Genomic DNA, 72,089 nt, shown 5'->3' on the forward strand with positions numbered 1-72,089 from the left:
TAGCCTGATCGCTTATATAGAATATGCATTTTTGCTAAGACTTTTCTCTTAATAAAAAGGTAAGTAAAATTGCTTAAATTTCACAATTAAAGCTTATTGAATACATTTGATTACGTGCAAATTACCAAGTTTATTTCCGCTGTGCTCTGAGTTTACTCTACATAATTATCCATACAATGTTCTCTCTGCATCATGGATTGTGGAATACATTGCTCGAATAGCTTAACACTCTTTATCTTCTAGTAAGTATCTTTCTAGATTACTGTATTAGAAGTGAAAGCTTCTTGGCATAGTTTGTAGTGGTTTCTATGGCAACAGACATTGCGAAAGTACGAAATCGAATTAAAGATATATTAAGGAATACTGACTCCTACTCTTCAATCATCAAATCAAATGAAAATGAATCTATTCAAAGGAAAAGGCAAATGATCACAGAAAATGGTTCGAAGTAGTGTTCCATGTGTAAGGTATGGTGACATTACTCGGGGGACTTTTCGTCAAGGATTCTGACTTGGGTTTTGGTAGGATTCAGGTTTAGGGATAGGTTTATATTTGGGTTTAGAGTTAAAGTTGGAAACTCTGTCATTATTAGGAAATATCGGCGGAGAAAGTTTGGCCAGGGGATTAGACCTCCCTGCATGATCACCGACAGGTGGTTATCTCATCAAATCAGCTCACAATTAACATAAGAAAAGGGGATCATGGGGGACCGATGGTCACCGATTAGGCATCGTTTGCTATATAGAGGGCGCAATTAGCTATAAGTAGTGCAGTGGGGCTTTAATATCCTCTGCATGGGCGGCTGGCAAGCCTTGGGTTTGATTGCAATATGACCGCCTGTACCTTACCCCCTATGGGTCTCGTGTAACGTCATACCCAGACAGATTTAACACCTCATTACCATATACTAAGCTGAACACACCATTGACTCTCCAAGGAATTTCTGTCAATTATTGTAATAGTAACAGGAATATTGCTTACATCCATGATTGGTTGTCAATCAAGTCTGCCTCGATCAGCCGATCTTTCAGTAATGTAAGGTCTACGACAGTAGCTACTCAATCAAGAAACGGTGGGGGGGGGGGGCAGTGAAATGGAGAGAAAAGGAAAGACAGAGGGGGTTAAAAAAAAAAAGGAAAAAAGAAAAGAAAGAAGATGACAGGAACCCATCCCACATTTTTACCATAAACTCTTGCTTCGTTAAAATAAAGTCAATTTGGATTTTTTTTTCTTCATCAAAAACGACCGCCCCCTTCTGAACCCAGTAACCGGCCTCAATGGGTGGAACCACGCTACGTCAATTTAAGATACGGGCTTCTAGTCGAAGATTTGGTGAGTCAGAATCGATTAGTAACCCATCATTAAGTAATATGATTTAGTAATAGGTTGAATGTGCACATTTCCGTCCCTCAGTAATCTCTCCAACACATTATAAACCAACTCAAGGGCAAATTTAGTTCATCATCTATAATCATATTTGCTTATATAGCGCCTAACATTACTTATCGCTCTACAATAATGCAGCATAATTACCCTGGCTTTAGGCGCGCTGCGTTTCAAGGAATACATTCCTGCCAGGTACCCATTTACATCACCAGGGTTGAGTGTGGCAAATGTAGATCAATGTCTTGCCAAAGGACATCAGTGCCGCGGCGGGACTCGAACCGCGGACCTTGGGATCGACAGTCCGGCGATGTAGCAAACTCGACCATGACACCTCTATTACCTACATTATGTAATACTTACGTTCTTTTAATATTAGCGGGTAATCAAGTAGATTTCTTGAAAGTCTTTGCGATCGCTTTCTCCAAACAGATTTTGAGGTTTGCGATGTGCACCATCTTCATTAATTAATTAATGTTATTTAATTTATTTAATTTTTTGTCCATTCCAGGATTCTGTTGTTATTTACATGACTCCATTATCACCAACGTGAAAAAAGGATTATCTCTGTAATCAACACCGCGAGGTGATTTCATTGGCTTTTAAGATTGTGTAAAACAAAAACAATAACAACAACAACACAAATGTCACAAAAACGGACGACTACTCACTATGCGTGATCATGTGACCGTGAAAGGTTATGAGTAGTCATACCTAGATTGGATAGAGCTGGGCGAGTACACCAAGAAACACACCCTAAGTGGACAGTTTTCGCCAATCAGCTACACGATTTGTGGAAAAGTAGCACAACTGTATCAATCGAACGTTACAACCAGATTGGAGCTCCTTGGCACAGTTGTAAGGTGTGACATTTTGCGAGAGAGCAAGCCTTCAGTTGATTTCATCGTCTTCGCCTTGATGAAATTGTATCTTCTTATGGTTTGGCCAACACCACTAATTTGACGGGTTCGTGCCCGAATTGTTTTTTCTAATCGTCTATAAAATTATTAAGAAATGTGGTTTCATCATCCCGACCAGAAAGCCCGTCACGTGGTTGTTGATTGCTTGGTTGTGTTTCTATCTTCGCATAGTGAACTGTTTACTGAATCGAAAATTCCATAATTCTCTGCTTTCTCTCCATTACTTGGGAAATTGATTCAACTTTCTTTCCTTAATTGCATTTTTGGTTTTCTTCCCACGCCCTTCCCGTTCGCTGAATCTCTTATTTGGAATCCAAGCGTTTTTATTTCGAGTTCCATTTTCAATTGGATTCCACGGAATGCAGAACGGAACATTACACTATGACAGTGAGCCAACGCTTAAATCAGGATTTCATACATTGAAGTTTCGGTTTGGAATAGATTAACAAAAATGTTGCAGTTTGCGCTTCTAATCATCGTTTTAATATTCGTTATCGCCCAGGAGGGGTTATTTGCCCGTGGTAAGTGTTTGGTAACTGTTATTACTTTTCATTTGTCTGATGAATTTATTGTTTATTATTACATTTATGACTTGACTGCTAAGAAAGCAACCGGGAGTTTCTAGGTTACAATCTATAAAGGGACCTAGGGACTTAGGTTCCATAAGGAGGGGGTGTACTTAGGGATAATTCGATGTTTTATCAGAAGGCTCTATCGAGGCATTGACTTGGTCTCGAACCTAGGACCTCCCTGCATGAGCACAACAACAGTTACTGAACCATATTGCCTACATAATACATTCAAACCTGCTTTAGTGACCACCTGTCTACAAAGACCACCTGTCTACAACAAGCACATTTTTAGTTTCCCTTTAAATTGGGTTCTCATCGAAACATGTACTAAAGGAACCTGTCTACAAAGACCACCTGTCTACAACAAGCCCATTCGTTGTTTCCCTTGGGCGGTCACTGTAGACAGGTTTGACTGTATAACTTTTGGGGGTAGTAAGGTTGAACTATCCACATTATCATCATTATAACACCATCATAAACATCATCATAATCTTTATTATAATCATAATCGTCATCATCATCATCATCATTATCATCACCAACACCACCACCACCACCAACATCATCATCATCATCATCATCATCATCATCATCATCATCATCATCATTATCATCATCGTATCCACTATGACCATCACCATGGTCACATCCGTCATATTCATTACCATACATTTCGTCGTCGTCATCGTCGTCATCAACATCATCATCATCATCATCATCATCACCATCATCATCATCTTTATCATCATCCTATCATCTTTATCATCATCATCATCATCATCATCATCAACATCATCATGACCGTCCTCTTGTCCTCATCCGTAACACCATCTCCATCATGACTATGAATCATCTTCACTACCATTACTACCGCTATCACCACCACAACTACTACATCATCATCATAATTATAATTATCGTCATTATCACAATTGTCATCATTTGCCTCTTCTTCATCATCATGGGGCGGGGCGTTGAGCCACTTCCTGAACACATCATGGTAATGTGTTATGATTTTACTTTATTAAATCATCTTCTTTAACAATGACTCTCTAGAATAAGCACTCCGTCGGTCAAAAAAAACTTCATGAAAAATAACCAAAGAAAGATGAAAAACCTACAATTGTATACATTTAAAAAGTTTTAATTTGACACAAGTACCACCTGTACTCGAAACGCATCGTGTTGTAAGACGTACTACAAACCATGATCTATATATACATCACTTTACCCAAAGGTTTTCTCCAGTATGTTCAAAACATTTCTATTTTATTCAGAAAATCTGAGTACAACATTTACCAACTTTTCTATTTTACATTTTCGTTAACGCTAACCTTTTCCTTCCATCTGAAAGAAAAAGAGAATTACAGAACAGCTGCAGTTATTTTAATATGTTTCTTACACTTTAAACACTCATGTCACTATGTACGTAAATAAGAGGTTTCCCAACATTTCTGCATGTTACCGAAATTAGATCAGACACTTCCTATATACATCGGAATCATTTGTGTATGTGCGTTCAGATAAGGTGCTTCCCCCAATAAGTGACAATGTTCGTGCGTTGACACCCACATAATGCATACAGAGGCGCAGCGTGAATGCCGCCGTGGCATGGGAGGGGCAGGGGCGGGGTTTACAATATTCAGGCCACTAAAGTTGAATTACAAGGATTGAATGAGAGATGCAATGTATTAATAGAGATCTAGCAGTTGTCTTTACCTCAACTTGGTTTCAAACCTCTCCCCGCCTCTCTAGCTTCCCTTTTTCAATTTAATTTGGGGGCACTGAAGCCCATGTGCTCCCGATGCTACGCCACTTTGTACTTCTAACGATACGATAAATGACAAGGGAAATGGATTGTCTTGCTTAAACTCGAAAGGGAATTCAAACTTCAATCCCGATATGTCTTGACAAAATAATGTTATCTTTTATGTCGTTCCACATACACATCTCCTTGATTGTCCGACTTGGCACTGGAATCCATAGAGCATGGCTGAAGGCCAAGTATCATTCGAAGGGGCGACGCTCTTTCATCATTCAGCATTCATCATATGCGTTTATGCGTAATATAGAGAAATTTGTATGATGGTTGGCATGAGAGGACACGTGGTTCCTTATGATATGAATCGGAGTATGGTTGCCATGGCAATTAATATACGAGCCACGAAGAACAAGATTTTGATACAAATTCAATTTCTTGGACACAAATGCCTGAGTTCGATGGAAATGGTGGAAATATTTGTTTCGTTAAGCACGTTCTTAATCAAAGAAAATATTGCTTTAAGAATATAGCATAACTAACAACTTTTAAAGGCATCGTTTAACAATGTTAAATCTGAGATACATGGCCCTACGTGTTATCAGTGTCCGTAATATGGTGTAATATTGAAGCCTTAAAAATATTGCGCTTCAAAATGATCAAGAAGTGCCTTAAAAAGTAAAAATCTTTGAGTGACCAGTTTTACCATACTCGTTTTCCCCAATAGACTGTAGTGTTATGGAAACCGTTTGGCAAATGCAAAATGTGGTTTTGATTTCCAATCATAAATATCCTGATAATCAGACAGGCGATCGGCTTGTAAAAGTCACGGGGTTCCTGAGTCCTGACTGACCTGAAGGTTTATGATTATCATTACAGCATGAGCTAAATCCAGGATTTTGTTTCAAAATCTTGGACAAAGTTACAGGAGCCCTTTAACGGCAGAGACAGATCCCTAGTGATCGTACCGAGAGGGAGGGGTGCAAGATGTTTGAAAACCGCTAAAAACTTCATGAACTATGAAAAGTTTAGCGAAGGAGTTTTTTTCTTCAAAAAAGCGGGTAATGGCGGTCAGAGGGCTATGGTCAATAGACCGGCTTACTAACATATTCAAATGTATGGATGTTTCTTACCTGGGAACCTGTAAAGGTGACAAGTGATTCCATTAATCTGTGTTATTTAATGAATGACCACTTTACTGGAAATCCACTCTGCATACATGTACGTGTTGCTATGTCGGGCAAGCTTTCAGGTTGTCAAAAGCATCATTTGTTTTAAAAGTATACATACAGTGAACCGGTTAGTGAACCGATCTATTCGGTCCCAATGGGTTCACTTGTCGTTCATACCTCAGTCACACCGCTAAACCGGCTACACCGACTGCACACTTACCGATTCTTGGCCACGGTTGTGTTGTCGGTCTGGAGTTGGGCTCGTTGGTGTGACGGTGGTAGGAGTTAACGCCTTGGTATAACAAAACACTCGGCCCCCGGATGCCGGAACACATTACCCGACTTCATGTTATATTCTCAACTAACTTATTTTCTTCTCATGATACAGGCAGTTCGATTATTATCAACATTTCCGTTTCTAGTTTGTTTTGCATGATTATGTACAGGTTTATTGTCTTATGAGAGGTTTTTTCAAAAATATTTTCTTTGCTTTCCGCCCAAAGGGGGGGGGGGGGGGGGAGGAGTTGAGGGCTATCTAAGCGTTGAAAAATCAAAATTTGGGAATCAAAATCAAACCCTTTGGTTGGTCAATCAGCAATCGCAACGGAGAAAGAGATAGGAAAAAAGAAGATAGACAGAAAGAGAGAGAGAGAGAGAGAGATGGAAAATTTGTAGACGCACTAAGAGCAGAAATGGTATTTTCTTCTCCTTTCCTTCCTTTCTCATTTTGTCTTTATCTCTCCCTCTTTCTTTCTTTCCCTTTCTCTCCCTTTTCATCCTCTCTCTCTCTCTTTCTACCCTGCCACTGCGGGACGGGAAAGGGGTGCCAGCTACTGACTATGCCACCATTGGAAATCATTTCATTACAATTTTGCAAAATCTTCCTTTAATTTGACATAGTTTCATATTTTTCATCTGTTTCTTTACAGGCGAAGTTGTCCATATGGTTGGCTTCTCCGTCGGTTACCGGAGTTCGGATATGCATCCGCGCGTCCAATACCAGTGTTACCGGAGCACCGTCGATTTGGACGCGACTCTCGAGTTCGGTCGCTACATCTCTACCCGATCAAACGAAACCGAACTGCCGTCATTGATGTCGCACAGCAAGAAGCAAGCTGCCGTCAAGGTCATCAGGTTCAAAGGCAAATTGAGGGACCAAGCTTATGGGGTGTTCTACTGTCGCGGATCCAAGGTGGACCGGGATCCGACACCCGTCTTGTCTTTCTTCATCCGGTCCGACGGTAAGGTGATGATCCCTGTAAATTGTTGCTTGCATTTTTGGCGTTCAGTCAAATTTGACTATTTACGCCTAGTCGGGTTCTTTAGTTTAATCAGTAGAGGTAGTCGAGTGGTAATAGTACCTATAGCTTGGAAACTCTGTGCGCCTGTGCCAAGATGGTCCACTGCTTGGGGATGTAAGATATTAAATTATGTAAGATATCAACTTGTTTTCCTTAAATGATTGCAGACACCAATACTGATGCAAATATTTTATTAAAACAACACCATTAAATTTGACATATTGAAACTATAAAATTTGTATCATTTACCATGAGTAATAAATGCTTATCATTCCAAATAAGAGGCTTATGAAAAAGAATCGATAAACAGAGGGGGAAAAAGAGATGGGGGGGGGGGTAAAATAAATAAATAAATATATTGATTACGTAATTAAACATACATTTAGACAATAAGATACAATAATCTAATTTTTGGAAGGGAGGGGGGGGGGGGAGGCAGAGGAAGGACTGGAACACTAATGTGCACGCACATCGATGAAATGCGTATCATGCAAAACTTGTTTGTATAATTTTTTTTTCTAGGGGGGAGGGGGAGGGAGGGGCGTCTGACCCAGTGCTCTCCGAATCGACGCCTTACCATAAGACAGGCCAATAAAAGAAAACAGATTTCTAGCAAAATCTTCTCTTTCTTCTCTTCTTGGTGCAGCCAAGTTTGTCCCCGTCGCTGACGCGTTCACCCGGACCGTCAACGTCGGGGAGCTCGATGTTGAGATAGCGATGACCGCCATAAGACCGTCCGAGACGCCAGGGTCAGTCACTCATTGGCGATTCAACGGCAGTGAGCCCGTTAAGAGCCAGAACAACCGGACAGCCTACCTGATAGATGGACCGGTGACTGTCGAGGATGAGGGCATCTATGAGGTGTACTATGAAAGGGAGCGCGACCGGGCACAGGGAGGTTTCTTCAGACTCATTGTTAGAGGTGAGCCTGGCGTGTTTTTTTCTACAAACGCATTCATTCAAACAGCTAGAGTTAGGAAGATGGTCGAAACGTATGCTAAGATAAGTGAAACACAATACCCACTACTCTAAACAGTTTCAGCTTAGCTAATCTTTATACGATACACTTTCGACTTTCGATGTATAATTGTGAATGCTGTGAACATCAATGTCAACAACAAATGACGATAACTTGGATCAAGGCATTTTGACACTTTTTCAGTCCAAACTCGGTAAAAAAATGTCATAGTCACAACAGGGTGCTACTGGTAAAACTAGATATAGGCTGCAATGTTGGCCTAATTAATGAATATTCATAACAATAAATGATGTAATAATGACGTCATATCACCTCTATATTTTCTTTATGTAATAATAAATCCACATAGTTACCCATTTCTTGATTCTGACTTGTGATCTCGATCATTACAAAAATCACAGTTGAAGGCTTTTGGTAACATCTTATATTAAGTGCCTTACAGTAAAAAAAACCTGTTGATTACGACCCAAGATCCTGTAGTTAATTACCAATAAACCTGATCAACAGGGCCTCATATGAATTAATTTATGAATCTTGGATAACGAACAAACGAAGCATGAGATTTTTTAATCTTTAATAAATGCTCTTGTAATTACTATTTTGTAAAATTCTCCTGCAGCTTGCCCGCCCAACAGATGGGGCCCTCCAGATTGCGAGGGTGTGTGCGACAAATGTTACAACGGCGGCGTCTGTGACGACAAATCGGGAATGTGCATATGTCCCAATGGCTTCATGGGACCCAACTGCCTTACAAGTAAGCAAAACATCAAGAAATTCGAAAAAGATTTGGCAACCACTTTTAATGGAATGGAAGCGAGAAGGGCCACATCGCCAGTCATGAGACGCAAGAGGAAGAAAACGGTCCTTTTATTTTGTTGCCATCACTTTGCGCGCTTAATCTATGCATTGGAATAGTCAGACAGTTAGTAATTTAAACTTAGGTGGAGGGAGGGGGGGGGGGGGACATATTTATTTTGTGTGTCCAACATCTGAAATAAATTGGTGATGGCTTGAATATGTGTATTTTTTGCCGTCACCTCCATCGTCAGGACCGACGAACTTCATGGTAAAATGTTCGTTCCTTTATCATGCCATTTAGTAGTTCCTTGTTGGTGTCATCTGACCAGGCTCGCCTGCACTAGCATTAGCTGAACGACGTTTATACTTGGGTGTAGCTTTGCATGTTTTTTGAAAATCAAAATAGAATTAGAGAAACATTATCCTCTCTTATAGTTTGCCGTCTAGGGGGTGGAAATCGCTTTGGCCTCAACTGCGAGTTCAGATGTTCGTACAAAAGCGACCTAAGCCAGCAGTGCCGCGGAGCTTTGTTTTGCCTTCCTGATCCCTTTGGATGCTCCTGTGATATCGGCTCGAAAGGTCTCACATGTATGGTTGGTGAGTTGAATTTGACAAGAATAGATAGATAGAAATGTGATACCCAAAGATTTCAAATGATTGACGAGCTCAAAATTTCCTTCATCCTTTTTTCCATACCATATGAAATTGTATGATGTATTTTTCTATCATCCAAAGAAGAATGCCAGAGCTGAATCAAAAGTCATATAACTAGGCTATTATCCTGTCATTGATATAAACTCGGTCAAGAAAATGAAAGTTTGTGATCACATTAACGCATTTTTCAAAAGAAAATAAGAAAATTAGTAAATTTATCCCACCGCTGCCGCACTTTTCTGTTTAAAGCTTGTTTCGACGGTGAGTTTGGAGCCGGGTGTACCGAACGATGTCACTGTGCTTCGGGGGAGTGCGGGATCTACACCGGGGAATGTCTGGGACTACAACTGGGATGTTCGCCTGGATGGTCTGGTGAAAACTGCCAAAGTAAGAATAGCCACCACTGTTTAAGGGTATCAAATTCACGGTTTCAGTTAGGTCATTTCATTTTCAAGAAGAAAAGTTTGATCATTATGACTCATAACCAGCTATACTATGGAACTTTTTTGTATGAGTCCCACAAGGGAAAAAGAAAAGAACAAAAAGTGGCCAATAAAAACAAGTGGTATTGATAGAGAGATCGTCACTCAGTTAGGCTGTAGTGTAAATTGAATCTTTTCCTAAGTAGGGTATTTTTGTATAACATTAAAAGTGGATGCATGTGCAAACACGTACATGTCGACCGATGAAATAAACATGATTGTCAAAGTTTTGGAAGTAGTTTCATGGGTTTCTGAGTTTCATGATTCAAGTTGATGTGTCGTTCGACTGGTCATGTATTTGACATTCAATTCTGCCAAACTTCTCATCTTGAAACAATCTTCCCCCTTTCCTCGGGTTTCAAGTTCCCGACGATTGTGATGCAGATTATTACGGTGAAGACTGCACTTTGAAGTGCCACTGTTTGAACGATGCACCGTGTCACAAAGCAACGGGGGCGTGCTCAAACCGACTGTGTGCCAGAAATTACGCCACCTACGACGGAACACCCGAGTGCCAAGGTAGGAAGCAGCCCGATGCTGCAATTAAACTCCTTAAAATCTCATTTCCTCTTCCGTTCACCCCCACTTTTTGATAGATTCTTTTTATTGTTTACGTTGGGGAAATAAGTTTTCCAAATGTCAACTTCTAATGGAAAAAACAATGTTTGCCCAGGACGAAAATGTCACTGTACATAAGCAAATAAACGCAGTGTTCTGTCACAAATCCTGCTTTTTTTAAATCGTAACTACATGATTGTTTTCAATAAAAGATATTAAACATTTTCAACACATTAACATCGTCTGAAAAAATGTCGCTTTTACGCGGTTCATAAATTTACCGCTTAATAAGCCACTTGAGTTAGTTTCCGTTTAATGCGAGGCTTCAAGCTTTCGCGTGTACAGACATAAAGGCCTCAATTCACAAAGGAGGTTTGTGTGCGTCATATGACGCGTTTTTACGCGTTTTAGACCAAGGTTTGTCTGAACCTTGGTCTGAAACGCATCGAAACGCGTCATATATGACGCCCATAAACCTAGGTTTGTCGACAAACCTCCTTTGTGAATACGTGAACCCTAATAGACTAAAGGCACAACCTTACCTTCCCAAAGGTTCGTTCAGATTTGAAGAGACAAAACCGCGGATTTTCGTTTGTCATGAAGACGTATAGTGTAAGACGCTTCATGTCTGTATCTTAAAACACAGAGCTTGAAGTAAATACGTGCAAGTCCTTTGATGCACGCAGTTGCCATTCATTTACACGAAGAAGAACAAAACACACGGTGGTTTTTTTTTAACCGGAGCGGTTTACCATGCCACATCTGAACAAGCCTTAAGAGAACATTTCTATTTTCATCTCACCCACATATAGCATGTAAAGGGTTATCTTACGGCTTCAACTGCTTTCACGAGTGTCACTGCGATAAAGATGCCTGTGATCTTAAGATGGGACGCTGCAATGGAAAGTGTCTGAAGAATTGGTTACCACCAGATTGTATACGAGGTAAGCACGATTTCAACACGAATTACCTGGGTTTAGGCTTTTGTTTTTTTGTATAACATCATGAGTGGCAAGAGTGGCCGTAGTTTCAATAACGGTGTTGCAGGTATACTATTATGACAATCTGAAAGAGTGGCGTCAATTTAACGGATATCGTGTAGGTTACAAAACTGTCAAGAACTGCATTAAAAACCTTAGATTGTTGTATTGTTTTGGTATTACCCTTGTCGCCTTTGAATTGGAATTTGGAAGGGTAACAGTCATCAATATCTGTTCATCGATATTGCTTCCCACCTTGGCATACACAAGGCATGAACAAAATGGACGTTCTTGCAGATTTTGCAGATCTGCCGAGAGCATCAAAGCTATCACTATCAGGGTCTTGCACAATGGACATGACCAAAGATGCAAAACTGCATTTATGGAAACGACATATTCAGCCAAATGCGCAGCCCATGATCATATCGACATTTTTATATACATTTTCAACCTCGATTAACAGGTGTGTCTCGACTCACCAGCAACCCTAAGGTGAACCCTGGCCAACCTTCCAACGTCACGTGCCACGCCGTTGGCAATCCGTCTCCACGTTTTGATACTGTCTACCTGACGAGTGACTTGGGCAAATCGAGCAGTAGCGGGAAGGGTATCGTGTCCCGGAGCGTGACGGTTACCGGGACGGTTACGGACCCGGAGACAATCTTTGTCTTCGACATAGCGGCAGTCGAGAAAAGAGAGTTGTTTTCATGTACACTGGCTGAGGACAGTCGGACCGCCATTTTGGCAGTGTGGTCAAGAACGTATGGTAAGGAAACACTGTTGTAAGTTAAGAAGTTGATTACAAATAAGGTTCCCTGCATGTGTAAACTTGAATTATGATTCATAGGAAGTAATTTATTCTTGAGAATACGAAGATACTCTAATTAGGTTGTATGTCTGATACCACCAAGTGAGACTTCTGATAAAAGTCTTCGTTTTTATTTCCAGAGTTACCCGTCATTTCCAAGCCACTTGAAGTTCTACACATCGGTACGCACGAGATCGCTGTTAGATGGGATGCATGGCGGCCTGGTGTAGATGAGGGAGAACCGCCACTAACCGAATACATAGTCGTTTACCACAACACAACATCCACCGGCGATTGGACGGAAGCGGTAAGCGTGGCTCCGGATCAGAACCTTACTGCGGTAGTTACCGGAATGCGGTCAGATACGACTTACGAGTTTGCCATAGCCGGAGTACGAGTCGGACCGGGTGGGATCGGCTTACCGGGTCCGGCTATTCGAGTGTCGACACATTGCGAGCGTAAGTAAACTCGATGAATCATTAAATAAACTTATTTAAATCCAAATTTTGCAAGAAGTATAAAGGAAAGGTTAGTCCAGAATCTTACTGTGTATACTTTACGTAGTCATTACCTACGATGACACATAGGTGTTTCAGAATAGACGAAATGCTTTAAAAGCTTCATTAATTTGTCAATAGTTCTGTAAACAAATCACATCTTATTCGCCAGGGACTGGAAAGGACATTTTCGTAGACTGTGCCTACTGTTCCTAAAGAATCACTAGAAAGCTATGAGTATCTCTTACGTTTTCTGTAGGTCCAAACGTCCGTTCTTTCGACTTGACGATAGTCTCGACTTCATCGCATCAGATTGAATTGTCATGGAAGGTTAGTCTTTTTATAATCGTCCCTTGGAAATACTGGAAGATTCTTTTATGAAAACAGAAGTCGCTGTCAACCCTAGTTTATAGAATATGTATAACTTGGGAGGAAAACAAGTATTAGTAGCTTTGAGCGCTTTTAATTGTATTGGTTAATATTTGTTACTTGAAATTAGTTATTCGTTGACCAGATTTTTTTGTTTGAGTCAGAAAATCAAATCGTTTTGTGAATTCTGTATAGAGATACAGTTATGTCGTTGATTATGTCCAACAATCTGATTAAAGCACATACCACTTTGGCAATACAAATTGAAACTCGATTAGTTTAGTTTTCCGGATTATGCAGGCAAAAGTTTTTTTTGAATAACATTGCAATTAATACTGAAAGTTTAATTTGTTGCAACAATGGATATGACTGAACAGTAAATTTCCTCATAAATAACTCATACCTTCGTCTAGAAACCACCAGTAAGCGAAGCCCGGTGTCAGAGTGGATTCCAAGCCTTCACTATCTCATACTCCAAAAGAGATTCTCCGGAAAACGAAACACAAGTCGCCGTCCCTTTCGATGCTCCACCGCGATATACCATCCCTGACCTTGAATTGTGCACTGAGTATGCCATCCACATGGCAGCATCGAACAAAGATTCAGACAGCGAGCTTAGCGACAAAGTTCACGCTAAAACAACAGATGAAGGTATACGAAATGGCATCTACATGCATACGGTCTAAAAGCGCTAGCTATTGAGCACGGAAACGTTATAATAGGTTTTGTTTATTTGTTATTCTCCTCCTTCTTCTTCTTTACCTTCTTCTTCTTCTTCTTCTTCTTCGTCTTCTTCTTCTAACACAGATACATCGGTTGTAAGATGACATTACTTTTGAATTTAGTGAAGCTTTAAAGGTTTTATTTGATAAACATCAAGAATGTACGATTTAATTAATAATGAGATATGAATGTGTTGGGAGTTTTCGCTGTCGATGTTTTTCCATTTTCATCAACCCCTTTCTAATAATGTTTCATATTCCCAGTGGTATCGGCTCCTAAAGACGTGAGAGTTACAGGTGTCACGCCCTCAACGGTAACCCTACAATGGTCCATCCTGAACTTTACCCAACCATGTCTGGACATCAGGGGTTACGAAATACTGTACAGAAGAACATATCCAAGACCAGAGAAAATGGGCAAAGTCATCGCTGTAGATTCCAATAAGAAGGAAATCGAGTACCCGATCAAAAACCTATGGCAAAAAACGAATTTCTCCATTCAGGTACGTCCATTGAGTCCAAAGAATCGTTCCTTAATAATAGTCGTATTTGTAAATCCCTTCATACTACGTTTCTCAGTACTTTACATTACCCCGGTCATCCCCAAATAATAGGGCATATACGTTCCGCTCCCTGGGGAGTATTCCAGCAGGGCGCCATCCTTTTTACGCCATCCTACTGGATGCCCATTTAACATCTGGGTGAACAGTGGCAAATGTAGATTAATTTCTTACCAAAGGACATTAGTACCGTTGCGGGATTCGAACCGCGAACCATGTGATCCAGAATCCGGCGACCTATCCAATAGACCACATCACCTCAAACACGCCAAGAAAAAGAAAATGACATGTCATGCAGCCATGCACAATAATTCAGAAAAAACAGCAAAGGTTTAGATTTAATATAAAGATCTCTGAGAAATTATTGAAAGAAAATCACCGTAATCTTCATTAATAACTACAGATTCATGAAATTTCATTAATCACTTTGGCAAATAATCATTAATTTTTTTCCTGGGGGGGGGGGGGGGGGGAGAGGCGGGGATAACATTATCCATGATTAGGAGATCTTCTTCCCATGAAAAATAAAAATATTTGTTGAGTCATGATCTTAAAAAAAAATTCAACTTTGAATTACCCAACGGTATCACCTCTACACCATTTAGAGCCTCCTATGGTTTAATTCCTCTCATCTAGGTTCGTGTTATAAACGAAGCAGGAAAAGGTCCATGGTCTCATGAAGTATCAGCTCAAACGTTGGTTCATCGACAACACCATCAAGAACAAAGTTAGTATTCTGATACAGATGTTTAAAAGTCATATATGCTCTTGTTAATGCATTTACATGAAGGTGTTGACGCATTGTAGGTAGTATTTGTTAATAATAATAATGATAATAATAATAGTTCGTCCTTATACGGTATAGCGCATTTCAGGACTGCAGGCCCTCTCAATGCGCTTTACAGATATATACAAGGCGTTTGTAGAATTTCCCTTGTGTTATAATTATTAGTTGCAATAAGTTTCGCACAAAATACTGCAGTAAATGTGTTTTTTTTTCTCAAAATGGTTGTGCAAGACTTCGAAACATGAAAGAAAAAAGAATGGAGATATTCACAAATCCGTAGGATTGACAAAATCTCACATGAGATACCGATGGGTAGATTGAGATGTTATGGTCATGTGGTCGGAGGGTGAGAAGAAAAAAAATTGGCTCCAGAAAACAAACAAATCCAGGTTGCTAATTTCCCATCCCCGTGGAAGACCTCGCCAAACCTGGAAGGAGATGCTAACAGATAATTATGAAATTTATGAGGGCATCTGATCTTATATCACCTAAGCGGATGCTGAAGACCGGAAGGCTTGGATAAGGTCCGTAAGGGTTTGAAACGTCCAACTCCACTGCGAGAGAAAAACGGACACTAAACGATGATGATGATGATTATTATTATTATGATGATGATGGTGGTGGTGATGAAAGAGAGAATCACAACCTGTCCGTAAAACTACTCTCGGATATGGAATTTCAAACTCCAGGGACAATCCTAAAGCAGTAGACCAGTGCTGTTCATACTACCCCTTATAGAGAGTAGGTGATTGTTGTAGATATTTGGGATATCCTAGAAGAAAGCCTGTCCCAGAATCGAATCATAATGTATACATCACTCAATTAGGCAAACAGTAACATCTCTTTTTAGCCTAGTATAATATGTGTCCAAAGTAATGTATTATTATGTATCATTATAACATAAAATATTATATAAACACAACCAAACTAATTTCATTCAAAAGGTTGGACTCTGTTTGCCCATATGTTAATATGCTTTTCTTACCCTCTGCAGGGCTAGTGGATACCCCGGATCAGATTGTTGATGAGATCCCAGCAAGCTCAAGCGATCAGAGAAAAACCCCGGGTCATCTTCCGGGAATTCTTACCGGGGTCGGCCTGGTACTGATCGCCCTCCTCATCGCCAGTGTCCTTGTTTATAGAAGGTAAGAGTACAATGGCGTAGCCAAGGGGAGAGGGGGCACTTCTAGTTTTGAATAGCGCACGTCTCTTTCTAATCATGACTATCCCTTCCTTTTAGAAATCCATGTCTCCGTTTTCATCAGTTTGTCAGTCTTGCATGAAAAACTAATAGATACAACAGACAGGTTTACTAACTTTTTCATTTTTTTCCTGGGGCCTTGTGACGAGGTATTCCATTAACCTGTAATATAACAATAATAAATGTTCGCGAGTGCATTAGTGAATATGCACTGCAAGCAGTGTAAGCCACAACAGGATAATGAACGAGGATCCTTTTTCGGGTTTATTGTCCGTCTCATTGTGACTTAAACAAGTGCAGTGCATATCACTAATGCACGAGCTAAAAACATGTATTATTTGTTTTATAAGATGGGTCTACAATATGAGTATAAAGTCGAGAATTGACAGTGGTTATCGTATATGCACTCCCCATGCATATGGGAAAATTAATGCATGCACACGTGATCCATTTCGACGCTTCTCATTGGCTACATTCTTGAACACATTTTATAATAATTAATGAACTGCAAAACTTAAAATCCAGTCCGTATACATTAGTTGTTGCTATGTCGGGAAAGTCTCGGGCAAGCCTCGAGCAAGCTTTCAGATTGTCAAGAACAGCTTTCTATAAACAGTATATGCACACAATTTGAATATGTTAGTGAACTGGTCTATTGAAAGAAATGTGGAGAAGGGTCGATTTCTTTGATTAAATGAACATTTTCAGTGTTAAAGAGTAATTTTACAATATTGCTTATGTTCTCTTTATTTTCACTTTGCAGACGAAGGAGGAAGATTCAGACAGTCGAGCCCGTTGATTCTTTTAAAAGTTTGGATGTGCAGGAATAAATAAAAGCGGAACAAGATGTTGGAACACTGTTTCTCTGTGATTAAACATTGTTTATGACTATTCGAAAGTGCGCGCGAGGCTGATTGAAAATATCCTACGCCGACGCTTGGAAACACTTACTCTGAACATTGAAATTAGGAGCACATGACACCATGGAAATAATGTAACTTTTGAAAGTTGAAAATGTGAGCTTCCATAATTCATAATATTTCTGCAGCGATTGTTGTTCATGACTGTCACAAAAATAAACGAGCCCATAGGGGTCTGCAGCCCCATGGAAATTTTTACATCAGCAATAATCGGGAAATAATCACGTCATGTTTAAACTTCTAACTCCATGGCCAATTCGTAGTTAATTAAATATCTTAGCGAGTATTTTTGTGACGGCATCATGAATTATCAATAGTCTTATTTGCTCGCTTAGCTTTTTCGCAATGATTTACATGTACCGTAATGTGTCGTGCAACGCCCACGGACTAGCCGAGTTGTTGAGACGTAGCACCAACACTTCAAGATGCCTTGAGAGATGCCTTCGCCAATATCTCGTATTACTATTAGTAACCTGCCACCTCTATCCAATCATGAACGACATAATCATAACGTCAGAAACAAATATTGACGTTGTTCAGGCAAGGATGTTTCATGGTCTATGGCCTTAGAGCCTTACGTGGAGACTATATATAGCTACATGCTGCAACACTTCAAACAGTTGCCTGTAATCGTCAAGACCTTGCATTTCAATGCTGTCATCTTAACTAGATATGCTGTTATCTGATCAAAATGGTGGACAATCATTATTTTAAGTTGGTAGTAGCAGTAGAAGTAGTATAGTAGTAGAAGAAGTAGTATATAGTAGTAGTAGTAGTAGTAGTAGTAGTAGTTGTAGACTTTATTGGATAACTTACTGTTAAGCACAAGGCTAATCTGCCAAAAGGTCAATTTAGTTGGACATGACTGCTATGTCGGTGACTGGTGGGGTCTTTGACAATCCATGTGAGAGTGTAAGAGAGACAACGTACAAAAACGTACATGCAAAATTGAATTAATTTATTGGCGTATGGGCGACATGCCTTCACAGGCTTGTACAGCGCAGGTAAAAATGCAATCGACATTACGCCGAGTGTGCAAACGCATGGTTAGAAGTTACAAGAGCCTGAAACTTATGAACAAAGGCTAAGACTTAGCAGGTGACAACGACTCAAGCGCCATCGTGTTGCATCTAAAGCACCATCAACTGGACTCAATATTACTTATCATACTGTATAATACATTTATATGTAACTGACGTAGCCATTTAGAATCGTATTGTATTCCCAGGCAACTAGTATTCAATAAAGGCCTATATATACTTAAAAGGTATAGTTGAGTTTTGTTGCACAGAGCGCTACACAAAATCGTGTTTGTGTAGTTAGATAATGAAAAACTGAGTGTCAAGTTTGAAAGAACATGCAATTTAAATCATCTTTGTTTGATCAAAATCAGTTCAGAGACGGCTGAATTATCCATAAAAATAACGATTTCTAATATTTGTGGTGATTTGATAATTTTAACAAGCCGTTGAAAAAAATGAGATAGCGCCTTATACGTTTTATTCCAGTCGATGTTGCAGATGTTAGCTTTTTCGTGTTGGTCGCCATACGCACAACCAGCCGACCCGTGTATTGTTATTATTAATTAATTAATTAACGGTCACCGTACTTTTTTGAACGTGGAGCTGAATTGGTATGATCGTATTGGATAAAGTTCACAGATTTGGGGGTCTACAATTACCTTCATAGCAACTTTAGGTCCGTAAAGAGCACCAGAAATGTCATAAATAAGAATAAGAGCAATAACCATGCACTTTGAAGGTATTTGCGGTCTCAAACAAGAACTTAACGATCCCTTAAACTGATCTAACTTAAGCTCTTAGATTATTTCTGATGTACAAAACCATTTCACATCGACAGAAAACCTAGACCAGAAAAACAAATCAGATTCAAATACATTTTTCATATTGAATGAGTATGATTTAAGAAAATCTGCAACATATTTAAAATTTCTTCCTGATCTTCCATATATTCTTACTACAAATAGTATGATACTCATTCCCTGAGTATAAAGTTTGAACAAACTATGTTGTAATATATAACCACAACTTAAAAATTTACCATGGTAATCCTCATTCCGTAAAAGGGGAAACCGTATGTACTGTCATGATCTTTTAAGATAAAAATAGTAATCAAATGAATATTTCCTTCTTATTAAATACGCTTTGAAAGCTACCAACTGTCAAATTAGGAACGAAATTTCTTTCGTACATAATTAATGTTTGGAATAGGACAATGCGAACAAGAATTGTTAACATTTGTTATTTCACTATTCAACTTGAAGCTCTAATCTTTGCTGGTTGTTTTAAATCAATCATAAGTTTCCACCCTGCCAAGGATTGATCCTTTTTGAGAAATTGAAGGGTAACAAAAGTATATTTAAATAAAATATACTTATCTTGAAATGTATTTTCACTTTTTTTCCGAGTCGTAATGTAAAGTTCGTTCAGTAGATAATGACACAGAGACATTACATTATGTTTCAGTTACATATACTTTATTTCACTATAAAAAGTTAAAATATATCAATATTGGAGACAAAAGTCATAAAATTGCTGTCATACCGCTATATAAGTTTTATTTACAAATATAGAAAATAACATATTTCCATTGAGCTGTAACAGTTAAATGGGCCTCATTTCGTTGCAGCCAAATCTATATTTTTCCCACTGTACTTTGAGAAAGCACTATTTACCATTCATTTATTATCTTAGGAAAAAAAAAATCAAATAGCGTTTCTCATCATCTTTGAATACAAGAAATGCAATGTTTGAACCGTAGTGTACAAATGAGTCTATTGTCTGGAAATCAAGTGATCTCTTGGACAAGGGTTAACGAAGGGGGTTCCCCAGGGTGATACCAATCTGGATTTAATCACTTAAAGGGAAAGTCCACCCCCAAAATAAGTTTGTTTCGATAGAGGCAGAATAATAAGAAAATCGTTTTTTAAAGGTTCGTTCAGATATGACGCGGTATACCGCCATAAAAAAAGAAGCCACCGCGTTTTTTAAATGTGTAAATGGATGGCAACTGTGCGCAAGAAAAGTCTCTCATGTCCTAATTTTGTATCATTATATGTCATCATTAAAATTAAAGGGTAACAAAAATTTAAAAAACACCGCGATTTAGCCTTATTCTACATGTATGTCTATGAAAAGGACATCTTCTACACAAAGTTTATACGCCCTCATGGTTAAATAATCCTGATAATGCATCTTATTCTAGCATATATATACGAACAAATATTTCAGAATCTTAATAACTAATGTACAAGTAAAAATAGTATCTCAATATTTGTCATAAATATATTCATCCTCTCATAGCTCAGATGTTAACAGACAAGTCAATGACAGCATTAGATATACATTAGAAAATACAGAAGGAGAATAGCCAATTGCACCAAATAACTTCGAAGTTGATAAAAGAACACTGTGTAATATAAAGGTTTACCAAATTAAATTAACAATAATAAGAGAAAATTTCCCCTTTTCTACTGTATTTTCGTCATCACTGACGGGTAGCCCTATATCCTTGAAGGTTTTAAGTGAGATATAAAAAGAGCATTATATTTATTTTAATACGACATTCAATTGCATCACCATTCTTTAAATCATGTCATAGTAAAAATAGCAGGGATGTAATTTCTAAATAATTTTGATTTTGACTGATTTACATAATACAATTTAAATCAAGGCAAACTAAGTCGGAAATCTATGTCATGTATTTCTAATTCAATCTAAGATTTATATATATATTACTAGCCAGACTTTATAAGTAGTCCTTGTAATTTCCGCGTAAATTGCGTATACGATATCAATATATTCTAATAATCATTATCAAAGGCATAAAAACAAGTAGTACTGCTGTATCACAAGATAATATTCGTGAGGGAATAAGTAATATATATATTTATATAAAGAGAGAGAAAGACAGAGAGAGAGAGAGAGAGAGAGAGACACGGATAGGAAGATGGACAAATACAATGATAAGCAAGAGAGATAGGACACCGAAGAAGAAAATAAAAAATATATTTAACATACGAGAAATATATGCTGTGAGATAGTGCGCTGTCATGTCTATAGGACTATAATTAGGGTGATCACACTTCCTGTGCACACAGTCTGCTCCGTGCACATACACACACACAACAGCAGTCAGTTGGTAGAAATAGCAATTTTCGTAAATTTATTTTAAAAAAACTGAACAATATTTTTAAATTTTTATTTCACATATCTTTCAAGCATACCTTTAACTACAATTCTGTGTAGTTTCATTGTAATAGGCATGTGGTAAATATGTTAAATTATTAATTAGAATATTGTCTTTTCAGCCATGTGTGACATGGCCCGCTGATCGCCCATTGACTGTTATTCTGCGTGGTGAAAGTGCACTTCAATGTATAAAACTCCCCTACAAAAATGCAATATCCTCATGTGTTTCACTCAATGAAACAATTTGTTATTTACACTCAAGGTAGCCACAACTGTACTGGGGTCACCAAATTTTCTTTTTCTCTTAAATCCAGTCCCTGTAAAATGTTATGGCCTGTTGAATTGAATGGTTTCTCGGAAAATCGTCATAAATCCTCAAATCTGACATTTTTTAAAAAGAAACTATACTGTGATGTAGCTGACAGTCTGCAGATTCTTATCATTTGTCCGGTTTTTTGAATAATTTGTGAAACTTATGAGGAAATAGCTGTAACGATGATCCAAGTAATTTCCATCGCCATATTTTATTGGCATTGCAAAAATATTTGGAATTTAATGTTAATATTTGGTGTAAATATGATCTATAAATATGTGATTTAAAAAAATGCCAACAAAATGAACAGTTTGACTTTCCTATATATATAATCAGCTGAAATGACCTAATTTGCATATTTGATGAATATTCATAATTTTTTTTTTCTTCAACAAAAATAAGTTTCCATACCTGTCTGATATACATAGGTTTCATTGATGTATCATGTTCGGTTTTGATTTGATTACATATGCGCATATTAATTAGACAGACTTAGTAATTTTCACAACTTTTTCATAGCTGCAGATTCGCAAAAATGGCAAAAATGACTTATTTTGTTTGCTTCTGTTTTCAAAACGGTAATAGATATATGAATTTTCTTTTTCGTATTTTTTTTACCACAAAGTTGATATTTTAGTGTCTGATAATTTAATTTATTATTTGTGTCCAAGAAAGTGATGGATTAAGTTGTTAACTTTGTCGAATTTTGCCATTTTTGCCAATTTGACCATTTCTGGCAGGTTTTTCGGTAATTTTGCGATATCAAAAAATGGTATAAAATCACAACGCATTGACCGATTTCAATTCTGTTTTTTGTTTTTTGAAGCTTTCATAAAGCTTGATCATTTGCAATCATCAAATAATATGTGTTTGTTGTACTTATTTTTAGTGTGCTATACCTACTATAATCGCGATCCACATCACTCTGCTATTTTGAGGGGGAACGTGGTTGATTTATAATTTATAATAATCTATACAAAGTCATGATAATATCTGAGGTTAAAGCAACCATAGATAAAATAGATCGTGTGCAAAGGAACGAAGCAAAAACACAATTGAAAACCATCCTATGGCATAGATTGAAATTACATGCGATTTAAGCTATGAGCATATCGAGTGTTGAAATAATGAGTTCTCTATTTGGTTTGTTAAAAAGCTTTATTCTGAATGGTTGTTGGTTGAACGAGGTCAACAATTTTCAAACTACCGGCTTTATTCTAATGAGTTGCCGAGCAAATAAGATACAATCAAATATCACTCCATATGTTCTTCATTTTGACTGGTTGTTGGGCGAATATGATGCAATCAATCACCAGTAATTATGTTCTTCATTCTGACTGGTTGTTGGGCGAATAAGATGAAATCAATCACCAGTAATTATGTTCTTCATTCTGACTGGTCATTGGGCGAATAAGATGTAATCAATCACCAGTCATTATGTTCTTCATTCTGACTGGTTGTTTGGCGACTAAGATGCAATCAATCACCAGTCATTATGATATTCATTCTGACTGGTTGTTGGGCAAATAAGATGCAATCAATCACCAGTCATTATGTTCTTCATTCTGACTGGTCATTGGGCGAATAAGATGCAATCAATCACCAGTCATTATGCTCTTCATTCTGACTGGTTGTTGGGCGAATAAGATGCAGCCAATCACCAGTCATTATGTTCTTCATTCTGACTGGTTGTTGGGCGAATAAGATGCAATCAATCACCAGTCATTATGTTCTTCATTCTGACTGGTTGTTGGGTGAATAAGATGCAATCAATCACCGGTCATTATGAGCTTCATTCTGACTGGTTGTTGGGCGAATAAGATGCAATCAATCACCAGTCATTATGTTCTTCATTCTGACTGGTTGTTGGGCGAATAAGATGCAATCAATCACCAGTCATTATGTTCTTCATTCTGACTGGTTGTTGGGCGAATAAGATGCAATCAATCACCAGTCATTATGTTCTTCATTCTGACTGGTTGTTGGGCGAATAAGATGCAATCAATCACAAGTCGTTATGATCTCTATTCTGACTGGTTGTTGGACGACTAAGATGCTATCAATCGTATCGCGTTAAAAGCTCAGTACTTACTGTTTTCAGATCGGACCAATAACAAAAACGCAATAACTCGCAAGTTTATCTAAACATTGTTGGGCAATCATAATGCAGTCAAACGCTAGTCAGTATAAATGTTTATTCTTGCCTCTTCTTCGCCTAATAATATGCAATCAATTGCAGTTTATTGAAAGTCAATATCGATTAGTTGGATAAATAAAATATAATCAATCGCAAGCTCGGACCTAAATATCGGACATTTCAATGGATGGAACAATAACATCTCTTGTAGATGATTACTTTGAGATCACAACTCTAGTCATCATTAATGAATGCTTGGTTTTGATAGGCTTGTGCTGTCTTGGTCTCAATGTCCGTTTCACTGACGGTTTGTGTCCCACTGTCAACGTCCTCGCCAATATCGCCTTCGTCTTCTGTCTTGTCGTCTTCTTCCTTCTGTTTTAAGAACTCTTGGATGGTTTCGTAGCAGAATAGGTATTCCTCCTGTTGTCAAAACAAAGAAAATAAAGATTGATTCATTATCATGTATATGTCTTAATCTAATTATGTGTATCTCATACTGCATGTCGATTCTAAGTAAACAAATGAAAACAGGTAGATATAAACGCCACTTAAATCACCACCACCACTACCACCAAGAACCAATCCCATCACGATCATCACCACCACCATCACCATTATTATCAACATTACCACCACAGAAATCACTACTACTACAACCACTATCACCCATCATCATCACCTCTACCACACTACCACAACCGCCACCATTACCGCCACCACTACCCCTTTAACAACAACAACAACACCAACAAGAACAACAAGATCAAGAATAATGACAACAAAAACAAAAACAATATCATCAAGAACAACTAGAACAACAACAACAAAGCCAATGACAACAAAGCAAGAATAACAAGAACAAGAACAAAAGCATGCAAGAACAGCAACAAGAATAATAACACCACTACCACGCGCTACCATCATCACTAACTCCACCACCACCACCACCACCACCACCACTACCACCACCACCACCACCACCACCACCACCACCACCACCACCACCACCAACTACCTCACCAATCAGAACAGTTACAAACCTTTGTGGTGACCATTCTCATCCTATCTACCCGAAGAGTTTTGACCGTTTGGAAGACATCAACTGCGTTCTCTTCGGTGATCTGGTCCATGCATGCTTTGAGGGCGCAGAATACACCGCTACGACCAGCTCCATTCCTAACAAAATCAAAGTTAAAGGAGAGTTGAAATTTGTTTAATTATCTATTGTAACATAAACAAAACTCCGAAACTTACACTCTTCATCCCTTCAACCGTTTACAAACTCGTCCTCTCTCGGCCTGCCTCTCCATATCTGACAGGCCTTCTGATTGTACTTTCTCTACAAATATACGTATATATTTTCTTGCTTGAAAAATATAAATATTGTCAGTTTGTTAACCTGTTGGCGCATGTTTTTTTGTTCCCTAACCAGTGTTATTGTTCTTATATCTACTGTAAGGCTTAATCGAGCATGCAATCTTTTAAAGAACATTTCTGCAGAAAAAAGGCCTGTGTCAAATTTGGCACTTCGGGGCAGGAATCAAATCATTAGACCACAGAGTAAGAGTAGACTATGGGTGCGTTTAAGCTCAATTTTGAAGGCAGAATGAGCAGTAATCGCAGTTCCACGGTGTACTGTTTATGCTCACTTCTCTGGCTCCTCCAGGCAATTCTCTCTGGGTGGCCTTAATTGGCCTTGCAGCTGGGTTCGCAAACCTGCACTGTGCATGCTACGTAGACCCACTAGAAGTCAGTGCGTTGACCCCATTTTGTAAACGCACTTTTTTGTGAGTTTACGATCAGCGATCCTGATCGCCGTTTTTCAATGATTCTACAAAAGTGAGAAAGGACGCAACTGTGTTTTAAATTAAACGCGTATCAGATGCCTGATTCTGGCCAGAAAAAGTTGAGCATAAACACGCCCTTAGTCGAAATACGACGAGACAAATATGTGCAGCATTGGACGAATTAAAACTGGGCTCTTGGGGTCAAAAATAGCAGTTTATCCAATGAAGTAATGATACTTTAAGAATAAAATTTAAAGCCCCACTGCACTTATAGCTACTTGTGCCCTCTATATAGCAAACAATGCCTAATCGGTGACCGTTGGTCCCCCATTGGCTAACTTTTTAAATGTTAATTGAGAGCTGATTTGATGAGATAACCACCTTTAAGTGACCATGCAGGGAGGTCCAATCCCTCCTGGCCAAACTAGTGCAGATAGGCTTTTAACAAAAAATCCACGGGACTTACATGCAATGGACCAAAACTTTATAATGTGTTTCCTCTTCGGTGGATGCTGGTGACTGGTAAACAGCCTGGATCAGCTGTATTAGAAGTTTCTTGCTCTGGTCGTTCAGCATAGGGTTGTCTTCCGGCCAGCCAAGGAACTGGTATTGACGTATAACACGCACATTCTGTAGTATGAGGAACATCATGCAGTTATCGAATAATCGACCATTTACATTGATTGATATTTAAGACTGTGAAACATTATCAAAAACCTACACATTGCCATTCTTCTTGGTAACCAGGGCCAGTGGCGGATCCAGGGGTGGGGGGGGGGGGGGGGGGGGGGGGGGGCGGGGGGTCCGGCCCCCCCCCCCTTGAGAAAAAATCATGTAAAATCACGTGATTTTTACCTTTTTGGGGGTTGGGCCCCCCCCCCCCCCTGGCGCTCAAGGGGGGGGGGGGTGCAAATTGAAATTTTTTTGAGGATCAAAAAAAAAAAAAAATGTGCTCACTGTGCTCCCCCCCCCCCCCCCCCCCACTGAGCGAATTTTTGGCCGGCGCGTTTTTCAAATTTTCGGGAGCAAAACAAAAAAGAAAGTTGGGCCCCCTCCCCTAAGAAATCCTGGATCCGCGCCTGACCAGGGCCCCGTTGTACAAAACTTACCATTGATGGGAACTTTGCTATCAATGGTAACTACCATTGAAACCCTGATTTTGATTGGCTGTTGAGCCCTGTTACCATGGTAGTTGCCATTGATGGCAAAGTTACCATCAATAGTAAGCTTTGTGCAACGCCAGGGCCAAGAAAAAAGATGCGTCACTATATTTTGTCAAGCAATCATCTAAATAATGCCCCCCCCCCCGATTGGCACATACCGTTGGGGTCTACGTCTGCACTACGCCGTATTTACATTCTTAGTTTTACAGCAATTTTAAGATATTTTGTAATAATTGTGGCTCTTTCGTTCACTAAACATTAATTTCACGTCACGTTAAAGAGGTTATTTCATGCTGACGTATATCAAGAGCGGAACGGATCTCACAAACAAGAATGTTGTCCTTCCTGCACAGAAAAGTGACACAGCGACAGAAGGGTCATAGGGCATCAACCACGTGTGACCAGTGTTGAACTATTTAAAATAAAGTAAGGGCCATTTATTTTCTATCTTTCAATCTCTTCACCAATCACAATTTATTCAATTAGTCACCTGTGTTTCTGTGAGTTGAACTTGTAGCGTCCTGACAATCATTCCGATATTTTTCTCGACCGATGTCGTCGAGATGGTGAAAGGACCATACTGGACCGAACCCCCATCGGGCCAGTACTGGCCTGTCGTCTGCATGGTGAGGACAGAAATAACATGATGGTGATTCTTGATATAGGACTTCATATCACAATCACAGAAGATCGTTATAAGTGGTGGGAAGCGAAATTATGGCTATCAAGTGGCGATTGGTACAAATTTATCATATTTTGAATATGGCCAAGGAAATTATCTGTGTGTGCAGATTAATAGATAAAACATTTCCCACCTAAAACATGGTTAGGGTTTTACATTAAAATGAAGCCAAATTGGTTCGAATATAAAGCAAGGCCTCGCTTTTATGCCCACTTAACATTGGACAAGATATCAAGTTTTACGCGGACACGGATAACATTAGATGCAATAGGCCATGGTTATTAGGTAAGGCCTACTCCATTGTCTTCGTTATTAAGACAAACAGTTAACAAATAATTTTTTCATACCCTTGCCAAGTTTTCTAATTGTTTAAGTATGTGAAACTTGATTTGTGTTTCTTAAGAATGTGACATACTAAAGCTTACATCTAAACGTATTCAACAAAGGCCCCAATTCAACCAGACCGCCTTTCATTCTTGGGTTTACAAATTAAAAAAAGCAAAACATCAAATTTACAAGGGGTATGAATAATTCAGTTAAAAATTGTACTTGAATGCTCCCCAACTCATTAATGTTACCCCACTCATGAATTCACGTTTGTAGAACCTCTTGCTTTTCGGCGATCTATCATACTTGGAAATTTTGAGAGCGACTCCTAATATTACTAGCAGTTTCATTGAGATATTATCATGTTTTTTCCTTCTCCAAATAAAGCCTTAAAGGTATTACAAAGTTTTGGGAAATTTTGAAAAATGGGTGGATAGTGATTCTTTACAATTTTGATATATTTGGATGCCCCTGTGGTTGTATTAAAAACACCAGAAATTTTAGCTCCTAAAATACTTCTGCTTTCGAGAAAAATTGAATATAAAGATATACCGGTACTCCCGGTAAATTTTTATAAATTTCAAATAGCTCCTACGGCCGCGTACAATGGTAGCTGCGACCATGAAAATCTCAGAGTATGTAGTTGTGGTATATAATTTCCGAACGACAATAGCTAATCGGTCGATTTTAGTCAATAACCATTGTTTTATAGCTTAATTAATGTATTGACCTTGAGAGGGAGCTATTCAACATAAAATGTTTATTATTTACAATTTTATAACTTTAGAGTCGATTTCGACCGCGACAACGATCACTGAATATAGTAGGATCGTACTATGCTTCCAATATATTCATTTGAACCAAATTCATGACCCCATACCAAAACTTTGTATTACCTTTAAATCTATTTTTCTCAAAGCATAAAACAGTATAAGCAAATGTAACAAATGATAGATACATATATTTGACAAACAAAGGTACAATAAAAAACAATTCTAGTATTAAAATAAGTTTAAATATCAGTTTGAATATCATTATGTTATTAATAAAAACAAAACAAAAATTTAAGTTTAAGTGATGGTGGTGGTGGTTATTTTACCTGACTGCTAAGAAAGTATAAATGCTTGTTAGTAAGCGACCAGAGGACCGACGGCTTAAGGTCCTCTCCGAGGGACCAAATTTTAATGTTGCATAACACTATACATTTTGTAATGACAATAACTTACCGAGTCTGTTTTGTCTAGTTGGTTCAGCATGACAATAGTGGTAGGTTTGTAGTCATAGACCAGAGACCAGAAGTTTACCACCGTCTCTGGTAGTGGCATCTGAGTTACGATGTAGTACGGTGACGAATCATTGCCCATTGACTGAAATTATTGTGGTGAGGATAAAAAAGAGGAGATTTTATATTTCGATAATTCTATCTTTGATATCATGACAGGCTTATAGTGATGGTGTTTTCTCATTACCATCACTATAACATTCTTGTTGATACATCATGCTGAAATGAATGTATGAAACAAAGTAGTTACACCGGCAAAAAAATTTCTACACTGTCTTAAGGGAGTTTTAGTAGACTCCACGTGTCCAGGTAAATGCAAATGATGTGTCTCCGGTATGATTAATAATATTAAAATTTGATGTAATTCTTATTTAAATGTTATTAATTTAAAATATGCCATGAAATTAAATATAGGCATATACACAGTTTGAACAATTGATCCTCTGTCTATTCGACCTACTTGTAAACTGGCATAGTAATACTGGCAGGAGTGTCGTTGGGGAGAGAGAGAGTTTGATTTTGTAAAATGCCCATCAACATTTGGTAAAACGTTCGTCAAACTTGCAAGAACGCTGCACCTACCATCACTCATCCGAAATATTGTAGAGATGCGCATATTTGTTCAGAAGGATTTTTAAAAAAGCTCACGTCTTCAAATTGAAGCATCAGTATATGGAAACTGTAATAAAACAATAGAGCAGCTGTGATCTTACTTTGACAAAGCTTGCGTTGATGTAGTCTCCAAATGGTTCGTTTGAGTACCAGCTTTGAAGGATTGCACGGTTCCTTTCGACTGTCGAGAGGAAGAAGAATGGTATGCTCATGAAAACACTTTTAATATCGTCTGTAGGATCATGACATGAAACCGGTCGAGATTGTGTTTAAAGCAAGATAACCATTAATAACTAACGCGTGCTGATTTATCTCGGTGTGAAATTGTATACTTAACGCGAAGAGGAAAGTCAGGAGAGTTTAATGAGTATCCTTTTTACACACTAAACTATAATTTGATACGTAATTTAATTCAAATCGTGCATTTTCTCACGCATGGACAACAACAAAAATACATCATAAAACTCTGAAATTTAAATGTTTAGTTCCCAAAGCAGTCATTTATCTGAGATAATAAAAGAAAAAACTGAATTATATCAAGTGGTCTGTACAATGCTACATGTAGGATGACATTGTGTAGCACAATAATAGTTTAGAAACCTTTATCAATGCTTATTTATATTTATTTTAAAAAAAGGAATTACAATAAACGTTGCAAACTCTTGAACTTCTTCGTTCGGTTACTTAAAAACAACACCAACAAAAACAAAAACAACAGCAAGAACAACAAGAACAACAACATCTCTTGCTGTTGTTGTTGCTGTTGTTGTTGTTGTTGTTGTATAATACTTACTTGGTAGTACAGAGCTGTCTCTATTCTTCTTCTTACATTCAGCTTTGCTGCCCGTACGAATAGCAAGAGGAGACGGGTCTGGACTGATCTTGGATAATGTCTGAAATTATTTAATTTTTTTGAATGAGAAGAAAATAATTGATAATCTTAAAGGCATCATGGAATTATACATACAGGTCATGGATTTTGTAATAATTGTAAGTTCCTGTTAAGCCCCCCTACCCAATAAAACAATCTCACAAGATTTCAAAGAGAATATAACATCATCATATTTCAAAACAGACAATCATGAGCCTATTGCATAAACAGTTGCGGTCCTGGAAAACCCAACTTGACAAATTTTTGTCTTAAAAATCCGTGATTCTGATTGGTCGAAAGTCAAGTCGATGAATTTGATCGCAACTGTTTATACCAAGCCCCTGGTAATATCAAATGTCAGTTACAATAATTCCTGCATTGTAATTCAACTTCATTATCATCAAACCCTCTTCAGCTCGCGGAATATTTAAAGGTATAGACCTGTTTTGGAAACGCCCCCCTCTCAAAAAATGAAATGGAAGCTCTTATTACCAGTCATAGGAAAGAATATGTTTTGACTAATACGTGATGATACAAATTTTGCCGGGAAACCGCATACTAATTGATATTTGGTAAATTATCATATCTATCCGGCCTGGATAGATATCGCGTAGTCCCATATACATCTTTCTGTGTACAGTGCTTGTAACTTTACCTGGGCCAAATTTCATCCATGAATCTATAACATTTTATGGAATTTCCTCTCTACCAACCCTACCTTGAACTCCTGATCGAGTAGAGTCTGGCCTCCTTTTGGATCCTGCTTTGTCAGCTCCTGAAGTCGGACCTCAAACCCGTCGACCGGGATTCGAGTATCGTCACATACCAACGACTCCAGAACGGCTTCGTGGAGGAAGACATACTGCTCCTGTGTGTGTGCATGTAAGAAGGATCAAGTCAAGAATATTGCATGAGGTTTAATTGAGAAGTCAGAGCGAAACATCTATGAATTATAGAAAGCATGAATGGAGAGGACTATAACAAACTGTTTAAAAAAGCAAGGAAGTAACGAATTGTACCAAAAGAGAATGATAGAGAAAAAAAGTTGATTGAAAGTTGATTAAATAAAGTAACTGAGCGACAGATAATTTATTGTTATTGATAATGGAATAAAATTGTAATAAAACGAGCGAGGAATATAATGCAAAAAAGAAAGAGAGAAAGAGAGAGAGAGAGAAGGGAGGAGAGGAGAGAGTGGGAATGAGAGAGAGAGAGAGAGAGAAGGGGAGGGAGGGGAGGGAAGGAGAGAGAAAGGGAGTGAAGGAGAGAGGGAGGGAAATAGAGAGAGAGAAAGAGAAAGAGAGAAGGGGGAGAGAGAGTAGGTTTTTAATTGACTATATATAATTACTATTCTACTATTATTTTTTTTTAATCTGGAGAGAGCGCGATACTTACGTCTGTTTGAACCATGTTTTGTCTGCACTCTCGCATAGCCTGGACGAACCCGTGGACGTTCACCTTGCCGGTTCTCTTCGCTTGCTCCACCACGCTGTCCATAGCGATGAGGACACCGGAACGACCGATGCCGGCACTGATAATGATATCAGACAGATTTAGAGAAGAAAAAAGATGTTAGCACAAAGAGATTATCCTGCAGGACGATTTAGTACACAGAGGTATATATTTGTTCTCATTTGCTATGTTTTCTTTATATATACATGTTTTTGAATGCTTTATTATATGATTGTATGTTTGATGTAAACTTGCATTTAAGTCTTTGGACTTTTTGACAAGTCTTGAACAAAACCTCATTTGAATTGAATTGAAAGAAGGAAGGGGGTGGTTGGCCTAGGATGGAAGTTTTCCTACGGGGACTATTGTGTCCTATAGGGAGCACTCCAGGAGCAGGTCTGGACCCGGTTTCATAAAACTTGTTCTCATCGACAACTGTTACATTTCTAAAAGAAATTTTCTTTCAGCCAATCAAATGCAATGATTTCAATAGCTTCCAACAGTTCATGCAACCTGTTTTTGATAACAAGTTGCATGAAACATGCCATGGCCCTGGTATATATAGAGTTGGCCTGACACTAAAGCGTATTTTGTGCAGGCTTGAGTTAAAATTGATCTTACCCGGTTATTATAATATCTTTAGGACTCCTTGGACTGCATAACAATTTTGCTTTTAATTAGTTCTTAGATCTTATCATAGATGCTGTCAGGAATGGCGTCATAGTATTTTTTAAACAGTATATTGCTGAAAAGCAAAACAAAAAGGGGGTACTTTGGTGGCAAGCAAAATAAAGAGTACTTTGAAGACGAAGGAAACGAAAACGAAAAAAAGCAACAACCCCAAAACAAACGAAAATTTGTCTTTTTGTGGAGGTCCGTGCCAAATTATATCCTGCCTCACCCTGCATCCCAAAGACGACGTTGGCAAAACTGCCAGGGGATTAGACCTCCCTGCAAGGTCACTGACAGGTGGTTATGTCATCAAATCAGCTCTCAGTTAACATTTAAAAAAGGGGATCATGGGGGACCAACAGGCACCGATTGGGCATTGTTTGCTGTATAGAGGGGCAAGTAGCTATAAGTAGTGCAGTGGGGCTTTAATCTAAACGAACCTGCAATGGACAAGAAGAGGAGCCGAGTCGTCTGCTAGGTAAGTCTTCTTCACCTCTCTCATGTACCTCAAGAAGAGAGAGGTTTGTTTAGGAACCGATTTGTCTGGCCACTTGGTGAATTGGAAGTGAGTTAGTTTTCTCTTGTCTTCTGAGGCCTATGTAAGAGATAGTAAATGAGAGAAGATAAAGAATGATGATTTTCAGTAATTGTCAGCTGTGTTCCGGTAAAATTTGATAACAGCTAGCGTAGCACTAGACGAAGATCAATGTTTTATTAGCACAAGAATTTAAAAGAAGTTAACCCATTCTTATTAAAGAGGTTGAGTTCTGGGAAGAGGTGAAAATTAATTTGTGAGCGTTATCATTGTTATTATGCAAGTGTGGAAGAATATCAGATAAAACATGTTCCCTGATAAGCATGGCTTTTCAAATGCCTTCATATTCTAAATATGGCATGTAACAGCATAAAAATTGGGACGGATTGTTATTCCACATTACATTTAAAGAAAAAGAACATTTATTTCAAGTCGTTAAAACCTTGAATCTCGATATCAAGGGCAGCGTGCGAAGATTCGTATTCATACAAGTTTAGGACCTATTACAAGCGTAAAAACAGAATCGGGATCATTGTTCAATTTAAATTCGATCAACTATGCTTTAGAAGACATACCTTAAAAATGATGAATTCCCTGAGTACTCCGAAGTCTCTCTCCTCTGTGCTCTTAGCCTCGACGTGTATCTCGCCATATGTCTCATCAGCGCCCGAATCTGGCCAATAGCACTCGCATTTGGTCTGTTGCAAGAAAATAGAAGAAATAAAACGATATAGGTCTTTCCATGTTTTTATTGAAAACTGTGCTTCTTACCGCAACTCCAACGGCTTTCGTTTTGCGCGTGTACTGTAGGTACATTTCTCAAATGTTGAGAGTGGGTCAGATTCGCTATAAGCTAGCTTCATGTCGCTAAATAATAATATTGGATAACCAAAGTATCTAGAGCAAACGTATCTAAATAATGAGAACCTGAATTCAAAGCCAAATTAGTGTGCTAAATTTCCCCTGTCTTGTAACACCCCACCCCCAAACAAAGCTGGGAATATAGAAACGATAGGAAGTTAAAAAAAATCATCAATAAAACTGTAATAAACGAGTACAGTCTAAAAAGGGGAGTATACATAAGTTAATCTTTGCTTGGGTGTGGGAGAGAGAGAGAGAGAGAGAGAGAGAGGGGGAGGGGGGGGCAAATAAAAGAGAAAATAAAGAAAAATAAAGAAGGACTGCAATGGTTGAATATAAATTATCATGAAAGCCACGGTTTAGAAAGACTTAGAAAGACATCATTCTCTATACAATGTGCCAATACTTGTTATCGGCATTTCAAAGCTGAATATCAAATATCAAATTAATAAGATCTGAATTCATTCGTCGGTAAACATGAGACTCACTTTAAGGACTTCTTCTAGCTTGGTTACCATGGAAACCACTCTGATCTTTTCCTGCCATATCATCCTCCAGAAATCATCCACAGTATTCTTCTTTGGACCTTTGTGAGAAATAGTAGGGAGAACAAACTTATGATCAGGGTCTTAGGGGAGATACAAATATTGATGTACGAGTGTTTACTTTTTTCCTTATTTTTTTTTTATAAATTCAATACATATTTACATTTATAACTCAATAAATAAGTGGAACATAACATAGGCTAAAAATTAAAGTATATTCTTCAATTCTTCTAGCTTAGTATTGTTTTCTTTGCTTTAACACATTCATATCTTAAAAATAATCCTAACAAAGTATGTGGTTAATAAACAGGACCCTTAACAATCTTCTTAACGTAACATTTATAAATTGCATATTGTGCATAATTTAAAATAATGTTCAGGGGAGAATATTTCTTTTTTCCAATGTCCTTACCTACAACTAATATCTTTTGGTATATTTGTATTTCTTTTTGGAATAGGTTAAAAACCAAGTTACATATTATTTTCCAAAACAAAGTCACATCCTTGCAATATAATATAAAGTGAAAAGTGTACGAGCGTTTTCGTTGATCACAAATGTTTTAGACTTTAAAAAAACATAATGGCCGTCACAACTCCCTCATTACCCCTCCCCCAATCATAATGGCCACCTGTTATCAACGTACATACCGTCCCCCTCCCCCAAACAAAAATTGTTTTGAGCATAACATTTTCGTCGACGTTTGGAAAGGCCTTGATGACGTGTTTAAAAAGTTAATGTTGCATCACTGATTATTTCCTCTATTGATCAGAAAAATGAATTGGTCTTCGGCGATTCTATGTATCGTTTCCGAAATAAGGTAGACATAGAATCATATAGAATGATATCAACATACATTCTTACAATTCCCTCTTCTTATATTGACAAGTAGAATTTCTTTAACATAATCACTTTGGAGGCAAAATGTGTTCAAACATTAAAGTTATCATTCCTTTATTGCAAAACAAAAGGTTGGATTTAAAATACAAATAAAAAATAAAAGGAGATATATAACAATGGTAAAGCTACAGTCCCATATACGTCCCGGACCGTCCCGGACCATCCCGGACCCCATCCGGGGTGATCCGGGATTCGGTCCGTGTTGACACCGTGTTGGCACCGGGGTGGTCCTGGATGGTCCTGGATGGTCCTGGATGGTCCTGGATGGTCCTGGGCGGTCCGGGAGTCGACCCCGGATGTTTTTGACGGTCAAAAACTGCCGGGGTGGTCCGGGACGGTCCGGGACAATAGTTTGATCCGGGGTGATCCGTGTAGCCACCGTGCTGGGTCCGGGGTCATCCGTAGTGGCGCCGGGGCGGTCCGTGTTGATCCGTGGCAGTCCGGGAGTGAGTTATTGACCCCGGATCACCCCGGCGCCCCTACGGATGATCCCGGACCCAGCACGTTGGCGACACGGATCACCCTGGACCATCCCGGACCCCATCCGGGATGGTCCGGTGTCATCCGTGTTGGCACCGTGTTGGCACCGGGGTGGTCCGGGACGGTCCGTGGCGGCTCCGTGCTGGGTCTGGAATGATCTGTACTGCTGCCGGGGCTATGCCCGGACGGTCCGGGGCGGTCCGTATAGTGGTACCGTGTTGGGTCCGGGGAGACGGTCGGCGGTTGCGATTTTTTGAACAAAACATACCGGACCATCCCGGATCACCCCAGACCATGGTCCGGGATGGTCCGGAGTGGTCCGTGCTCGTCCGTGCTGGTCCGGCTTTATATGGGACTGGGGCTTAAACGAGTATGATACATAAATAAATGAGTGAGGTCGCTTCAATCGAATTATCACACAATCTCCAATACATCATGTAAATCAATGTTAGCACAATTTTGTGTTGAACTTACCTTGAGAAGCGATGTACGCCTTTTCTCTCGTAAAGCTCTGCATAGTTGAAAGAAGTGTGAGAAGGAAGAGAGAGAGAGAGAGAGAGAGAGAGAGAGAGAAAGAAAGAGAAAGAGAGAGAGATGGGGGAGAGGAAGGGAAGGACAAAGAAAATTGGAGAATGAGAGAGAGAGAGAGAGAGAGAGGGAGATAGATGAAGGAAGGATGAGAGAACAAAACATTAGAATGACAGATTAAACATGTAACAGTTGAAAAAAAAAATGTTATTTTTAATAATCACCAATATAATAATTACCACTACCTGCAGCACTACTCTATTACTCCTCGTCATTGTCCTCGTCATCATCATCATCATCTTTCTCCTCGTCATCATTCCTAAAACTCGTGTAAGCCGATGCCCTTCAAAATAAGAACTAATGGGACTACTGGATCGGCATCCTTTAGAAGATTCCGGTCTTAAAGCCTATCTGCACTAGTTTGGCAAGGAGGGATTACACCTCCCTGCATGGCCACTGACTGGTGGTTATCTCGTCAAATCAGCCCTCAATTATTTAAGAAAAAGGGGACCATGGGGGACCAACGATCACCGATTAGGCATTGTTTTCTATATAGAGGGCGCAAGTAGCTATAAATAGTGCAGATGGGCTCAACTAGTATCCCAAATTGATACCTATTTTGCTGTAGGCAGTATACTCACGTCTATGTAAGATGCATTGATGTAGTCGGAATACGGATCATCATCGATGACTTCTAGTACAACACGTGAATTATTATCTATTGATATGAAACGAGTGAGAAAAAAAATTGAAACTTAAATGAAACATGGACATTTTGAATCAGCTGACTGATGGCGTATAATATACCAATGGTACCATATTCAAATGATTTAATAAAACATTTTTTTTCATATTCATTCCTATTCACGAAACTTGTTAATTGTTGTATGATTTAGTATCTTTAGTTATTTATTTATGTAAAGTCACGTGGATTGGAAAAGAAGACCTTTGGGTCATAGTTATTTACTTAATCTTTTTCTTTTACTGGCATCCATGGAACTCTCTAGAAACCTCACTGTTTACTTGATTTTGTCTTTGCGAAATAAATTCACAATGACAATAATGATAATAATAATAATAACAATAATAACAGTAATAATGATAGTAATAACAATAATGATAACAGTAATAATAATAATAAATTTATAAAAAAAATCATAAGAGAGAGAGAGAGAGAGAGAGAGAGAGAAAGGCAAACAGAGAGAGAGAGAGAGAGAGAGAGCAAGAGAGAGAGAGAGAGCAATATATAGAAAGAGCGAGAGAAGGAGAGCAATATAGAGAAAGAGTGAGAGAAAGAAGAAGAAAGAGAGGGAGAGAGAGGGAGAGAGAGAAAGACAGACAAACAGATAGAAAGAGAGAGAGAGAGAGAGAGGAGAGAGAAAATGAGAGAGAGAGAGAGAGTGTCTGTGTAAAGGGCGATGCTTATATCCATGGTAACCCTTCCACCCTTACTCTGCCACTTACATGGAAGAATGTTTCGGTAGCGATTCTTTGGTTTGTTCTCTTCTAGTTTTGCATAGGTTACCTGTTCGGTATTCACCCCTGGGAGAGCCTGTACAAAGACAAAATTAAAGACGGAAATATTTGTTAAAACTGTCTTCATTCACTCATTAATAATTCCTACATAACTAATCTATTTAATTATTTATTTGTTTATTTATTTGTCTATTTAATTTATTTTTATTTTAGTTTATATGTATTTTATCATAACTTAGTCACAATTATAATTAATAACTGGCACATATTTGTAAAGCGAAGATCCTCCTCTTTTGATGCAACTCATATGATGCACGCATGAGCGATCTCAAACAATTTGAAAATAGGGTACCAAAAAGTCATCGTTGGTGGGCGGTATTTGAATTTCGAAGAGAAAATCACATTTACAGAAAGTTCATTTTCTGCCCTTTATTATGACACCTCAATCAAGAAAAATGAGCCAAGAATAACAAAGTTCTGTTTGTTTAAGATAAAGCGTGCATTTCTATAATTTGATTAAACGAATTCGTGTTTACTGGCTGCTTGCCGTAGCAACAACCAGAGTTGACAAAAGACTTAAATCCGTTTCGTTGACGATCAGCCGTGCATCAAGTCTTTCGTCTTCTTCATTAGTTATAATTGTGATTTAGTTATGATAAAGCATCGATAATTTTCAGTTTCGTTTTTTCTGGGACGCACTGTATATGTAAATTCAGTACCATATATATTATCTGATAAATAACAACAAAAACATCAACGAAGGACCGATACAGTTTATATGTTTGCTGTATTAAACTGTTTCAAAATGTCTGAAGAAGACACAATAAATTGGTCAATTACGACCAAAGATAACACTAATTATTGCCCTTCCACGATCTATCCTTGGTCAGAATAACAAAATGTTGGTCATTTTAACCAAGATAAATTTACCACATATACCAGATCGAGGGCAAGTCCGAAAAAAGCAGAAAAAATAGAAACGAAATAGTGAAAGTTTGGGCAATATCCGATTAAAAATAGAAGAGTTATGAATTTTTAAATATGTTTTTCCAATTTGCACCGTTCAGAAAATGTCATAAAATTTCATTTTCTTAGTTATTAATGACGGAATAGATTTGTGTCATACAGGGGTTGTGTAAAAACATATTTGCAATAATTATATGAAGGGTGAATGTATGCTCACAGAGTTTCTTAAGATAAAATGTACATTTCAGAGCTTTTTTTAGAGGGCCAATGGGAGAGGGCCAATGGGAGAGGACCTCGCAAGATACGTCACAGAGTTGCCAATTTGTGTTTGATTGATCGCACCTTCGAAAAAATTATAATTTTTTTATTTTTCATCGGTTTTTGTTCAAACTTCCACTGACCTTATTTTTTCATTCTTCTGCTTCTATTAAAACCAACTCAATAGCAGCGTGGATTATAAATGCTCACTAGAGCTTTTATCAGACCAAATATAAAATTTTAAAAAAAACCACACATTTAATGTCACTTTATATTTTGAAAACTCTAGAATACTTCAATTCAATTTTCAATTTCAATTTATTCATGTTTCCAACAAAACATTACAAATCAATTATAAGCATTTAAAACAAATGTAAGAATTACATGTTGGAAACAGAGGGGTCCTCTAAAAAGCTATGCTTGTGTGAACACGTCCAATGATACTTTGTGATGTACAGAACAGCGAATAACCAAATACTTTGTACTTGCGCTTGATCGTAATTATGTTATTATCGTTATTTTATTCGTCAAATCAAAATAGAATAATTTGTTTATATTGCACAAAAGCTGACAGGGGATGAAAAAGTGAATCAAATAACTGTTGACTTTATTATTATCAATCATTTAGTCAGCTCTCATATTCTAATTTCCCCGTTTCCTCTACCTCCTTGCCATACATGATCATCTCTCTCTCTCTCTCTCTCTCTCTCTCCCTCTCTCTCTGTCTATCTGCCTCTATCTCTTTGTGTGACTGTCTCTCCCTCTCTCTCTCTCTCTCTCTCTCTCGCTGTCTATCTGTCTCTATCTCTCTCTGTAGGTGTCTCCCCTTCTCTCTCTATCTCTCTCTCTCTCTCTGTCTCTCTCTCTCTGTCTCTCTCTGTCTGTCTCCCAGCCTGCCTCTCTGTCTCTGTCTCCCTCTCTCTCTCTCTCTCTCTCTCTCTCTCTCTCTCTCTCTCTTTCTCTCTTTGTCTCCATCACAACAAAAGAAACCACAAGTAAACAGGCTTATTACACCATTCATTGTTTACATAGCAATCAAAATACCATCGTCGGATTGCACATGACCTGTTTGTCACTCCGTCCTTTCAAATACTACAGGTATTTTCCCCAATCTTTAAAAAAAAATATAAAAACACCCCCTCGATTTGTCCTCTTTGACTGCTTTACTGACCTCAAATTCCTCGATAAGCTCCAACGATTGCCTGTTTGTGTGAACGTACGTGGTGAACTCGTCCAGTGATATACCCGTCGGTTTGGACGTCAAAGTACTTTTCTCATAATTATGATAGTAGCTCAGCACCCTCTCTCCATTTGAATAGCCGTGCGGGGTCGAGCCTAAAATTTAAAAAAAATCAACAACAAAAAATCAATACAAAAAAAAAAAATCTTAAAATTAATATTGATAATGTACGATTAGGTTTTAAAGAAAGAGAGGAGGCACGATGGCTCAGTGGTAGAGCAGTGGGAGGTCCCGGGTTCAAAACCAAGTCAATGCGCTCGTGCCCTTTGGTAAGGCATTAATTTTCATTACCAAGTCCGTCGGAGAGAGGACTTAAAGCCATCGGTCTCCTGGTGGTTTATTTACGAACATAATACAAGTAATGCTTTATTAGCAGTCAGGCAAAAACTTATCATTTTATCAAACGAAAGTGTAACTTAGGTATTCTTATTTTTCTCTAAGTGTTTCTCAAATAGAACAATAATTAAGAAGAAGTAGTATATTACATTGCTAGTGATTTGGTTAATCATCAGTCAATCAAACGCTTGAACAACGTTAATGACGATCGATTATCAATAATTCAGTCAATAAGTTAATCCAACAATCCATCCATCCATCAATTTATCAATCAGTAATTATTAGTCAATCAATCTATCAATCAATCTATCAGCTAACTCAACATAATCATTGTTACATAGACAACTTTAATCAACCGATTAGTCAACTCCTGTACTGATTGATCCGAAAAGAAATCACATGTTCAAGGGATTAATTAATCATTTAGTGAGATAATTTATCATCCAAACAAGAACAAGTACAATGTACATCATTCCAATGATCCAACAACTAGGTACACTGTATGGCTCTACAGAAAATCATTTAAAGATAAAGATCAGTTCTGGTCATGCGATTGCAATGTGAAAGAAACATTGTGGAATCGATCAGAAAAGGTTGATCATCTAGCATACAAGTATTGGTGTGTACTGCAAGGTTCTGGAATCATAAAAATGATAATGAATTTGGCCCAGTCGTGGCAAAGTTACAAGCACTGCACACAGAAAGATGTATATTGGACTACGCGACACGTGCGCGATATCTATCAGGTCCAAATAGATATACTAATTTACCAAATGTATCAATTAGTAGGCGGCTTGTCGGCAAAATTTGTATCTTCACGTATAAAATTGGTCAAAACATATTCTTTCACATGCATGATTGCTAATAAGAGCTTCCATTTCAGTTTTTGAGAGGGGCGCGTTTCCAAAACTGGTCTTTACCTTTAAAAGATATAGCCCATGGTTATATCGTCAAGAAATCTCGGGTTCTTTAATCAAGCGCATGTGGTTCTATTCAACGTATCGCTGCTATCTATCTATTTTTATATAACAACGTTGGTTTATGTATTGATCACTGTCTGTAAGCTAAGCGAGGTCACCGAGATCATTATGTGAGCAAATTTAATATGACAAAAAACACGAAGCTCTACCACGAATAAAAGGAATGGAATATAATGTATTCGGTTAGGGTATTTTAGTTAGAATATAACCGAAGGTTGAAAATTCCGAAGATGAAATGATTATAATAGAGATTATGATTATGATGATGATAATATGATAGTGATGATGATATTGATAATAATATAATTTAAAAAAAAAAAAAAAAAAAAAAAATAATAATAATAGTAATAACAATGATAATAATGATAATTATATCAATAATTGTTATAATAATGATAATGATAGTGATGAAAATAACAGTACCATTAGCTATGAAAATGATAATGATAATAATAATAATAACAACAATAGTAATAACAATAATTATAATAATGATGATAATAATAATAGGATTTCCCGGCGAGATTCGCGAGTTGTGTCATTCGAATTCATTTACTTTGCATTTAAATTAGCGCAGATCGGCTTTGCCATGCCAATTATCATTCAATTTTCCCGTTTTGGTATTCAGTTTAGAATCTTGGTCAAAGTGTTTCATAGATCTGTCATTTAATTTAGAAACTGCTCAACTAGCATTCAATTTAATCGTCACTTGTCGAGGCGTCATTTTTATCATTCAAATTAACACCTGTCATTCGTATTCGAATTATGTTTATTCAAGTTAGGAATGTTAGGGGGAAGGAATACAACCCACGTTTACATTTTAAAAAATGCAATTAAATGCATGATTTGCCATCAGGGTCTTTTCTGTTATTCCATTTATTAATTTTGAGGTTAATGCATATGGGTGTAGTCAGACATTAGGTATAAGAAGGGGTGAAATCAAGGGATATGGCATTTCTGCACGGACATGTTCATATACCCCGGAAAAGTGAGGACACAAAAATACCTACCCCAGCCACAATATTGTACCATTCCTACATAATGAAATTGTGATAAATTTATGATGAAACACAAGACAAACAACTTCCATACATCACAATTTACAAAAATATTGAGACCATCAAGTCCGTAGATGTAAGTCGTTTTTTTTCCTTCTTAACAATCAAACTTAAAGGATGATGAATATCAGATAAATCTAAAAGTATACAAATTGTGTATTGTGTATAAATGCAAACAAATAAAATATGGTGAAATTCACATGGAAAAACAATCTTGAAAGAAAAAGAATTTACTATATTAAGTGTGTAATAAACGAGAAATGTATATTGACCATCAATTTAAGTGCACAAAGTGCTAATTTGAATGCTACAAATGAATTCGAATGCTAAAAGTACACCTTCGCGATGTCAGAAATCGTGTTGCGCCAAATCGAATGACCAAATAGCGAACCCCGGCCGCGTCATACCAAAAGACGTTAAAAGCTGGAAGTTGTTGCTACCTTGTTTGGCGTTCAACAATAAGGGATAGAGCAACGTCGATCTGGCGCTGCTCAGTGGCTGCCGGGCTCACGATCAATTGGGCAAAAAAGAATTTCCGTTTCGGTTTAATAAAATTTGGAGTGGACTATTAGGCTATTATTATTATTATTATTATTATTATTATTATTCATTAATTTGAATGAAACATAGTACATAGATTCTAACGAAAATTTCATAGATTTGAAAACTAGAAAAAGGAATATAAACCCAAGACATATCTGACAGCACTACAACCGTCGAATTTGAACGCAAAACAAATTAATTTAAATGACAAACTCGTGAATTTGGCCGGAAAATCCTATAATAATATTTTGCGCCATCTATATTATATGTAGAACATTATTCTGAGGCGCACGATCATTGTCAAACATATTTTAATTAGGTTGACAAGATCAGTTGCAGGACTGTTTCGCATCTTGGGTCATGTATATTGTTCCTGTTTTTGTATATAATTATACCTATACCTTGGAAATATACCTTGGAAGTAGGCATTTAAAGTTAAAAACTTATTTGCCTCTCGTTGACATTCGGATGAAGAATCCATATTTTGGCACATGTTTAGTGGCGCTGTACAGCAATTGACGAACATGGAAAAGCGAAGGACTCCTCTAGGTTAAATTGATTTTTTTCTTGACGACCAAAATTTCAACAAATTGGATTTAAAGCTGTTTAGTGATGTGCTCTCCACAACTACAGAGGAGAGGTTGTTCCATTCATTGATACATCTCTGTGAAAATGATCCATGTCTAAGCTTCGAGTAGACTTTCTTCTTAACGATCTTGTATCGATGGCCACGGGTTCTATTATCAGTTGGATAATCAAAGTTTATGTTTGTTTGTTTATTTTTCCAAGAAATTACACAATGTCAAAATTAATCTCACCATTTCCATTGGGTATGGCCGCCTCTCCGTCGACGTGTGTCTTGGCCATGGTTAACTCTAATGCATTCGGGTCCTCCTCATTATTTCCCGCGATCAGATGTTGCTGCTTTTTCCTGAAGAATCAAAATGGTTCAAAAACGATGATGAAAATATAAATAAATATCCTATATTGAAGAGTTAAAGAGACTCCAAATGCTGTTTTTTCCTTACTGAATCCTATTAATGATATCAGTAATGTGTCACGTTGTTCGAATCATTAGACAGTGTATCGAATGTATATTCAATTATTTGAAGATGACAAGAGCGAATCCATATATATATATATATATATTTATATGTATACACTCATGATAAAATAAATGTTTGTTCTTATACATAATACTCTTTTTTTTTGCACACTAGTTAGAGGTTTGATTGGATTAGCCGTTACCCGTATGCTCTCTTTTATGTGTAAAATTAAGTTTGCGATTTGCATACTAACTGTGCATCTCTTTCAAACACAATGCCCACGGGTGGTAATAAAAAATGTTAAGGAAAACAGTTAATAAGTGGCAACTATTACGAATGACATTTTTCTGTAACCCGGTTAACAAAACAAATTTACCTTATAAGTATGTTTTTATCTTTCATGCATGACTATGCATGGCCTATCTATACATGGTCAACAAGTTTGTTGGATTTATTGAGGTGTCGTGGACGAGTGGATATGTCACCGGACTGTGGATCACAAGGTCCGCGGTTCAAGTCCCACCGCGGCACTAATGTCCTATGGCAAGACATTAATCTACATTTGCCACTCTCCACCCAGGTGTTAAATGGGTACCCGGTAGGATGCGAAAGCTAATGTGCTTAGATTAGCAAGTGTGCGCTTGTAAAAATGACGCCTGTCTGGAATGCTCCCCAGGGAGTGGAGAATGTGCATACATTTTGTGCGGGTAAGCCTTGAATCCGATGACCGGGGGTAATAGTAGATATATCTGTAAGGCGCTTTGATAGGGCCCTCCTGAAAAAGCGCCATATAAGAAATAGTTATTATAAGCTGTAAAACGTTCTACTTTATTCAATATAGTGATAACTGTTTTGAATGAATACATTTTATATCATTTATAGTTACTTAAAATGCATAGAAAAGGAGCGTTAACTCACGCTCTCTTCCACAGATGGAGAATCAAAACGACAATGATGCCGAATAAAATGATGATGACGATGACCGCGCATATCCCAAAGATAAGGTCGTTTGATGGTGGCAATTTTGGATTATCCGTGGTCGTAATCGGATTCGAAGGGCTCGTCATCGTCAAGTTCGTCGTTGACATGTGGAGTATTTGTAACGAGAAACGTAATCGGTGCACCTGTAAACAAAGATCGAAAGCAAGTTATAAATTAACTGTAATCCTCGCATTCGCATTCATTGGCTATATGTTTTCGGGGGGGGGGGGGGAGGGGTGAATACAACCAGTTCATGCACCTTTTAAAACCAATGTGGCATGTGCCTCTTTCAAATTTCCGACCAAAAGGCAAATTTTAAAATAATGTTTTTTATAGCTTTCCATTTTATATCATTAATGTAATGATTTTTCATTTATATATCTACTTCTTTTCTTTTGTTCGTATTCTTTGTCTACTAACTTTAGAGGTAAACACTTTAGAAGGTACATTCTTAGTTATATATGTGTGATACCAAATCATGAAAAGGAATATTGAATTAAATCTCATTTCCAATATTCATCTTGTAAATACATATTCGTATAAATGTAAATTCATACTTTTATCAATGCAAATATACCTTATTTGTGAATCATCATTTGCTCATAGACAGAATCGTGCCATGATACACAAGTATTGTGTGTATAGGATGTGTACATAACAGGTTGTGATTCACTTGACAAACATACATACATGAATAATAGAAACAGGACGGTTCAATTTAAGATATACCAGGGTTTCATGAACGTAATATTTTCTGTCAAAATAGTTTAAGATTTTTTTTTTAACACAGCATGGAGGGCCGCTCGAGGATTTTGTAGAGACGGGACAATTATGAAAGATCCCGGACAAGCAAAAAAAAGGTGTTTATTATCTGTTGGGGTTGTTGATTCACTAAAAAAGAGGAACATCAAAAGAAAAATAGAGATTATCATATTGTCAAGTGCCCTACCTGAGGTCGTTAGTTATGCCGTCTAGATTCTAATCAAAAGCAGACGTGGGTCCATTGTGGATTCCCAACTTGAACACGGAAGAAATGAGAATAATAGTGATGTACCTTTGATATTTAGCGATTGCAAAGTGCCATCAACATTGTCCACCTCCAATCCCCATGGGAAAGAATGTGACAATGCAATTGTGCATATAAAATATTGGCAGTGGCTACACCAAGGAAGAGTTGGGGTTCGGTTGGGGGCCAGCTAAAGTGAAACGGGTTAAACCCACTCTAATTAGTTCTCACAACCCCCCTCCCCCCCCCCACCTCCCACTGAGCGAAATATTGGCCGGCACGATTTTAATATTTCAGCACACTAAATTTCAAATTGATTTCAAATTTGGGCCCCCACCCCTAAGAAATCCTGGATCCACGCCTGCCTCCCCCCCCCCCCATCACCTCATCTAAAAATTAATCGTTCTAGTTTGGATGAATGTGGGAATGGAAAGGTCATTACAGGCGAACGAATGCAAAGAAAGTACAGTTTTGTTGTCTATGATGGCCAACAGCAAACTTCAGTTTGAATACAAATGATTTGGTGGGATTTTTTGGACGGCAGACCCCGCACCCTTCCTATTCATGCCATGGGGAATATTCTGTATGAATGCCTCAAGGGATCGAGAATAACAGGAACAATACAACTTGGAATGCAGAGAAGAAACATGAAATTTTAATGAATACCAGGTTTCATAATTATAGAAGCACCGACTTGTTTACCAGCCGTACATACATCCAAATTATGTTAGGCCAAATAACAAAAATATCGTGTTTCTCGTCCGGACTTTTAAAAATGGGAGGAGGCAGGGCATTACTATCTACTTTTTTTGGCTTTTTTTCGAAGATGGCTGCCATGCTAATTGTACCTGGCCAAGCCTATTCATTCATAGATATGAGTATACCGATGCAATGTATGACAAAACAAATGAATTGTATCACTTTAAACAAAACGTATATCACAGGCCTTTTTTTGTTGCTTTTTTTTCCTTCTGAATGGTAAATAGTAAAAAAACAAAAAAACAGCAAAAAAAACACAGGAAGCGGTGGATGAAAAACACTTCTTATTGTTAATTGGCCTAATCATCCAGTTTCAGGTGTTGATCCGTGATCAGATAGTCATATCGCAAGCACTGAGTGCTTGCGAATATTTTAGATGATAAACACCTGTATGGATGTATTCGTGCAAAGTTGACTCATATATGTTTGTTTTGGTTTAATTGAAATGCACACTGTTCTTGTTGGTAATGAAGGCATTAGGACTTTGATCAAGAACGTATTTTTCATCAAACAAATGGGTACTAACAGAATAATGTATCAAGCTGTTTTATGTGCAGAATATATTTTCAATTCACGCGTAGACCTGTGTGTATACGAGTGGTTCATGTAGCGTAATATGTAGTTCAGATTCAGATAGTTCAGATTCAGATAGTTCATAATCTACTCATCATACATCAAATTATTAATACCATTATCAAGTTTAGTAATCGTTTTTTAAGTATGTGAAAAATGTGTTGATTAATGTTTCGTGAGAATGTTAATGGTAATGATAATGGTAGGCCTAATGGTAATGGTTTTATTGAAAATTAATTTGCAGCTAGATAGCTGATTTGTAGAATATTATTGTATACATTGCGTAAATCCTAAAGCTTACATCTAAAAGTATTCAACAAAGGTCCTAATTCAACCAGACCACCTTTCATTCTTGAGTAACGCAAAACACACTCATAAAAAACCAACCCATCACATTTACAACGGGGATGAATAATTCAGCTGTTAACTATAAATGCATTTTGAATGCAACTGGAGCGTGTTATCCTTCAGATAGAAAATGCATGGCCTTAGCGGCATGCTACGATGTTTTTCTGTAAACAGTCTGTTATCTATTATTCTAAAAAAATGGTTCTCGGACAGATCGACTGCCATTCCCAGACATCTACCATCAACAACAATAATAAGAATTGGGTATTATGTATCCAGGCTAACAACATCATTATCTTCCTACCCCTTGCAGGGTACCCATTACCTGGGTGGAGAGTGACAAAAGTGGATTAATGTTTTGCTAAAAGCTAAACGTAAGTGCCGGGCTGGGATTTGTAAATGTGAAGTGTTTTGTCGAGTGAATGAACTACCACGACACATCCACACAGCTTATGTTTTAGGCTCATAATCAAATGAATCAATTCCACTGAAATTAATAAACAAGAATACTTCATTATATTTGTCTGAATCAACATGATCGGGGCTTAAAGGTATAGACCAGTTTTGGGAAACGCCCCCCTCTCAGAAAATGAAATGGAAGCTCTTATTACCAAACATGACTTTTGTGAAAGAATATGTTTTGACTAATACGTGATGACAAAAATTTTGCCGGGAAACCGCCTACTAATTGATATATTTGTATCCAGACTGGATAGATATCGGGTAGTCCCATATACATCTTTATGTATACAGTGCTTGTAACTTTACCAAGACTGGGCCAAATTTCTTATCATTTTGATGATACCAGAACCTTGCAGTACACACCAATACTTATATGCGAGATGATCAACCTTTTCTGATCGATTTCACAACGTTTCTTTCACAGTGCAATCGCATGACCAGAACTGGTCTATTCCTTCAATAAAACTATACGAAACGCAAGCTTATATGATTGTATCCGAGTCTTACATATAAAGTTTGTTGGACTTGCTGATTACGTAACAATAGACATTTGCTGAACATTGACTCATTATAGGCCTACGTCACTTTGAATGGTTTCATCCTTCCGCCTCGAAACCCATCTTAACGGTGATTAAACGAATTGTTTACAACTTATTGTCTTCCTGTGATCCGGAAATGATCGTGAGATTATAAGAGATCAGTTCCGATGTCCCAGTGGCCTTACGTAAATCTAGCATCAATGCTATTTGACCCTTTGTACAGCGTTTGGTTCTAATGATAATTTCAGTTGCGAGGATACAGGAGGCATCCATGCCTCTTATTGAATGGTGACAAAGAAGAAAAAGGAAGAGAAGGAGAGAGAGAGAGAGAGAGAGAGAGGGGGGGGGGGTCCTCGCCCCTTCCCCTCTCGTGTTTCATCTCCCCTATTTTAAAAAAATATTGTAAGACCGCCCCCATGACATCAATATGCCCCTCAACGACCCGACGCTATATACGCCATCCTATCCTAGCCACTGGTTGCATTTGACGTACTAATTCTGTGAACTTGGAAAGATCGCAGCTCCTCGTTTGGATGTTAACCATCATTATCTGTTGTCCCTAATCACGTGGATTATGTTTGACCTTTTACACTATTTTCATCTGGTCATGATTATATGGACATGTACACGTAATTATGTCCATCCGCATGTGTGTACGTGCTGTCCGGTGTCCATAACAGTTTAGGAGTAGTAGAAAAGAGGAGACTTAATTAAACAGAGATAGAAGATTAAGGAAGATGAAGGAGATGAAGGAGTAAACGAAAGAGAAGATGGATGAAATAAGAATGACTTCGAAGAGAATTATGTGTGAAAACATTGCCGTACAAGAAGATAAAAAATAGTAAAGTAGCAATAGTAATTACAACAGCACCAACACCAATGATAATCATGCTAATAGCAATGCTAATAGTAATCGTAATACGAAGAATAAGAAGATCAAGATCGAAGAAGAAGGAGACGAAGAAGAAGACAAAAAAGAGAAGAAGTCATATGACGAAAGAAAACAAAACATATCACAAATACGTGCACGAGGAATGCAAGAAAAACTAAATGTAAACCCGGAACTTTTCATAAACCTGACCTAGGATATACCAAACTTTAAACATGTGACCATTATTGTTTTTAAGATGAATAACGTTTCACACGAAACAGAATTGAACTGTGAACAGCAAAGACATCACGTATGCGGTATAATATTCTACAAGCAGTCATGTCCTCTGCTCCCCGAACATAAGGATGAATAACATTAGAAAACCTTATTATCGCCCGGGGTCCTAAACCTTACCTTTTAAACTCGAGTGACCGCTCCTTACTCCTACTCCTACTCCTAACCAAAGGGTCCAGATAGCTGGAAGAGAAATGCAGAAGGGAAGGGGTCCGCCGACATTGCTCGATCTTGAGTTATTCCGAAATACTGTGATGAATATATCCTTAGTTTAAAGGGAATTCCGTCCGCATCCTAACTTCAACCGATTTCAAAACTCCAATAAAGCTTCCTCCCACTTCCGCGAGAGTTGAATCCGTAAAAAACACAGTGTTTTGCGTTCGGACGTCTATAACGTTGCGGATCATAGGTCAAAACATATGTATAATGCTATGCAGTCCCTACGTTCTTTTGCTTCGGTCACTTTCGATCAAACTTCTTCCTCGAAAAGGGGTATCACTTTTTATCTTAATCACACCATTCCGATCCTCAATCATCTCTGATCGTAATCAAATCAACTCACTAATTTTAGCTAGAGATCCAGTCCCGCCTCGATTTAACCTCACCCAAATTCCCCGATATATCCGGCTATACGTCCAATGCGCATTTCCTACATATTCCAGAGCAATTCGGCACTGGTGTATATTTGCACATCGAGTGTACATAAAAAATACCTCCCATTGAACATAATGGAGTTGTGACGTGAAGGCTCTACAAAAAAAATATACCTATTGTTAAATTGCAGGACGGGGGCGAGGCCTCATTCTTTTGTTCGCACGGTATATGCCTCGCTTCACTTCAATGCCAATGCAAGGCAAGTCCTTTCAGACAGGACAGACATTTCCACAGCTAGAAACCATCATTGTGTAGTCTACCAATACAGACAGGACCGGTCATAAATAGTACGCGAGGCGGATGATGATCATGAAGTTGAGGGCCCGACTCCAGGCCCGACTGATGTTTAAGTTTATTTAGACCGGAGCATTCTGTCCAAAATGGACCATCCGTTGTTAATATCCATGTCATACCGCCGAGACCGACTCCAGACCGACAACACACTCAACCTACATTATTTAGAGTCGGGCTAGAGCGAATAGTACTTTTATTTTTTTAGGGGAAGGGGGTAATTTGTAAACGTATTCGATGGGACCTTTATCAATCAGAAATAGCTGGCACACGATCACACTTTCCAAAAATCAACTTTAGGGCAATTTCAATATAGCCTAAATGTATGTCCAAAAGAAATCATGTTCGGACCCGGGGGGGGGGGGGGGGGGGGGTACTCAGATTTGGTTTGGACGGGGGTGTGCCGCTGAATCCTCGAAGCCCCTACCCATTTATAAGGGTCATTTAGGGGGTCTCTTCTCGGAGTAAAGCCCATGCAAACACCCGAACATTTTGAAAGTTTTAAAAAACGGACCCATGTTTAGGGATATTTTTGTTAAAAATGGGACCCATGTTTAGGGATTTTTTTGTGAAAAAGTGACCCATTAGAGCGGCACACCCCCGTATCCCCCCATCCCCTGGTTAATATTATGTCCTTGTAGTGTTTGCAAATTTCAAAAGGTCACGTACAAGGCCATTGCAATTAAAAGTAGTTGCGATTGTATTATATTCACAAATGATCTACTAATGCTAATCACAAGGCCAATGAGAATGTAGAGAACACATATTTTAAAAATAAAAAGCTAGGCATAATAGCCTCATTCAAATATATTGTGCGGGGGCTCAAAAACGCACATAGAAACGACGAAGTATGACTATAAATATCTTGTCGAGTTAACTTCCGGGGCGCAAGATGAAAGACATATCCAGGACAGGATGAAGTCCCGCCCTCCCCCCCCCCCCCCCACTCCGGGGTCGGAATGACCGCATGCGTGTTACCAAAATGTCCGGTAAAGGGGTACTTTTCGTGCGACAAAGTCCGGCCCGAGAATTGTAAAAAAAGGGGTGTATTTGACATTTCACCCGGAGATTTCTTTAAAAAGGGGGTGTTTTTCTTTTTTTTCTCTCATCTCTTTGGACTCCTGAGAAATTATTCCGAATTTAGGGGGGTACATTGAGCATTTTTCCGTATTTAGGGGGGGGGGGGTCTCCAAGGCAGGAAAAGCCCGCGAAAAGCCCGCGATAGGGGGGGGGGGGGGTTCGGAAATGTTGGCAGTCCTCACATAGGGGGTGCTTTCAAAAAGTGGGAACGAGCATACGCGTACCCTAAATAACACTGAGTGGGGGGGGGGGGGGTGAAGTGCATGACGCCAAGGTCGTACCCGTAGGTCATCTTAATTTGGACGAAAATAAACCTTGGAAACGATGACGGACTTTGGCCAGTCGACTTCTTAGAGAAGATGAACGAGAAGTTGAGATCAGGGGCCAGTGACATTAAATTGACTTCAATCAATCGCAAAAACTCTACTGTATCTCCAATTTACCTGCTCTTAATGGTATCTATCTGTAATAATCGCAAATTACTCTTTGTTGTAAAGTTACGATTGATAGAAAAAGATACGATTGATTTGAAGGATATACGATTAAGTGTAACTTTCTATGATAGAAAGTTACAATTTGATGAAATTTTGAGGAAAAGTCAACCAAAATTCGTTCATTTGAAAAGATATACTGTTGTTACCAAAACCCCAATCGCGTTGTCTTCTCTCATCCCAAGATCTCGTCAGATCTTTGTGTCCGAGAAAATAAATTTGACGAGATGGGACGAGATTTTGAAATCTTGTATTTTGCCATTCGTGGCAATCAAGTCGATTAGACGAGATTATACAGAGAATTTCGAGATGAAGATGAGCTTCTGCACTTTTAGAGATCGCTGAATATTGTGGTTGAGATCTGTCCTCTGATCTGCTGTAATGCCGCCCCCTACGCTCTCATCAATGTATCTATTCATCAATTCACCATGTTCATCTATTATTCCATATTATAATCAATCTCACCATCATTTAATGTATTCTTTAAGCAATGATTCATTTTCACACGGATAAGAAATTAGCCCCAAAACACCATGCTGATATCATTTGTTTTAGATTTTACACCCTTCAAAATATCCAGGAAATCCCAGAAAAATGAAACCCGAAAATAGACAATTGTTGGAAGGAACTATGATTTTTAATGTGAGCTGTATAACAGTAATTTCTTGCTTTTCATAAAGCAGAAGTAATATTCAATTGTCTTGAAACTTCGATAAAATGAATCCACACACGCTTCACTGAGCAACATTGTTTTGAAAATGGCATGTCAAATTCTATTTGTCCAGTATTTGGTCGGTCGAGCTCTGAAAACGTTAGGATCACAAGGAAACATGACCGAGCCTAGAAACAACAGGGAGAGAGAGGAGCGAGAGAGAGAGAGAGAGAGAGAAGGAGAGAGGAGGAGGAGGGGGGGGGGTGGGAGGTGAATAGCAAGAACAAAAATTGTGATGGGAAGTTTGCTTACTCCCAATTGGCCAAAAGTGTTGAAGAATTGTGACGTAATATGCAAACTAAGTTCTTGATAGGTTGAAGGCAAATTTCACTATACCTATGCGGTGTAGACTAATGCTCAAAATTAGTGTTTTGTAGACTGTATCCTCTATTTTTGATGTTGTTTATCTAATATCTTATATTCTATACTAAGCTTAACAAAGTACCTTGTATTAGCATTTGTGACTTAATATTAAACTCTGATTCACTCTCATTGACTTCTCTTCATTTATCTCCATTACAATAATCTTCTTAACTCGCTCCCTTTGCTCCCCCTTTCCACTCTCTCTCTCTCTCTCCCCCCTCATATCCTTAGTTCTGGAAGAGGTGAATAAATGTTTCCTGAGCTTTATTATCCATTATATTGTTATTTGGAAAAGTATTGCATACCGGTAAGCAATATATGCTACGGTCACAAAGGTTCATACGAACGATAATTTCGTACGAATCTCCGTTTTTCCATTGTCTTCCCGAATTTCCATTGTCTGAAAATCGTTCGTATGGCGTTCGTATGGCGTTCGTACGGCGTTCGTAGCAGTTCGTAATGGCATTTGTGACCGAGGCTTTACACATGAAAAGGATTGCTTTTTGATATCCCCTAAGGTTCCAATACGATTAATGGTAGTAAGGATTAACAATTTTGGACCTTTGAAACTATAATGTATGTTTGGTCCTTCATTTGTTTGAAATAGTATTCATTCTGTAATTTTAAACAAGATGGTATTATATTCATTATGATTTGGATGATTTCAAACCGTCACGAAACACAAATTCACAATATTTTTTGTTACGAATCATATGTATATTCATATTTTAAAAATATGTCAATGTTGCGCACGCGCGGCCGAGTTGGGTTGGTGAATGGGAGGTAAATTAAAGCACCCAGTATGAGTAAAATGTTGTTATTTTCCTTGATTTTACTGTTATTTGATTTTCTTGTGTTACTGTGACGTGCTAGAGTTGATCATTTCAACAAATGATGTAGAAATCATTTTGTCATAACAACATTATTGACCATTCCCAATATCTAACATGTTTCTTTTACAATGCTACTGCATGATCAGAACTGTATCTTCTCTTTTATGTGTTTGGAACCAGACAGGCTTTTACACAGAGTTAACAACCTTTTGAGTCTAAACACACAATATGCCACCATGTTTACAATCGTATCATATGGTATGTTGTTACCATTTGAGCTGACCAACAAAAAAAACTACATGTACAAGTATTAATCTTTGAGTTTGAGTAGGAATAATCATTTATTATACACATCATGATGGCATGGTATCATGGTTCAGTGGTCCATTCACTTGACACTCAATCCCAGGGTTTAGGGTGAGAATCCCAGGCCGACACTAACATCCTTTGGCAATGCATTTATCCTCTTTTGCCTCTCTTCACCCAGGTAAACATGCATAACTGGACAATGCTGGGGGTACCGATAATAATAATTGTAGGGCCCTCAGGAAGAACAGCACTGGTGCTGATGAGGCTTCCCTGGATAAACAAAATCATAATTATTAACATTTTATAATTAAAAAAGGAGACATTACTTGATTTGGCAGTTTTAAACCAATGGTTGATTTGCAATAGTAAAAGCAAAGTAGGCTTAAAATCATAACTTTAATTCAATGTTTTATCTTACTTAGGTATATTTGGAGTGAGAAATTTATTCCACCACACCATCTACTGCAATTCTTATATTTGGATTTCAGAAGATTTCATTTAGAAGATTCACTGACTATTATAGTATGATTTATTTCCAAATAGATGTGAAATTAATAAATATCAAATGCATTCTACATGTACTTCATATACTGACAATTCAATCTAAAAGTATGTGAAATTTTCAACTAAAACCCCCATCTTCAGCCATAACTTTTCATGATGTACCGGTAAGTAAAATCCAAGTTCATTTGAAGGCATCACGTCAGTAATCATTTAACATTAGTAAATAAAATAAGAGGGGCAAGAATTTGTTTCCCTAAACCATTCACCATTGCTTTGGGTTAGTCCAAGAATACTATTATCCTTCAGTATTCTTAAGACATCTGCAGAAGATTATATATCTTATTCATTACTAATTTGCATCATTACAAGGAAAATACAGAAGTTTCAGTTTGGCAACTTCAATGAATGTCTGAATCACTGCTCCTCTTTCTTGATATTACAATCAGCTATACATGCACTTATACTCTAATGTTTCCCTGATCCTCAATCTCTCCTAAGATTTCATTATAAACCCAAAAAAGACATTTCTTTTACTAAATTCATGAAACATGACCACACAATGTGAGATGTATAATCATCAGAACAGGAGTTGGCCGTACACAATATTTCCTACATAAAATTGGAGCTGAATCATCACCAAACTGCGCCTGTGGAGAGATCCAAACTATGGATCATGTTATTGATGATTGACCTATCTACAAATCCCCTCACGGTGCTTCCGGACTTCGTGATCTCGATGATGAGACAATCAGTTGGCTTAATAAGGATCTTCCTATCTAGATGATGTACTCCTTGATATTCTTTGCACGAACGAACGAACGAACGAACGAACGGTGTGTTTGAAACAAAATTCTCCTACAACTAAAATTGATATTTTCAAGACTTGGGTTAAAAGTAGCAGTATTCCCATATTTTCCATATGGAAACTTTGTCAGACATAACTGGCAAATATAATTAAATGAACAAATAATTTCTGAAATTTGTTTACATGATAAAAGATTTTTTTACTATTCATCTCATTTAAAAGTGGAACAGAGTTCGACTGTTTTACAAAACCTCTTCTGCACTGTGAATAAAATAACATATACGGTGAAACATTGCTGTAGTATAAACTTTTATAACAAGATTCTACTGCATGATGTATGGAAGTTGAGCACTAAAAATGGAATAAACAAGAAGCTGTTAATGTTCATGTTCATGACTTTTAATCATCATGACTTCACAAGTCCTTCCTTAGCATCACCTTGCATCTTTCCTAGAGCGTTGGCATACTGGAAATCGTTACTGTTCTCATACTCGCACATGTCCAGGGCAATGATACAGCTCTCTCTCACTACCCTTGCCTCGTCCTTCACGTAGCCTTGGAGTGTCTCCAAGCACTTCTCGGCAGCGATGGAGCCGAGGGCTTCGGCACACTCGTGCCTGACCATGGGGTCTTCCGATACCTTGGCTAGTTGCTCCTGGAGCTGAGGGATGCTGGCCTCGTGCTGCATCTGTCCTAGGACGTAGGCTATCTCGTGACGGAAGAGGGCGCTGTCCGTGCACTTCAGTCCTGAAATATGAAGAAGAAAAAAGGGATTCCATTGGTCTATATCTACACATTGATAGTAGCAGTGTAGTAGTAGTGGTTATTTTACCTGACTGCTAAGAAAGCATAAATGTTTGTTAGTAATAGTAAGCAACTAGACGGCAGAAGGCTTTAGGTCCTCCCTGATGGACCTGGTAATAAGGATTAATACCTTACCAAAGAGCACTAGAGCATCGCCTTGGTTTCACACCCGGGTCACCGGATTACGAGACCACTGCTCTACCGACTGAGCTATCACGCCTCTCTGATGAACAATGCTTGTTAAGTGCCCTGTCTGTTGGCACTCCATCTACTTTAGTCCCTGGTGATTTGTAATGCATTTGCAATTGATATGCTGTCTTTGTCCGATTCTCTATCAATATTTCCAGTTGATATCATTTTTGTTACTGACTCTTCTCTTCTCACTTTGTGGCCTTGAAATGAAAAGATCTTTACATTGTTTAGACTGCCTAGATGATAACGAAGAAGAAGAACAACAACAACAAGAACAACAAGAACAACAACAACAACAACAACAACAAGAACAAGAACAAGAAGAACAAGAACAAGAAGAACAAGAACAAGAAGAACAAGAAGAACAAGAAGAAGAACAAGAAGAACAAGAACAAGAAGAAGAAGAACAAGAAGAACAAGAACAAGAAGAACAAGAAGAACAAGAATAAGAACAAGAAGAACAAGAAGAACAAGAAGAAGAACAAGAAGAAGAACAAGGAGAAGAACAAGAAGAAGAACAAGAAGAAGAACAAGAAGAAGAAGAAGTAGAAGAACAAGAAGAAGAAGAAGAAGACCACACCACTAACCTTCGGCTATGGCAAGAACAGACTCCTCTGTGTTGAGGTTCCTCAAGGCAAACATGGCCCTGTATCTTCCAAACAGAGGTTGCCCTTGGTCCAGGAGGATCTGTCTCAGTTCAGCCACACTGGTCTCTACAGCAGGGGGAGCAGGGTCTACGGAGCTGAACGGGTTCGGTCTTAGACGCGATGCTTCCTCTACCTTCTGCTGACTTGCCAGCCACTCGAGGCGCTGGAGTGCAAGCTGACAGGTTTCGGATATCTAAGACAAACACAAAATGTAAACAAAAATAATATAAAAATCATACAAAATTTAAAGAGAAGGTTGAGTTCTGGGAAGAGGTCAAAAGTAATTTGTGAGCGTTATCATTGTTATTATGCAAATGTGGTCCCTGAAAAGCATGGCTATTCAAATGCCTTAATATTCTAAATATGGTATCTAACAGCATAAAAAATGGAACAGATTTTTATGCCGCATATTCTTGTAGTCCCATATACGTATTTCTGTGTACAGTGCTAGTAACTTTTCCTAGAATGGGCCAAATTTGTTATCATTTTGATGTTTCCAGAACCTTCCAATACAGACCAATTACTTATATGCTTGATGATCAATCTTTTCTGATCGATTCCACACCGTTTCTTTCACAATGCAATCGCATGACTAGAACTCAACTTAATCTTAAGTCCAACTTAAAGGGATCCGGTAACTTTGTCATAGATTCTGTAATAAAATTCTGGATTTAGCTCATGAAGCAATGATAATTATAAACCTTTAGCTCAGTCAGAAACCCCATGACTTTTACAAGCCGATCGCCCGTCTGATTATCAAGATATTTATGATTGGAATTACAAATTTTGAAAACCGTTCGCCCGACGGTTTTCATAACACTACAGTCTATTGGGGAAAACGACTATTGGGGGTAAAACCAGTCACTCAAATTTTTTTACTTTTTTGAGGCACTTCTTAATCATTTTGAAGCGCAATTTTTTTAGGGCTTCAATATTACACCATATCACAGACACTGAAAACACATAGGGCCGTGTATCTCAGATTTAACATTGTTAAACGATCCCTTTAAAGTTGATCTTAGTCTTTGTGAAACACTCCCCAGAGCTAGTAACTCCCTTTGAGCCCTTTTTCCTTTACAAAGTGATCAAAATATTAATCTTACATATTTATGCAGAAGAGAACATACCGTACTTGTAAAATAATCCAAAGCCAAGTTTGCAAAAATGGATTTATATAACCAAACCCAGCACTGTGATATCGCATCCACAATACCATTTGGTTTTACCTTTACAGCAAAATACTGGAAGAATGCTGAGGCAGCAGTCGAGCTTCCAGGGCTATCTTCTTTTACTCTAGCTTAATACTTCTCATAATATACAAGTCAGGGAGGCAGAGGGGCAAGAGGTAGCATTTTGACTGATGTAAAGAAATTAACATGAGTATTGGGAGACAAAGTGCTGTTCCTTCCAGCAAAGATCAAGCCTGGGTTTGAAGGCGTCTATAGTGGGAACCTCAACGACTACTTCAGGCAGAGAGTTCCAGTCATCATCAATCCCTCTGTGACTAAATGGGTCCTTCCTTACATTTGTCCTACACCTCGGCTTTGCAAGCTTGAACCTATGCCCTCTCGTTGTTGTGTCTGCTAGTTTTAGTGAACAAATCAGATACGAGACCAAAAACAGAGTCCAAACTCTAATCCATCCCAGGAATTAATAAAGCACCAATATCTAGTTGCCTAATAAAAAACGCTGATGAGACTGAAAAACTACCCAAAATATCTGTTCATGATTCTAACTGGGAAAGACAAAAAAGCAGTGACTAATTGTAAGCAATCTGAAATAGGTACGGTATGTCTTTAATAAAGGGGATATTAAAAACTGGTGACAAGAGTGAAGGATTTGGGGAAGTGTAATGCTGATTCTGGACTAATTCTGCAAAATTTGGAAATGGGAGCTAACAGAGCATAAGGTCATGCACTGCCCTCACGTCTGGCACCTCTGTTCTTACCTCTTGGACAGGATGATGTTCGTACTTCTTCAGAACCTCAATAGAACTGGGTAGTCCTATTGCACCAAGAGCCTCTCCTGTGGACAGAAATCATATAACATCCCGTTCATTAGAGTGCCATAATATGTTTATACTTTTAGTGCAACATGAAAAGTTGAATATTAATCACTCTGTACTCTACAGCATTGAATGAAATGATGACCCCGCCCCCCTCCCCTTTACAGATCTTAAGTTAGTTGTGTTAAAGAAATACAAAGATCAGCAAGGCGACCCTTTGAGCGTGAAAGAGAAAAGCGCAAGAAAACTATTCTCCTCACTTTCAGAATGATTTAACAAATATCCTAACTCCTAACTTCACCAATGGGCCCAATGTACATAGCCATGGCATAGGGTCAATGAAATTGTCTTCAAGCAATTATTGCTTTTAACTTCTTAAGTGTATTAATTTTTTCACATATTTTGTGCCATTTACAAACATAGCTCAAGTCAAGTCTTAGATCCAGATACTAGTACCAAACTTTGCTAGACAAGTTCTGTTGAGTAAATGTAAAGCCAAGGAGTTGAAGGACAACGTACGTAACTATGTACTGTAAGGCACTAAGTACTAGTACATGTAAGTAAGGCCAAAACGGCAAAAGAAAAGGGTAGGCCTATGGTAGACTGAAAACTTCAGTCTCTCTAATCGTCGGTTGTTCCACTGAGACTACGTCTGGCTCCACTAGACCTCCGATTATAGAGACTGAAGTATGGCCTATCGGGACTGTACGGGACTGTACGAAACAAATGGTTCAGTTCGACCGGACCGCGATAAATGAGATATGCAAGGAGATTTTCACTCTTTACATCCTCATAACTGCTGCAATTATAATAAAAATTCTGTATAATGCGCTGTATGAGTGTTATCCAGCGCATTATACAGAAGCAGCACATTTACGAAGTGCCAGTCAGAGGTCATCACCATTGTGTAGAGATCGTGAATTCACACGGTACACGTGAAAAGGGAGCTGAGCTGTATCGGTCTGGTAAGAAAATTGCTTTTATTTTATTATTTTTACCTCCGATTTTTAAATTCAGGAGGTAATTAGGACTACAATTACAACAAAATTTATCAAACTCAAAGCCACTGTCCAATATTGGTCTGGTGCGGGAAAGTGTGATTTTGGACACATTTTGGTTGTTGTTTACCTACCTCTCCGTGGGACCCTATGGGTGCCGTTTAAGGCTCCCTCGAATACTATCATAAAAAACATTTCGAGGGAGCCCTTAAGGCTAGTTTTTCCCAATCCCGAAATATCTGAAAAAATAATAATCCTCCACTCTAGCCCAAATGCTGTACACACAATGTCACTGATTAGTGCAGCGCAGCGCTGCCGTAGCCCACATCCACACCGCAACTGAAAGCCAGAACAGGGGGGCTGTGATTGAAGCCTTGATGGGCTCTAGCCCCTGGCCCTGGTCGGCTGTTGTCGGCGGGCGCAGGGCTACCAATTCCATTCTACTCACCGGCTTCATGCCTGACAATTGTCTCCTGCGTATCATCTTCTAGTACACTTATCAGCAAAGGAATCGCTCTTTCATCTTGCATTTGTCCGAGACAGTAGGCACTTTCGTGTTTCAGCAATGCAGACGGATCAGAAAAAGACTTTCCAATGCAAGAAATCGCATTCTCTCCTCCCAAGTTACGCAACGTGAAAAGAGCACGGAATCTTTCGGCGAGTTGTTTGTTTTGATCATTCAGAATATCCCCTATTTTCCTCACTGATTCCACATCCCTATCCATCTTAACAGTTAAGAATGCAAAAATCAAGTAAAATCTGCCGAATTTATAAATGTATATAACGTTTATCAGCGAGGAAATTCCTAGATTGGAGTCACTGCACTGCACGTCCAGCTGAATATCGTGTTACATTGCGTAATTACAATTTCGTACACATGTTGCTTAAGCTGAAATAATCAACTAACTTTAAAAAAATGAAAAGGTAACGTGCAGTTATGCATTGCCTGTATAGTAATTCTTTAATGATTCGTCACTATAATAAAGATGATTGACTACCGGATATTTGGACGAGGATCGGTAACTGGCACGGGTGAAATAACGTTACATTTTCGCCTTAGTATCGTTTCCCGCCCCTCGTTCCCTTTGCAGAGTCTCCCGTTTGGTGGGGGGGGGGGGGGGGGGGGGGGGTCTCTCTGCTTGGTCGTAAAACCAGGGGGCGGGCCGCCGCGTCACAAAACTTGTCATTGAGTGACAAATGGCAGTTTTCATTTGTTATAAGCTACTGAAATCCTTGCTTCTGATTGGTTATCAGCAGATTTGTCACTGATGTTTGTCATTTGTCATTGAAAAAAAGGCTTTGTGAAACGGGTCCCATGATTGCAGCCCTACCCCCGGGGGAAAAAGATAATCGAAAACATAATTTCGTCGCGAAAATGTTTGATCTCCTACTCTGCCTTTATAAACTAATTTGTTAGTGGGGAGCCCTTATATAGTCTGCCCATTCCCCGCCGAAAGTGGCAGGCACAAATATCAAAACTAAAAATGCAATAATTTCCTATCAACCATTTTCAAAATTTAAACCCAAAAGGGCAAGGAGAATGTAATTTATTTGTTTGTGTAATTGAATTTGTTTTGTTTTGTACTGTTTGGCATGGCAGTCTGCAGTCCCCCCCCCCCCGTATATACTTGGAACCAGGGGTGTCGATTTGTTGGGGGGGGGGGGGGGGTGGGGGGTGATAGGTGCCAAAATATTTTCGGCAATGGATCAAAGCAACCAAGAGGTAGAAGCGTGTGGCAGGTTGCACCCCGCCCCCCCCCCCCACTCAGTGTTATTTAGGGTACGCATATGCGTGTTCCCTCGTTTTGAAAACACCCCCTAAGTCCGGTGTGTAAAGTCAATTTTGTGTATGTACGAGCCGGACTTTGGTGCATGAAACGTACCCCTTTACACGCATGCGGTCATTTCGACCCCGGAGTGGGGGGGGGGGGGGGGGTTGCACCCCTCCCTTCCAAGTTATTAACTTTTTCAAGTCACCCTAAATAAAGATAACATTTCAGAGAATAGAAGAGTGGTAATAAAATTAATCACATGCTCAATGTTAGTACTGACTCTGGCCTGCAGTGTAGGCCTACCAGACTGATATCATCTACTTTCGAAAGAAATTTAGACATGACCCCCAAAAAAATCTAATGGTGAGGGATATCAACTTGTGAAAGTATTATGCTACCATTATGCTCGGGGCGAATTAGCCCCCGAAATGCCCAAAAGAGCCCCCGACAGTGAAGAGCCCCCAAATTTTGCATAGAGTTCAATGCAAAACAAATTTAAAAATGTTATTTTCATGGAAGCAAGCTTGAAAAGTACCCCCCGAAATGTTTGAAGTAATTTTTTCCCTGCCAGGAAAGGTTCATGTAGACAGAAAATTCGTTATTTCCTGGTGATAGAAACATATATTTTATGAATATTGATGTCTCCAAACAACATTCATCGTGAAAAACCCATTCCATATAATAACCATCAACTACTGTCATCGGGCTCTCATCATTAATTTTTCTCTTCCTTCCCCCCCCCCCCCCCCCCCGGGATCGACACCCATGCTTGGAACTGTTTGGAATTTACACTCGGGGACTCGATTCGACGAGTAGTATGTTTAAATCATAATACATGTACAATACATTTCATAGTTTATACAAAAATAGGTAAGAGTCTGGATATTTGCCTCAATTAAACACTTTACATAAAACTAATGATACTCCTTTTCACTTGTTCTTTCTGCAAATCGAAATATTTTAATAATAGAACACTATAATCTGTGCATGATTATAGTGATATGTATTTACGAATAACACAAAATACTTTTAAATAGGCAGGATCACGAGGTAGATTAAAAACGTCTAGGATGATATGATAGAGGCATTTCATGGTGACAATGTTTTCTACCAATATGCGATGATCGAGAGCGCTAAATAGTAAATACCCGGGCTAAATATCAATTTCCTGTTCCTGATACTAGTATACAGAGCATGAGTGACGGCATGCAACAATCATGAACAATCTTCCTAGTTTTTTAACCAAGGAAGTGCAAAAGCTTATATAGATAGTGTGTAGTTTTGTTAGACATGTCTCGGAGGAAAACAAAAATGTATTATAGCCGTCTAGTCAGAACCTTATTTAAGCGGGTAGTCAGAATCCTGCATTGGAGTTCATTTGTCTAAACCTCAAAAATCTGTCGGCTTATGGCTGTTATCAATCTTAATATACATATTGTTGAAAACATTTACCCTCAGCGAGATAAAACCCATTCAGGCTTTTATTTTCTCTTTTTTGATAGAGAGGTTCCAGAGATCACTTCTTTTTGAACAACCTTCAAATTGGTAGCCCAATTTTTTTTTTGAGATTCCCATATTTACTGCTTGTTAAAATCGGCTGAATTTGGCGAACATACACAATCGCACATTCTTCCTACGGTGTCGTCAAAAAAAGAAGAAGAAGAAGGAAAACACGGGAGGGGGCACGGGATGGATAGTGCCCCAGTGAGGCCTTCCAAATTTGTAACATTCATACTACTAACGGGGCTAAATTGATTAAATATGAATAAGGTTCCCATTAAAGAATTGATCCCTCATTATGAAATTAGGGTTATTATCACGAGGATCCCGAATGCAATATCATAAAAGATAATCATGTTCACAATCTTCTTGTCCCAGAAAACAGTATAGGCTATATTTTTTTGTTTTGTTTAGCATTTTTCTCATGACATATGGACCCATCTAAAATGTTTTTATAGTGATATTTTTGAGAATAGAACAAATCGACACAAGCACATACAAATTTCGACAAGGGTCTACCAGTATGTATTGAAGGCATTTTTTTTTTTTTTTTTTTTTTTTTTTGGGGGGGGGGGGGGGCCATACCAGAAGTCTGTGTAAGAAGAATCCCCCATATGCTTATCTAATACGAATCTCTGCCAAGTCCTCATTAATGATTCTTTTTAATTATACAGCTATTATGAATCATACAAATTAATTTCATCTATAGTCAGGAAAATAATGTCCATTCCTAGACAGATACTAATATTGAATATCACTACCCAATACCATTGACATGTAGAATCTCTCCTTAATACGAGGCTGTATAAGGTGTGTAAATTGATATGCCATATGGTGTAGAGGTACACGGAAACGCCTTATACCATATATGTACACAAATATCCAATAATAATCTAGAACATTTAGGAGCATTAATACAAAACAAAAAGTACCATGACAGCGCTTTTAACACAAAATTACAGATTGTAAAGAGACACAAAAAATACATACCGTACTCACAGAATAGGTAAATCAGATTGTAACTGAAGGAAGAAGTATGATTTAGAGGATCTTTTGAAAGAGGCAAGACAGGTTATTGTGATTATTCACCGATGGAGAATGGGACCATGTTCCACATTTTTGAAGCAGCTACGGTAATACTAGGAATAACTAGGTTTGTATTTGTCAGTAGAAACAAAAGACGCCACATTCAAATGGATTGTGTTATACATAATAACCTTTTATTGCACTCAAATCAATTGTAGCTACTCTTCAAAGTAGCTTCCCATCCAACAACATATCTCTGGCTCAAGGCCCTTTACAATAATAATAATAAAAACAAAGTTTCAAATTACAAATGATGACATCTTGCAACAAGAATAACATAGCATTTCGCTCTTTTCGTACAATCAAAATGGGTGTTTTCCGGTCATGCGTTAGAATTATAAAGACAGGAGGAAAAAAACATATTAGCTACAATTGTTGCATTTCTTTACTGCTTGCTTTTTAACTGAATTTTTTAAAGAAACAAATGAGAGCTTTGTGGCATTAACAAGAATTTTAAACATAATTACAGTAGTATACCACAGCACTACAGTACATGACATTTAGTATAATCTACTACACTGTTTGTTAGCTTTGCAAATTTTGTATGAAACTTTCATGTGGCATATCCTTTGTGCTACAACAAAGCTATTTTCATGTAAATAGAAAACCAAGTGCAGGTACAAAGAATTGTATCATAAAGAATTATCCTACCTTTTGCTCAAATTCGCAGGGCAAAATGCAGTTTTGACTCATTCCTTGCTTGTTCATGCATGGTACTATTAGCAAAACTAGCTATGGATGTTCTTTGGTGAAATTTGAAGTCTATTTTCTGTGAGCAATTGAAGTTGATTTTTGGCGCACTAATCTACCATCCTAGCTTGTGTGTGATAACTTTTCTGTTTTCTCTTTTTCCAGAAAAAAAAATGAGGTAAAACAAAATTGTAAGTAAAACTCCGTCTATGAAGGCTGCCGGTCTATAGTTATGGCATGTATTTTCTCCCTCTTGAAATATATACAGGTACAGCCTGTGCAGAAAGATAGTCTGCCTTTATAAATGGCTGACTTTTCTGTTCAGTTTATAGGTGGCCTTAAAAGACAGGTTGGCTGAAGTGCTCACTTGCAATTTATGAAACTACTGTTATTCCTAATTAAGTAATCTTCACAGCATGTAAATTCTTCATGTTTAATCAATGTTGGCAAAAACATTCGAAGAGAGTCACATTTACATTTACGCTTTGCTGAAATAATTGTCTATGCCATGTACATGTACACAGCTTGTGGATTCAGTGTGGTACAACGTATGCCTAGTGAAATTAGCTGCAGTAACATAATACATTTTCACCACATTTACAGTCGACACACCCAAGACAATTTGACTGTGTCTTCATCTATAATTCAACAGTAAATAATAAAGTGATCTGAACATTTCACACATTTCTCTTTGGTGTTTAAATGAGAACACACGACTATAATAAACAGGGCTAATAACTTGTTAAGATATATCACAACAAATAGAGAATTAAAGGACTGTATAGTTACGGTTAAAGATGCACACATTGCTACAGATAAGCATACCTAACTTTGGGTGTTATTTTAGTAAGAAAACCTTTATATGGGAACATATTGTAAGAAAAATTACATTATACTCACTACCACACATTTTCTGTATATAAATAATATTCATCTCAACTTCTCAATCATGGGACAAAATATGAAAGAAATAGATTTACAAAGAAAGACAAACATAGAGTATATAGTAAATAGTAAATACAAAAGACAAAGACAAGCAGAAAGGGAGGGAGAGAGGGAGGGAGGGAGGGAGGGAGGGAGGGAGGGAGGGAGAGGGAGAGGGAGAGAGAGAGAGATAGAGAGAGAGAGAGAGAGAGAGAGGGGGGGGGTCAGAACAGAAGTTTTGATGAGAGAGGAAATGCAGAGAGGGCGGGGAATAGAATGCGAATATGCCAAAAATGAATTACATAGAGGGGGCTGGTACCTAAATCTAACAACAAAATTAAAGATAACATTTGGGAATCACCTGAAGCTTAGCTACACCATACAGTAGCATATCTTTCAATATATATACATGCTTTATGTGCTCAACATATATATTCAAATTGTAGCATAAATATGAGAATACAGGATGCTAAATTTATTCAAAACTTGAAGAAGAAAAAAAAATACTGTTTTAACAAAGAACAAAATATAATACCTTAAGGCCACTTTCTATATCACAGCTGTATACTTCCGAAATGATCTGTTTTTCCTTTAAAATACACGTCACCTACCGACCTCTTTCTTCGCTATAGTACGGACACTATATGATTATCCATTATTTTGTCAATCAGAAACTTTGAAGGTGAAATACCTCTCACAATACTTCTTTACCTAAAAATAGAACATGTAAAAATGGAAACTGGTTCAGTTTATGACTCCAATGCATATGCCTTGTGTGAAGCATGTTTGAACATTACCATGTACCCTGTACATGTATGTACACTTGAGTACACACGGTTCCATTTCTACACCAACTGGGGGGGGTGTTTCACAAAGATCCTAAGTCAAACTTAACTCTAAGTTGGACTTTAAAATTATGGAGAGCCATTTGAACCCTTAAAATAAAGTATATGCAAAAGCAAAAATTCAAGTATTTTAGACTTTTTATAAATTCCACATCAAGATCATGAAATCTCCTTGATAACAGAAAATATGAATGATTTGAGTTATGAATTTATGCCTTATAAAATAACCTTTACAAAGTATTTTCATAGATGCTAACGGCTTTCCATAATTTTTAAGTCTTTTTTAGATCTTTGTGAAACACCCCCCAGATTTACCATACTGTTTGAGTGTATGATAATGTAGCTCATGCTAAAGTCCACAAAAACAAACTTTTACGTGACGAGTGCTTAGTCATTCCATGACAATGTCCTTTTTCATTGTTTACTTCGAAGGGCTTCCTCTAAGGGCACTACTTTGATGATGCATGTACCAGAGACATGGTGTATCCTGCATACACTTTCTTTGGTTAGCAGGAACCAGACAAACTACCCTGGGCAGCGTTTCACAACACTCGTCATACATGTACATGTAAGCGCAAGGTCGCCGACATCTCATTGGAACGTGCATGTTAAATTAAACAAGCATTTGAAGAGGATGTCTGTGAGCTTGTAGTTACAATGTACATGTATGATATGGTTTTATGAAACGATGCCCAGGTTTTTATACATGAAAACACTTTGCATGTAAGAATTCTTGGATTTGCCGGTGGAGAAACTGTTTACATACTCCCTTAACATGGAAATGAAGAAAAAAATAAGTTTGTCAATAACTTTAAGTCTACAATAAGTGGTACTACTTCCATACCAATATGTCCATTGATTCAATTTAAGAGTTTAGCTTGTGCCTGTAACACCTTGCCTCTTACTTAACACAAACATTCACCGGGCATTTCACAAGGAACAATGATTTTATTAAAAATAGCAATAGCAATCTTGTACATTGTGGGCACATTTTTAGGGTACCAGTAATTTATTATCCTGCGCTGGATAATAATTTAGTATTACCAGTATGCAAAATTCTCCATGAAACATGTTTCCTTGAAATCAGCATTTATCTTCGCTCCTAATGAACTTTCGACTTTAAAAACAAAGTGTAATTCATGTCTTTTGTGCATCGCGACATACTGTACATGTAAGCATACATCAGTAAAGCGTATTCGAGCCTCTGTTCATACAAAAAAATACATGAATGACATATTGTACAGGTAGATCTTGATCAACAGTATTCGGCTATTTTACATGACGATACAAGCAGACAATTAATTGCCATTTATCTGTAGCTCTGACTTTTCAAAACACCAAAACTATTTCTCTGCAAAAATCATTCCAGACACATACTTATTAACCCTTTCGGGACTGGATTTATGTTTAGGCCTAAATTGATCACATACCATTCTTCAAATTGGCAACAATAATATTTTTATTTTATTGCTCCATTGTTAAAAATAAAAATCTACTGTCTCTGAAAACAATGTGGCCAATTTTGATAGAAAAAACAATGATTTTTAATATCTCATTGTGCTGTCAATTTAAGGATTTTAAAGCTTATTTTCCCTTTAAAACTCCGAACATCGAATGCAATATAATCATGAAACAACAATGAATGCAATGTATGCAGACATTTTTGCTTCCTACCGGTACTCCTGCTTCTGGCATATATTTCTTAGGGCTCTGAATCTCTGTCTGCAAGTTATTGAGCCAAACCCTAAATTGTGAAATGACTGTCACAAAAGGATTGATACAGATACTGTCACTGTAAACCAAGGACTGAAAGAGGAATAAAACTGAGGAAACAAAATGAAGAAGCTTACATTACAATTTGAATGGCCAACCGACATGTGCAATACAAGAAGGCACATGATAAATATTACTTCTAATTACTACATGTAGTACCCTGGTCAGGTTTCACTTTCTGAAGTAATCAACGCTTAATGACTCTACAGCAAAGCATACTTTAACAAGGATATACACTGTAGTGTACAAATTATATGTCCTTAATAACTTTGGCAAATATCAACGACATTACATGTAAAAAATCACCAATCCAAATCCATATCGAAAACCCATTACGGTATCTAAAATGGATTACCCATACAAGTGTAATAATGTTGCTCCTGTAGAACTACATGTATAATTACTTTATTGTGCATGTGCATTTTACATTTGGTAAAATTACAGAAACACACACCCAAAGTTAAAGGTAAAGACCAGTAATGGTCATGCGATTGCATTGTGAAAGAAACGTTGTGGAATCGATCAGAAAAGGTTGATCATCTAGCATCTAGCATCTGCAAGGTTCTGGAATCATCAAAATGATAAGAAATTTGGCCCATTCTTCGTAAAGTTACAAGCACTATACACAGAAAGATGTATATGGGACTACCCTATCTCTCTCACACGACCATGAGAGAGATAAATTTACCAAATATATGAATTAGTAGGCGGTTTCCCGGCAAATTTTTTATCATCATGTATTAGTCAAAACATATTCTTTCACATGATTGGTAATGAGAGCTTCCATTTCATTTTTTGAAATTGGGGCGTTACCAATACTGGTCTTTACCTTTAACACTTGATTTATTTCCTGGAGTTTTGTGTGTATCAATATTGATAAATTTACAAGTAATTGCATGTTTGTACATTTCAACCTTGTCAATTTGACACTATATATGATGCAAATGAAGCTTTTCCAAATCTTACAATTTAGCAATTTCCTGTAGGAGTTACAAAATAATTTTTTTCCAATAATATTTAATATTAAACATAATACTATTGGTCTTAAGTTTTAAAAAAAAATTGTTTTTAAGTACATTAACTAATTTCAGAATATGCAGAATATTGTAACACCTACATGTACATGTACCACACTGCCATTACATTACTTTCTGATCAAGGCTTTATATTGTACATGTACCTTAGATACATGTCTTCATTTAAAGAGGAAGTTTGCAATTCTGCTAATTTGGCTTATCAGTTCCATATACCTAGAGTATCCTGTTATGTTTCTCAATGAATCAAATGTATTGCAATTTATCCTTCGACCCCCCCCCCCCCCCCCCCCCCCACTCTCCCCCTTTCCAGTTTCCACATTTTTTGTTTTTGTTTGTTTGTTTGAATTAAACTACATGTATATGGAATGGTTTCTGGAGGTCCGGCCACTTCTTCAGTTAAAAAGAGAAGAAAAAAATCATAAGGTCATGAGGTGCCCAGTGCCTAACAATTATTTCTTTGACATGTTCACTACCGGTAATCACATCTTCCTGGGGAAAAAAATAGTCCTAAGCACTTCTGAGCCAGGAGTAAATCAACTTCCACAGCCAACAGAATGAATTATTGGGTCAGCAACAAAAATCACAATGCTTAGAGCCAAAAATAAGCATCATTCTCTTCCTCATACTGTAGCTCATACTTTTGTTCCAAAACATACTTTTGTTCCAGGATTTTCCTCTCAACCAACTGTAGAACTTGACCTGTATACAGCATATCTTTTGTTTGGTGCCGGAGGGGCTTTAAGCTCATGTACTCTTAACACAGAGTTAACACCATTCTGGCTCTGGACAGACAATATGTTTATAATCTGAAATATGCACGGTGCATCTATTTTTGGCTTGGCTTGCCTCGCAACAGTATGTCGCAGTGGAAAAAATACACAGGGGCTCAGGGCGAAATAACCCCCGAAATGCCCTAAAGAGCCCCCGAAAATCAGAAAAGAGCCCCCTTAAATTTGGGTAGAGTCAATGCAAATTTTTTTTTAGAATGTTATTTTCATGCAGGCACGGTTGAAAAGTAGCCCCCGAAAAATAGATATTAATTTTTTCCCTGGTATGTCGCCAATGAACTGCATGTATAGCAATGCACAATGATCACTTACTCATTGAAAGGAAGGTCTGGGATTACAGAGCATGATGGAGTATATTGTTTCTTGAGTTAATACTGATCTTAGGTTCAGATAACGGATATAATGTTGGGTTTTTACTTGGATTTATTCGGTTCAGGGAAGTTCTGCATTTGCAACCGATATCCGCCTG

At 38.0% G+C, this 72,089-nt stretch overlaps 3 protein-coding genes and 1 long non-coding RNA gene across 5 annotated transcripts; 2 read left to right on the forward strand and 2 right to left on the reverse strand.

The window, feature by feature from the left end:
- Window positions 1–13,356: 13,356 nt before the first annotated feature.
- Window positions 13,357–14,659, forward strand: LOC115918208. The gene is made up of 3 exons (XM_030995864.1): window positions 13,357–13,883; window positions 14,219–14,457; window positions 14,534–14,659. Exons 1-3 carry the CDS (start codon window positions 13,814–13,816, stop codon window positions 14,657–14,659), a joined length of 435 nt encoding a protein of 144 aa, XP_030851724.1. The 5' UTR covers window positions 13,357–13,813.
- Window positions 14,660–15,140: 481 nt separating this feature from the next.
- Window positions 15,141–18,189, forward strand: LOC100891587. Its single transcript, XR_004066059.1, has 3 exons — window positions 15,141–15,241; window positions 16,296–16,446; window positions 17,266–18,189. It is a non-coding gene; the product is annotated as an uncharacterized LOC100891587 (long non-coding RNA).
- Window positions 18,190–22,766: 4,577 nt separating this feature from the next.
- Window positions 22,767–45,807, reverse strand: LOC100891680 (receptor-type tyrosine-protein phosphatase epsilon). 2 transcript variants are annotated; one of them, XM_030996073.1, is made up of 19 exons: window positions 45,603–45,807; window positions 44,457–44,569; window positions 43,048–43,071; window positions 40,653–40,816; window positions 38,246–38,333; window positions 37,423–37,499; window positions 36,728–36,764; window positions 34,819–34,916; window positions 34,045–34,167; window positions 33,375–33,529; window positions 32,206–32,341; window positions 31,529–31,678; window positions 30,733–30,832; window positions 30,041–30,120; window positions 29,272–29,412; window positions 27,527–27,655; window positions 26,340–26,503; window positions 25,127–25,262; window positions 22,767–24,506 (listed from the first exon to the last, which is right to left on the reverse strand). In XM_030996073.1, the coding sequence occupies exons 1-19, from the start codon at window positions 45,770–45,772 to the stop codon at window positions 24,318–24,320; spliced, it is 2,274 nt and encodes a 757-aa protein (XP_030851933.1). In that variant the 5' UTR covers window positions 45,773–45,807; the 3' UTR covers window positions 22,767–24,317. The 2 variants fall into 2 exon arrangements, with proteins under 2 accessions (XP_030851933.1, XP_030851934.1); XM_030996074.1 differs by lacking the exon at window positions 43,048–43,071.
- Window positions 45,808–55,257: 9,450 nt separating this feature from the next.
- Window positions 55,258–62,070, reverse strand: LOC582221 (deoxyhypusine hydroxylase). Its single transcript, XM_030996533.1, has 4 exons — window positions 61,654–62,070; window positions 60,151–60,227; window positions 58,143–58,395; window positions 55,258–57,306 (listed from the first exon to the last, which is right to left on the reverse strand). Exons 1-4 carry the CDS (start codon window positions 61,928–61,930, stop codon window positions 56,966–56,968), a joined length of 948 nt encoding a protein of 315 aa, XP_030852393.1. The 5' UTR covers window positions 61,931–62,070; the 3' UTR covers window positions 55,258–56,965.
- Between the last annotated feature and the right edge of the window lie 10,019 nt (window positions 62,071–72,089).

The sequence above is a fragment of the Strongylocentrotus purpuratus genome, unplaced genomic scaffold, assembly GCF_000002235.5.
Source record: "Strongylocentrotus purpuratus isolate Spur 01 unplaced genomic scaffold, Spur_5.0 spur5_scaffold_3, whole genome shotgun sequence".
Lineage (NCBI taxonomy): Eukaryota > Metazoa > Echinodermata > Echinoidea > Camarodonta > Strongylocentrotidae > Strongylocentrotus > Strongylocentrotus purpuratus.

Excerpts from the sequence above, each read along its gene's own strand:
- LOC115918208 (XM_030995864.1), top strand. The coding sequence starts at position 13,814 with ATGGCAGCATCGAACAAAGATTCAGACAGCGAGCTTAGCGACAAAGTT. Across the intron at positions 13,884-14,218 it reads CGCTAAAACAACAGATGAAG|TGGTATCGGCTCCTAAAGAC; the intron begins GTATACGAAATG and ends TCATATTCCCAG. Across the intron at positions 14,458-14,533 it reads AAACGAATTTCTCCATTCAG|TACTTTACATTACCCCGGTC; the intron begins GTACGTCCATTG and ends TACGTTTCTCAG.
- LOC100891680 (XM_030996073.1), bottom strand. The coding sequence starts at position 45,772 with ATGTCAACGACGAACTTGACGATGACGAGCCCTTCGAATCCGATTACG. Across the intron at positions 34,917-36,727 it reads GGCGTACATCGCTTCTCAAG|GTCCAAAGAAGAATACTGTG; the intron begins GTAAGTTCAACA and ends TTTCTCACAAAG. Across the intron at positions 29,413-30,040 it reads TCAACGCAAGCTTTGTCAAA|TCAATGGGCAATGATTCGTC; the intron begins GTAAGATCACAG and ends CAATAATTTCAG.
- LOC582221 (XM_030996533.1), bottom strand. The coding sequence starts at position 61,930 with ATGGATAGGGATGTGGAATCAGTGAGGAAAATAGGGGATATTCTGAAT. Across the intron at positions 60,228-61,653 it reads AATTGTCAGGCATGAAGCCG|GAGAGGCTCTTGGTGCAATA; the intron begins GTGAGTAGAATG and ends TTCTGTCCACAG. Across the intron at positions 58,396-60,150 it reads AACATCATCCTGTCCAAGAG|ATATCCGAAACCTGTCAGCT; the intron begins GTAAGAACAGAG and ends TGTTTGTCTTAG.